Genomic DNA, 72,089 nt, shown 5'->3' with positions numbered 1-72,089 from the left:
AAGCAGAAGCCACACTTTAGTCTATTGAAAGCCAAGATCAGCGGAGCCAACAATTGGAATCAGGTGTGGCTCCTGCTAGATTGGAACCAAAAGCTGAAGATTGGACAACGCTGCTTAAGACCAATCAGCATATAGACATATTTGCTTATTAAATATAAAACATTGACTATATAGATGGCTGATCGCGGAAAATGGACACCTCTCATCACAGTTTGCATGCTAGCTTGTCGCTAACAAGAGACAGACACGGAGAGACCGCATGTTCTCACCTTTTCGCCCCTGTTCACGGGTCAAACGTGCCCTGTTGCATGCTGACGTGTTTACAAACAGCAAAGAGAGCACTAAGAACTCAAGTGGGAAGCAGAAGGAGTCGTAGGAGGCCTGCAGAGAAGCCTATGGCACATTCTGTTGACCAACTCATTCTCAGGTAGGTGATTCCTTCCTTTTGTGCCAACTACCATAAAGTACCTGGAGAAGCTCCAAGCTACAACCCGTGGACGGGCCAAGAATTGAAGCCGGGTCAACTGGGAGCGGTTTCCCTTCCATTGAGCTTTTGTAGCAAGGCAGATAACAGCTGCTTGCAAAATCACGGGCAGTCTCTGCTTTTCCACTGAATGTGGAAGCCTGGCTCTTTCCTTCATCAAGAAGACAAGAGTAATGATGCGCTTGACACGAGGTTGCGACTTGTAATTCCCCACCTCCAAGCGGGAAAACGCAAAGCAAACGCACCCTCAACTTGAAATCGCCATTCGTCAACCGTGGGAAGTCTTCTCATCTCCCGGTTCCTTCCCTGTTCATCGAGTGACGTCGAGCCGGCATGACGGATTCAGAACTCACAAAGTGGCACTTACCTCAGTGGTTATTTGCTTTAGATCAGGGTTGTCCAGTCTTCTCCAGAATGGGCCAGTGTGGTTGCAGGTTGTCATTCTAACCAAGCAGAAGCCACACTTTAGTCTATTGAAAGCCAAGATCAGCGGAGCCAACAATTGGAATCAGGTGTGGCTCCTGCTAGATTGGAACCAAAAGCTGAAGATTGGACAACGCTGCTTAAGACCAATCAGCATATAGACATATTTGCTTATTAAATATAAAACATTGACTATATAGATGGCTGATCGCGGAAAATGGACACCTCTCATCACAGTTTGCATGCTAGCTTGTCGCTAACAAGAGACAGACACGGAGAGACCGCATGTTCTCACCTTTTCGCCCCTGTTCACGGGTCAAACGTGCCCTGTTGCATGCTGACGTGTTTACAAACAGCAAAGAGAGCACTAAGAACTCAAGTGGGAAGCAGAAAGAGTCGTAGGAGGCCTGCAGAGAAGCCTATGGCACATTCTGTTGACCAACTCATTCTCAGGTAGGTGATTCCTTCCTTTTGTGCCAACTACCATAGAGTACCTGGAGAAGCTCCAAGCTACAACCCGTGGACGGGCCAAGAATTGAAGCCGGGTCAACTGGGAGCGGTTTCCCTTCCATTGAGCTTTTGTAGCAAGGCAGATAACAGCTGCTTGCAAAATCACGGCAGTCTCTGCTTTTCCACTGAATGTGGAAGCCTGGCTCTTTCCTTCATCAAGAAGACAAGAGTACTGATGCGCTTGACACGAGGTTGCGACTTGTAATTCCCCACCTCCAAGCGGGAAAACGCAAAGCAAACGCACCCTCAACCTGAAATTGCCATTCCTCAACCGTGGGAAGTCTTCTCATCTCCCGGTTCCTTCCCTGTTCATCGAGTGACGTCGAGCCGGCATGACGGATTCAGAACTCACAAAGTGGCCACTTACCTCAGTGGTTATTTGCTTTAGATCAGGGTTGTCCAGTCTTATCCAGAATGGGCCAGTGTGGTTGCAGGTTGTCATTCTAACCAAGCAGAAGCCAGACTTTAGTCTATTGAAAGCCAAGATCAGCGGAGCCAACAATTGGAATCAGGTGTGGCTCCTGCTAGATTGGAACCAAAAGCTGAAGATTGGACAACGCTGCTTAAGACCAATCAGCATATAGACATATTTGCTTATTAAATATAAAACATTGACTATATAGATGGCTGATCGCGGAAAATGGACACCTCTCATCACAGTGTGCATGCTAGCTTGTCGCTAACAAGAGACAGACACGGAGAGACCCATGTTCTCACCTTTTCGCCCCTGTTCACGGGTCAAACGTGCCCTGTTGCATAATGACGTGTTTACAAACAGCAAAGAGAGCACTAAGAACTCAAGTGGGGTTAGGGTTAGGGTTAGACTGGACAACCCAGATCAGGGTTGTCCAGTCTTATCCAGAATGGGCCAGTGTGGTTGCAGGTTGTCATTCTAACCAAGCAGAAGCCACACTTTAGTCTATTGAAAGCCAAGATCAGCGGAGCCAACAATTGGAATCAGGTGTGGCTCCTGCTAGATTGGAACCAAAAGCTGAAGATTGGACAACGCTGCTTAAGACCAATCAGCATATAGACATATTTGCTTATTAAATATAAAACATTGACTATATAGATGGCTGATCGCGGAAAATGGACACCTCTCATCACAGTTTGCATGCTAGCTTGTCGCTAACAAGAGACAGACACGGAGAGACCGCATGTTCTCACCTTTTCGCCCCTGTTCACGGGTCAAACGTGCCCTGTTGCATAATGACGTGTTTACAAACAGCAAAGAGAGCACTAAGAACTCAAGTGGGAAGCAGAAAGAGTCGTAGGAGGCCTGCAGAGAAGCCTATGGCACATTCTGTTGACCAACTCATTCTCAGGTAGGTGATTCCTTCCTTTTGTGCCAACTACCATAAAGTACCTGGAGAAGCTCCAAGCTACAACCCGTGGACGGGCCAAGAATTGAAGCCGGGTCAACTGGGAGCGGTTTCCCTTCCATTGAGCTTTTGTAGCAAGGCAGATAACAGCTGCTTGCAAAATCACGGGCAGTCTCTGCTTTTCCACTGAATGTGGAAGCCTGGCTCTTTCCTTCATCAAGAAGACAAGAGTACTGATGCGCTTGACACGAGGTTGCGACTTGTAATTCCCCACCTCCAAGCGGGAAAACGCAAAGCAAACGCACCCTCAACTTGAAATCGCCATTCGTCAACCGTGGGAAGTCTTCTCATCTCCCGGTTCCTTCCCTGTTCATCGAGTGACGTCGAGCCGGCATGACGGATTCAGAACTCACAAAGTGGCACTTACCTCAGTGGTTATTTGCTTTAGATCAGGGTTGTCCAGTCTTATCCAGAATGGGCCAGTGTGGTTGCAGGTTGTCATTCTAACCAAGCAGAAGCCACACTTTAGTCTATTGAAAGCCAAGATCAGCGGAGCCAACAATTGGAATCAGGTGTGGCTCCTGCTAGATTGGAACCAAAAGCTGAAGATTGGACAACGCTGCTTAAGACCAATCAGCATATAGACATATTTGCTTATTAAATATAAAACATTGACTATATAGATGGCTGATCGCGGAAAATGGACACCTCTCATCACAGTTTGCATGCTAGCTTGTCGCTAACAAGAGACAGACACGGAGAGACCGCATGTTCTCACCTTTTCGCCCCTGTTCACGGGTCAAACGTGCCCTGTTGCATGCTGACGTGTTTACAAACAGCAAAGAGAGCACTAAGAACTCAAGTGGGAAGCAGAAAGAGTCGTAGGAGGCCTGCAGAGAAGCCTATGGCACATTCTGTTGACCAACTCATTCTCAGGTAGGTGATTCCTTCCTTTTGTGCCAACTACCATAAAGTACCTGGAGAAGCTCCAAGCTACAACCCGTGGACGGGCCAAGAATTGAAGCCGGGTCAACTGCTTGGACTGGAGCTATGCTCACCACTATACCACCAATGCCACGCTGCACCATTCCGCTCTGGTGAACAAAGTGTACGTATGTGCGCTTCTCATCAGAAGACCATAGGCAACAGCCAAAGTGCCACGGCACCGTGGTTTCTGTAGTGTAGTGGTTATCACGTTTGCCTCACACGCAAACGGTCCCTGGTTCGAGACCGGGTAGAAACAAGCTAGAAATACTGAACTTTGCTTTAATGACTGAGCGGTTGTCATCACTGTAGGATCAGGTCCTCTAGGAACAGCCAGAAAGCGAGACCTCCTTTACAGAGGAGATTTCCTTCTTTTGTAGCAAAGCAGTTAATATTTGCTTACCAAATGAAAGGGAGTCTCTGGTTTTCCCCAGAAAGTGGAAGCCTGGCTCTTTCGTTGCTCAACAAGACTCTGTGCGTGACTGGAAAATTTGCCGTAAAGTACTGCTCGCCGAGTTCACCTCGAGAGGTCTTCAAGAGGTCTGCGCCCGAAAAAGGCTGGGAGCGGTTTCCCTTCCATTGAGCTTTTGTAGCAAGGCAGATAACAGCTGCTTGCAAAATCACGGGCAGTCTCTGCTTTTCCACTGAATGTGGAAGCCTGGCTCTTTCCTTCATCAAGAAGACAAGAGTACTGATGCGCTTGACACGAGGTTGCGACTTGTAATTCCCCACCTCCAAGCGGGAAAACGCAAAGCAAACGCACCCTCAACTTGAAATCGCCATTCGTCAACCGTGGGAAGTCTTCTCATCTCCCGGTTCCTTCCCTGTTCATCGAGTGACGTCGAGCCGGCATGACGGATTCAGAACTCACAAAGTGGCACTTACCTCAGTGGTTATTTGCTTTAGATCAGGGTTGTCCAGTCTTCTCCAGAATGGGCCAGTGTGGTTGCAGGTTGTCATTCTAACCAAGCAGAAGCCACACTTTAGTCTATTGAAAGCCAAGATCAGCGGAGCCAACAATTGGAATCAGGTGTGGCTCCTGCTAGATTGGAACCAAAAGCTGAAGATTGGACAACGCTGCTTAAGACCAATCAGCATATAGACATATTTGCTTATTAAATATAAAACATTGACTATATAGATGGCTGATCGCGGAAAATGGACACCTCTCATCACAGTTTGCATGCTAGCTTGTCGCTAACAAGAGACAGACACGGAGAGACCGCATGTTCTCACCTTTTCGCCCCTGTTCACGGGTCAAACGTGCCCTGTTGCATGCTGACGTGTTTACAAACAGCAAAGAGAGCACTAAGAACTCAAGTGGGAAGCAGAAAGAGTCGTAGGAGGCCTGCAGAGAAGCCTATGGCACATTCTGTTGACCAACTCATTCTCAGGTAGGTGATTCCTTCCTTATCCGCCAACTACCATGAAATACCACGAGAAGCTCCAAGCTACAATCGGTGCATTGGCCGGGAATTGAACCCAGGTCAACTGGGAGCGGTTTCCCTTCCATTGAGCTTTTGTAGCAAGGCAGATAACAGCTGCTTGCAAAATCACAGGCAGTCTCTGCTTTTCCACTGAATGTGGAAGCCTGGCTCTTTCCTTCATCAAGAAGACAAGAGTACTGATGCGCTTGACACGAGGTTGCGACTTGTAATTCCCCACCTCCAAGCGGGAAAACGCAAAGCAAACGCACCCTCAACTTGAAATCGCCATTCGTCAACCGTGGGAAGTCTTCTCATCTCCCGGTTCCTTCCCTGTTCATCGAGTGACGTCGAGCCGGCATGACGGATTCAGAACTCACAAAGTGGCACTTACCTCAGTGGTTATTTGCTTTAGATCAGGGTTGTCCAGTCTTCTCCAGAATGGGCCAGTGTGGTTGCAGGTTGTCATTCTAACCAAGCAGAAGCCACACTTTAGTCTATTGAAAGCCAAGATCAGCGGAGCCAACAATTGGAATCAGGTGTGGCTCCTGCTAGATTGGAACCAAAAGCTGAAGATTGGACAACGCTGCTTAAGACCAATCAGCATATAGACATATTTGCTTATTAAATATAAAACATTGACTATATAGATGGCTGATCGCGGAAAATGGACACCTCTCATCACAGTTTGCATGCTAGCTTGTCGCTAACAAGAGACAGACACGGAGAGACCGCATGTTCTCACCTTTTCGCCCCTGTTCACGGGTCAAACGTGCCCTGTTGCATGCTGACGTGTTTACAAACAGCAAAGAGAGCACTAAGAACTCAAGTGGGAAGCAGAAAGAGTCGTAGGAGGCCTGCAGAGAAGCCTATGGCACATTCTGTTGACCAACTCATTCTCAGGTAGGTGATTCCTTCCTTTTGTGCCAACTACCATAAAGTACCTGGAGAAGCTCCAAGCTACAATCGGTGCATTGGCCGGGAATCGAACCCAGGTCAACTGGGAGCGGTTTCCCTTCCATTGAGCTTTTGTAGCAAGGCAGATAACAGCTGCTTGCAAAATCACAGGCAGTCTCTGCTTTTCCACTGAATGTGGAAGCCTGGCTCTTTCCTTCATCAAGAAGACAAGAGTAATGATGCGCTTGACACGAGGTTGCAACTTGTAATTCCCCACCTCCAAGCGGGAAAACGCAAAGCAAACGCACCCTCAACCTGAAATTGCCATTCCTCAACCGTGGGAAGTCTTCTCATCTCCCGGTTCCTTCCCTGTTCATCGAGTGACGTCGAGCCGGCATGACGGATTCAGAACTCACAAAGTGGCACTTACCTCAGTGGTTATTTGCTTTAGATCAGGGTTGTCCAGTCTTATCCAGAATGGGCCAGTGTGGTTGCAGGTTGTCATTCTAACCAAGCAGAAGCCACACTTTAGTCTATTGAAAGCCAAGATCAGCGGAGCCAACAATTGGAATCAGGTGTGGCTCCTGCTAGATTGGAACCAAAAGCTGAAGATTGGACAACGCTGCTTAAGACCAATCAACATATAGACATATTTGCTTATTAAATATAAAACATTGACTATATAGATGGCTGATCGCGGAAAATGGACACCTCTCATCACAGTTTGCATGCTAGCTTGTCGCTAACAAGAGACAGACACGGAGAGACCGCATGTTCTCACCTTTTCGCCCCTGTTCACGGGTCAAACGTGCCCTATTGCATAATGACGTGTTTACAAACAGCAAAGAGAGCACTAAGAACTCAAGTGGGGTTAGGGTTAGGGTTAGACTGGACAACCCAGATCAGGGTTGTCCAGTCTTATCCAGAATGGGCCAGTGTGGTTGCAGGTTGTCATTCTAACCAAGCAGAAGCCACACTTTAGTCTATTGAAAGCCAAGATCAGCGGAGCCAACAATTGGAATCAGGTGTGGCTCCTGCTAGATTGGAACGAAAAGCTGAAGATTGGACAACGCTGCTTAAGACCAATCAACATATAGACATATTTGCTTATTAAATATAAAACATTGACTATATAGATGGCTGATCGCGGAAATGGACACCTCTCATCACAGTTTGCATGCTAGCTTGTCGCTAACAAGAGACAGACACGGAGAGACCGCATGTTCTCACCTTTTCGCCCCTGTTCACAGGTCAAACGTGCTCTGTTGCATGCTGACGTGTTTACAAACAGCAAAGAGAGCACTAAGAACTCAAGTGGGAAGCAGAAAGAGTCGTAGGAGGCCTGCAGAGAAGCCTATGGCACATTCTGTTGACCAACTCATTCTCAGGTAGGTGATTCCTTCCTTTTGTGCCAACTACCATAAAGTACCTGGAGAAGCTCCAAGCTACAACCCGTGGACGGGCCAAGAATTGAAGCCGGGTCAACTGGGAGCGGTTTCCCTTCCATTGAGCTTTTGTAGCAAGGCAGATAACAGCTGCTTGTAAAATCACGGGCAGTCTCTGCTTTTCCACTGAATGTGGAAGCCTGGCTCTTTCCTTCATCAAGAAGACAAGAGTACTGATGCGCTTGACACGAGGTTGCGACTTGTAATTCCCCACCTCCAAGCGGGAAAACGCAAAGCAAACGCACCCTCAACTTGAAATCGCCATTCGTCAACCGTGGGAAGTCTTCTCATCTCCTGGTTCCTTCCCTGTTCATCGAGTGACGTCGAGCCGGCATGACGGATTCAGAACTCACAAAGTGGCACTTACCTCGGTGGTTATTTGCTTTAGATCAGGGTTGTCCAGTCTTCTCCAGAATGGGCCAGTGTGGTTGCAGGTTGTCATTCTAACCAAGCAGAAGCCACACTTTAGTCTATTGAAAGCCAAGATCAGCGGAGCCAACAATTGGAATCAGGTGTGGCTCCTGCTAGATTGGAACCAAAAGCTGAAGATTGGACAACGCTGCTTAAGACCAATCAGCATATAGACATATTTGCTTATTAAATATAAAACATTGACTATATAGATGGCTGATCGCGGAAAATGGACACCTCTCATCACAGTTTGCATGCTAGCTTGTCGCTAACAAGAGACAGACACGGAGAGACCGCATGTTCTCACCTTTTCGCCCCTGTTCACGGGTCAAACGTGCCCTGTTGCATGCTGACGTGTTTACAAACAGCAAAGAGAGCACTAAGAACTCAAGTGGGAAGCAGAAAGAGTCGTAGGAGGCCTGCAGAGAAGCCTATGGCACATTCTGTTGACCAACTCATTCTCAGGTAGGTGATTCCTTCCTTATCCGCCAACTACCATGAAATACCACGAGACGCTCCAAGTTACAATCGGTGCATTGGCCGGGAATCGAACCCAGGTCAACTGGGAGCGGTTTCCCTTCCACTGAGCTTTTGTAGCAAGGCAGATAACAGCTGCTTGTAAAATCACAGGCAGTCTCTGCTTTTCCACTGAATGTGGAAGCCTGGCTCTTTACTTCATCAAGAAGACAAGAGTACTGATGCGCTTGACACGAGGTTGCAACTTGTAATTCCCCACCTCCAAGCGGGAAAACGCAAAGCAAACGCACCCTCAACCTGAAATTGCCATTCCTCAACCGTGGGAAGTCTTCTCATCTCCCGGTTCCTTCCCTGTTCATCGAGTGACGTCGAGCCGGCATGACGGATTCAGAACTCACAAAGTGGCACTTACCTCAGTGGTTATTTGCTTTAGATCAGGGTTGTCCAGTCTTCTCCAGAATGGGCCAGTGTGGTTGCAGGTTGTCATTCTAACCAAGCAGAAACCACACTTTAGTCTATTGAAAGCCAAGATCAGCGGAGCCAATTGGAATCAGGTGTGGCTCCTGCTAGATTGGAACCAAAAGCTGAAGATTGGACAACGCTGCTTATGACCAATCAGCATATAGACATATTTGCTTATTAAATATAAAACATTGACTATATAGATGGCTGATCACGGAAAATGGACACCTCTCATCACAGTTTGCATGCTAGCTTGTCGCTAACAAGAGACAGACACGGAGAGACCGCATGTTCTCACCTTTTCGCCCCTGTTCACGGGTCAAACGTGCCCTGTTGCATAATGACGTGTTTACAAACAGCAAAGAGAGCACTAAGAACTCAAGTGGGAAGCAGAAGGAGTCGTAGGAGGCCTGCAGAGAAGCCTATGGCACATTCTGTTGACCAACTCATTCTCAGGTAGGTGATTCCTTCCTTATCCACCAACTACCATGAAATACCACGAGACGCTCCAAGTTACAATCGGTGCATTGGCCGGGAATCGAACCCAGGTCAACTGGGAGCGGTTTCCCTTCCACTGAGCTTTTGCAGCAAGGCAGATAACAGCTGCTTGCAAAATCACGGGCAGTCTCTGCTTTTCCACTGAATGTGGAAGCCTGGCTCTTTCCTTCATCAAGAAGACAAGAGTACTGATGCGCTTGACACGAGGTTGCGACTTGTAATTCCCCACCTCCAAGCGGGAAAACGCAAAGCGAACGCACCCTCAACTTGAAATTGCCATTCGTCAACCGTGGGAAGTCTTCTCATCTCCCGGTTCCTTCCCTGTTCATCGAGTGACGTTGAGCCGGCATGACGGATTCAGAACTCACAAAGTGGCACTTACCTCAGTGGTTATTTGCTTTAGATCAGGGTTGTCCAGTCTTCTCCAGAATGGGCCAGTGTGGTTGCAGGTTGTCATTCTAACCAAGCAGAAGCCACACTTTAGTCTATTGAAAGCCAAGATCAGCGGAGCCAACAATTGGAATCAGGTGTGGCTCCTGCTAGATTGGAACCAAAAGCTGAAGATTGGACAACGCTGCTTAAGACCAATCAGCATATAGACATATTTGCTTATTAAATATAAAACATTGACTATATAGATGGCTGATCGCGGAAAATGGACACCTCTCATCACAGTTTGCATGCTAGCTTGTCGCTAACAAGAGACAGACACGGAGAGACCGCATGTTCTCACCTTTTCGCCCCTGTTCACGGGTCAAACGTGCCCTGTTGCATGCTGACGTGTTTACAAACAGCAAAGAGAGCACTAAGAACTCAAGTGGGAAGCAGAAAGAGTCGTAGGAGGCCTGCAGAGAAGCCTATGGCACATTCTGTTGACCAACTCATTCTCAGGTAGGTGATTCCTTCCTTTTGTGCCAACTACCATAAAGTACCTGGAGAAGCTCCAAGCTACAACCCGTGGACGGGCCAAGAATTGAAGCCGGGTCAACTGGGAGCGGTTTCCCTTCCATTGAGCTTTTGTAGCAAGGCAGATAACAGCTGCTTGCAAAATCACAGGCAGTCTCTGCTTTTCCACTGAATGTGGAAGCCTGGCTCTTTACTTCATCAAGAAGACAAGAGTAATGATGCGCTTGACTCAAGGTTGCAACTTGTAATTCCCCACCTCCAAGCGGGAAAACGCAAAGCAAACGCACCCTCAACCTGAAATTGCCATTCCTCAACCGTGGGAAGTCTTCTCATCTCCCGGTTCCTTCCCTGTTCATCGAGTGACGTCAAGCCGGCATGACGGATTCAGAACTCACAAAGTGGCACTTACCTCAGTGGTTATTTGCTTTAGATCAGGGTTGTCCAGTCTTATCCAGAATGGGCCAGTGTGGTTGCAGGTTGTCATTGTAACCAAGCAGAAGCCACACTTTAGTCTATTGAAAGCCAAGATCAGCGGAGCCAACAATTGGAATCAGGTGTGGCTCCTGCTAGATTGGAACCAAAAGCTGAAGATTGGACAACGCTGCTTAAGACCAATCAGCATATAGACATATTTGCTTATTAAATATAAAACATTGACTATATAGATGGCTGATCGCGGAAAATGGACACCTCTCATCACAGTTTGCATGCTAGCTTGTCGCTAACAAGAGACAGACACGGAGAGACCGCATGTTCTCACCTTTTCGCCCCTGTTCACGGGTCAAACGTGCCCTGTTGCATGCTGACGTGTTTACAAACAGCAAAGAGAGCACTAAGAACTCAAGTGGGAAGCAGAAAGAGTCGTAGGAGGCCTGCAGAGAAGCCTATGGCACATTCTGTTGACCAACTCATTCTCAGGTAGGTGATTCCTTCCTTTTGTGCCAACTACCATAAAGTACCTGGAGAAGCCCCAAGCTACAACCCGTGGATGGGCCAAGAATTGAAGCCGGGTCAACTGCTTGGACTGGAGCTATGCTCACCACTATACCACCAATGCCACGCTGCACCATTCAGCTCTGGTGAACAAAGTGTACGTATGTGCGCTTCTCATCAGAAGACCATAGGCAACAGCCAAAGTACCATGGCACCGTGGTTTCTGTAGTGTAGTGGTTATCACGTTTGCCTCACACGCAAAAGGTCCCTGGTTCGAGACCGGGCAGAAACAAGCTAGATATTCTGAACTTTGCTTTAATGACTGAGTGGTTGTCATCACTGTAGGATCAGGTCCTCTAGGAACAGCCAGAAAGCGAGACCTCCTTTACAGAGGAGATTTCCTTCTTTTGTAGCAAAGCAGTTAATATTTGCTTACCAAATGAAAGGGAGTCTCTGGTTTTCCCCAGAAAGTGGAAGCCTGGCTCTTTCGTTGCTCAACAAGACTCTGTGCGTGACTGGAAAATTTGCCGTAAAGTACTGCTCGCCGAGTTCACCTCGAGAGGTCTGCAAGAGGTCTGCGCCCGAAAAAGGCTGGGAGCGGTTTCCCTTCCATTGAGCTTTTGTAGCAAGGCAGATAACAGCTGCTTGCAAAATCACGGGCAGTCTCTGCTTTTCCACTGAATGTGGAAGCCTGGCTCTTTCCTTCATCAAGAAGACAAGAGTACTGATGCGCTTGACACGAGGTTGCGACTTGTAATTCCCCACCTCCAAGCGGGAAAACGCAAAGCAAACGCACCCTCAACTTGAAATTGCCATTCGTCAACCGTGGGAAGTCTTCTCATCTCCCGGTTCCTTCCCTGTTCATCGAGTGACGTTGAGCCGGCATGACGGATTCAGAACTCACAAAGTGGCACTTACCTCAGTGGTTATTTGCTTTAGATCAGGGTTGTCCAGTCTTCTCCAGAATGGGCCAGTGTGGTTGCAGGTTGTCATTCTAACCAAGCAGAAGCCACACTTTAGTCTATTGAAAGCCAAGATCAGCGGAGCCAACAATTGGAATCAGGTGTGGCTCCTGCTAGATTGGAACCAAAAGCTGAAGATTGGACAACGCTGCTTAAGACCAATCAGCATATAGACATATTTGCTTATTAAATATAAAACATTGACTATATAGATGGCTGATCGCGGAAAATGGACACCTCTCATCACAGTTTGCATGCTAGCTTGTCGCTAACAAGAGACAGACACGGAGAGACCGCATGTTCTCACCTTTTCGCCCCTGTTCACGGGTCAAACGTGCCCTGTTGCATGCTGACGTGTTTACAAACAGCAAAGAGAGCACTAAGAACTCAAGTGGGAAGCAGAAAGAGTCGTAGGAGGCCTGCAGAGAAGCCTATGGCACATTCTGTTGACCAACTCATTCTCAGGTAGGTGATTCCTTCCTTATCCGCCAACTACCATAGAGTACCTGGAGAAGCTCCAAGCTACAACCCGTGGACGGGCCAAGAATTGAAGCCGGGTCAACTGGGAGCGGTTTCCCTTCCATTGAGCTTTTGTAGCAAGGCAGATAACAGCTGCTTGCAAAATCACCGGCAGTCTCTGCTTTTCCACTGAATGTGGAAGCCTGGCTCTTTCCTTCATCAAGAAGACAAGAGTACTGATGCGCTTGACACGAGGTTGCGACTTGTAATTCCCCACCTCCAAGCGGGAAAACGCAAAGCAAACGCACCCTCAACTTGAAATCGCCATTCGTCAACCGTGGGAAGTCTTCTCATCTCCCGGTTCCTTCCCTGTTCATCGAGTGACGTCGAGCCGGCATGACGGATTCAGAACTCACAAAGTGGCACTTACCTCAGTGGTTATTTGCTTTAGATCAGGGTTGTCCAGTCTTATCCAGAATGGGCCAGTGTGGTTGCAGGTTGTCATTGTAACCAAGCAGAAGCCACACTTTAGTCTATTGAAAGCCAAGATCAGCGGAGCCAACAATTGGAATCAGGTGTGGCTCCTGCTAGATTGAAACCAAAAGCTGAAGATTGGACAACGCTGCTTAAGACCAATCAGCATATAGACATATTTGCTTATTAAATATAAAACATTGACTATATAGATGGCTGATCGCGGAAAATGGACACCTCTCATCACAGTTTGCATGCTAGCTTGTCGCTAACAAGAGACAGACACGGAGAGACCGCATGTTCTCACCTTTTCGCCCCTGTTCACGGGTCAAACGTGCCCTGTTGCATGCTGACGTGTTTACAAACAGCAAAGAGAGCACTAAGAACTCAAGTGGGAAGCAGAAAGAGTCGTAGGAGGCCTGCAGAGAAGCCTATGGCACATTCTGTTGACCAACTCATTCTCAGGTAGGTGATTCCTTCCTTTTGTGCCAACTACCATAAAGTACCTGGAGAAGCTCCAAGCTACAACCCGTGGACGGGCCAAGAATTGAAGCCGGGTCAACTGGGAGCGGTTTCCCTTCCATTGAGCTTTTGTAGCAAGGCAGATAACAGCTGCTTGCAAAATCACCGGCAGTCTCTGCTTTTCCACTGAATGTGGAAGCCTGGCTCTTTCCTTCATCAAGAAGACAAGAGTACTGATGCGCTTGACACGAGGTTGCGACTTGTAATTCCCCACCTCCAAGCGGGAAAACGCAAAGCAAACGCACCCTCAACCTGAAATTGCCATTCCTCAACCGTGGGAAGTCTTCTCATCTCCCGGTTCCTTCCCTGTTCATCGAGTGACGTCGAGCCGGCATGACGGATTCAGAACTCACAAAGTGGCACTTACCTCAGTGGTTATTTGCTTTAGATCAGGGTTGTCCAGTCTTATCCAGAATGGGCCAGTGTGGTTGCAGGTTGTCATTCTAACCAAGCAGAAGCCAGACTTTAGTCTATTGAAAGCCAAGATCAGCGGAGCCAACAATTGGAATCAGGTGTGGCTCCTGCTAGATTGGAACCAAACGCTGAAGATTGGACAACGCTGCTTAAGACCAATCAGCATATAGACATATTTGCTTATTAAATATAAAACATTGACTATATAGATGGCTGATCGCGGAAAATGGACACCTCTCATCACAGTTTGCATGCTAGCTTGTCGCTAACAAGAGACAGACACGGAGAGACCGCATGTTCTCACCTTTTCGCCCCTGTTCACGGGTCAAACGTGCCCTGTTGCATAATGACGTGTTTACAAACAGCAAAGAGAGCACTAAGAACTCAAGTGGGAAGCAGAAGGAGTCGTAGGAGGCCTGCAGAGAAGCCTATGGCACATTCTGTTGACCAACTCATTCTCAGGTAGGTGATTCCTTCCTTTTGTGCCAACTACCATAAAGTACCTGGAGAAGCTCCAAGCTACAACCCGTGGACGGGCCAAGAATTGAAGCCGGGTCAACTGGGAGCGGTTTCCCTTCCATTGAGCTTTTGTAGCAAGGCAGATAACAGCTGCTTGCAAAATCACGGGCAGTCTCTGCTTTTCCACTGAATGTGGAAGCCTGGCTCTTTCCTTCATCAAGAAGACAAGAGTAATGATGCGCTTGACACGAGGTTGCGACTTGTAATTCCCCACCTCCAAGCGGGAAAACGCAATGCAAACGCACCCTCAACTTGAAATCGCCATTCGTCAACCGTGGGAAGTCTTCTCATCTCCCGGTTCCTTCCCTGTTCATCGAGTGACGTCGAGCTTGCATGACGGATTCAGAACTCACAAAGTGGCACTTACCTCAGTGGTTATTTGCTTTAGATCAGGGTTGTCCAGTCTTCTCCAGAATGGGCCAGTGTGGTTGCAGGTTGTCATTCTAACCAAGCAGAAGCCAGACTTTAGTCTATTGAAAGCCAAGATCAGCGGAGCCAACAATTGGAATCAGGTGTGGCTCCTGCTAGATTGGAACCAAAAGCTGAAGATTGGACAACGCTGCTTAAGACCAATCAGCATATAGACATATTTGCTTATTAAATATAAAACATTGACTATATAGATGGCTGATCGCGGAAAATGGACACCTCTCATCACAGTTTGCATGCTAGCTTGTCGCTAACAAGAGACAGACACGGAGAGACCGCATGTTCTCACCTTTTCGCCCCTGTTCACGGGTCAAACGTGCCCTGTTGCATGCTGACGTGTTTACAAACAGCAAAGAGAGCACTAAGAACTCAAGTGGGAAGCAGAAAGAGTCGTAGGAGGCCTGCAGAGAAGCCTATGGCACATTCTGTTGACCAACTCATTCTCAGGTAGGTGATTCCTTCCTTTTGTGCCAACTACCATAGAGTACCTGGAGAAGCTCCAAGCTACAACCCGTGGACGGGCCAAGAATTGAAGCCGGGTCAACTGGGAGCGGTTTCCCTTCCATTGAGCTTTTGTAGCAAGGCAGATAACAGCTGCTTGCAAAATCACCGGCAGTCTCTGCTTTTCCACTGAATGTGGAAGCCTGGCTCTTTCCTTCATCAAGAAGACAAGAGTACTGATGCGCTTGACACGAGGTTGCGACTTGTAATTCCCCACCTCCAAGCGGGAAAACGCAAAGCAAACGCACCCTCAACTTGAAATCGCCATTCGTCAACCGTGGGAAGTCTTCTCATCTCCCGGTTCCTTCCCTGTTCATCGAGTGACGTCGAGCCGGCATGACGGATTCAGAACTCACAAAGTGGCACTTACCTCAGTGGTTATTTGCTTTAGATCAGGGTTGTCCAGTCTTATCCAGAATGGGCCAGTGTGGTTGCAGGTTGTCATTGTAACCAAGCAGAAGCCACACTTTAGTCTATTGAAAGCCAAGATCAGCGGAGCCAACAATTGGAATCAGGTGTGGCTCCTGCTAGATTGAAACCAAAAGCTGAAGATTGGACAACGCTGCTTAAGACCAATCAGCATATAGACATATTTGCTTATTAAATATAAAACATTGACTATATAGATGGCTGATCGCGGAAAATGGACACCTCTCATCACAGTTTGCATGCTAGCTTGTCGCTAACAAGAGACAGACACGGAGAGACCGCATGTTCTCACCTTTTCGCCCCTGTTCACGGGTCAAACGTGCCCTGTTGCATGCTGACGTGTTTACAAACAGCAAAGAGAGCACTAAGAACTCAAGTGGGAAGCAGAAAGAGTCGTAGGAGGCCTGCAGAGAAGCCTATGGCACATTCTGTTGACCAACTCATTCTCAGGTAGGTGATTCCTTCCTTTTGTGCCAACTACCATAAAGTACCTGGAGAAGCTCCAAGCTACAACCCGTGGACGGGCCAAGAATTGAAGCCGGGTCAACTGGGAGCGGTTTCCCTTCCATTGAGCTTTTGTAGCAAGGCAGATAACAGCTGCTTGCAAAATCACCGGCAGTCTCTGCTTTTCCACTGAATGTGGAAGCCTGGCTCTTTCCTTCATCAAGAAGACAAGAGTACTGATGCGCTTGACACGAGGTTGCGACTTGTAATTCCCCACCTCCAAGCGGGAAAACGCAAAGCAAACGCACCCTCAACCTGAAATTGCCATTCCTCAACCGTGGGAAGTCTTCTCATCTCCCGGTTCCTTCCCTGTTCATCGAGTGACGTCGAGCCGGCATGACGGATTCAGAACTCACAAAGTGGCACTTACCTCAGTGGTTATTTGCTTTAGATCAGGGTTGTCCAGTCTTATCCAGAATGGGCCAGTGTGGTTGCAGGTTGTCATTCTAACCAAGCAGAAGCCAGACTTTAGTCTATTGAAAGCCAAGATCAGCGGAGCCAACAATTGGAATCAGGTGTGGCTCCTGCTAGATTGGAACCAAACGCTGAAGATTGGACAACGCTGCTTAAGACCAATCAGCATATAGACATATTTGCTTATTAAATATAAAACATTGACTATATAGATGGCTGATCGCGGAAAATGGACACCTCTCATCACAGTTTGCATGCTAGCTTGTCGCTAACAAGAGACAGACACGGAGAGACCGCATGTTCTCACCTTTTCGCCCCTGTTCACGGGTCAAACGTGCCCTGTTGCATAATGACGTGTTTACAAACAGCAAAGAGAGCACTAAGAACTCAAGTGGGAAGCAGAAGGAGTCGTAGGAGGCCTGCAGAGAAGCCTATGGCACATTCTGTTGACCAACTCATTCTCAGGTAGGTGATTCCTTCCTTTTGTGCCAACTACCATAAAGTACCTGGAGAAGCTCCAAGCTACAACCCGTGGACGGGCCAAGAATTGAAGCCGGGTCAACTGGGAGCGGTTTCCCTTCCATTGAGCTTTTGTAGCAAGGCAGATAACAGCTGCTTGCAAAATCACGGGCAGTCTCTGCTTTTCCACTGAATGTGGAAGCCTGGCTCTTTCCTTCATCAAGAAGACAAGAGTAATGATGCGCTTGACACGAGGTTGCGACTTGTAATTCCCCACCTCCAAGCGGGAAAACGCAATGCAAACGCACCCTCAACTTGAAATCGCCATTCGTCAACCGTGGGAAGTCTTCTCATCTCCCGGTTCCTTCCCTGTTCATCGAGTGACGTCGAGCTTGCATGACGGATTCAGAACTCACAAAGTGGCACTTACCTCAGTGGTTATTTGCTTTAGATCAGGGTTGTCCAGTCTTCTCCAGAATGGGCCAGTGTGGTTGCAGGTTGTCATTCTAACCAAGCAGAAGCCACACTTTAGTCTATTGAAAGCCAAGATCAGCGGAGCCAACAATTGGAATCAGGTGTGGCTCCTGCTAGATTGGAACCAAAAGCTGAAGATTGGACAACGCTGCTTAAGACCAATCAGCATATAGACATATTTGCTTATTAAATATAAAACATTGACTATATAGATGGCTGATCGCGGAAAATGGACACCTCTCATCACAGTTTGCATGCTAGCTTGTCGCTAACAAGAGACAGACACGGAGAGACCGCATGTTCTCACCTTTTCGCCCCTGTTCACGGGTCAAACGTGCCCTGTTGCATGCTGACGTGTTTACAAACAGCAAAGAGAGCACTAAGAACTCAAGTGGGAAGCAGAAAGAGTCGTAGGAGGCCTGCAGAGAAGCCTATGGCACATTCTGTTGACCAACTCATTCTCAGGTAGGTGATTCCTTCCTTTTGTGCCAACTACCATAAAGTACCTGGAGAAGCTCCAAGCTACAACCCGTGGACGGGCCAAGAATTGAAGCCGGGTCAACTGGGAGCGGTTTCCCTTCCATTGAGCTTTTGTAGCAAGGCAGATAACAGCTGCTTGCAAAATCACCGGCAGTCTCTGCTTTTCCACTGAATGTGGAAGCCTGGCTCTTTCCTTCATCAAGAAGACAAGAGTACTGATGCGCTTGACACGAGGTTGCGACTTGTAATTCCCCACCTCCAAGCGGGAAAACGCAAAGCAAACGCACCCTCAACCTGAAATTGCCATTCCTCAACCGTGGGAAGTCTTCTCATCTCCCGGTTCCTTCCCTGTTCATCGAGTGACGTCGAGCCGGCATGACGGATTCAGAACTCACAAAGTGGCACTTACCTCAGTGGTTATTTGCTTTAGATCAGGGTTGTCCAGTCTTATCCAGAATGGGCCAGTGTGGTTGCAGGTTGTCATTCTAACCAAGCAGAAGCCAGACTTTAGTCTATTGAAAGCCAAGATCAGCGGAGCCAACAATTGGAATCAGGTGTGGCTCCTGCTAGATTGGAACCAAAAGCTGAAGATTGGACAACGCTGCTTAAGACCAATCAGCATATAGACATATTTGCTTATTAAATATAAAACATTGACTATATAGATGGCTGATCGCGGAAAATGGACACCTCTCATCACAGTTTGCATGCTAGCTTGTCGCTAACAAGAGACAGACACGGAGAGACCGCATGTTCTCACCTTTTCGCCCCTGTTCACGGGTCAAACGTGCCCTGTTGCATAATGACGTGTTTACAAACAGCAAAGAGAGCACTAAGAACTCAAGTGGGAAGCAGAAGGAGTCGTAGGAGGCCTGCAGAGAAGCCTATGGCACATTCTGTTGACCAACTCATTCTCAGGTAGGTGATTCCTTCCTTTTGTGCCAACTACCATAAAGTACCTGGAGAAGCTCCAAGCTACAACCCGTGGACGGGCCAAGAATTGAAGCCGGGTCAACTGGGAGCGGTTTCCCTTCCATTGAGCTTTTGTAGCAAGGCAGATAACAGCTGCTTGCAAAATCACGGGCAGTCTCTGCTTTTCCACTGAATGTGGAAGCCTGGCTCTTTCCTTCATCAAGAAGACAAGAGTAATGAAGCGCTTGACACGAGGTTGCGACTTGTAATTCCCCACCTCCAAGCGGGAAAACGCAATGCAAACGCACCCTCAACTTGAAATCGCCATTCGTCATCCGTGGGAAGTCTTCTCATCTCCCGGTTCCTTCCCTGTTCATCGAGTGACGTCGAGCTTGCATGACGGATTCAGAACTCACAAAGTGGCACTTACCTCAGTGGTTATTTGCTTTAGATCAGGGTTGTCCAGTCTTCTCCAGAATGGGCCAGTGTGGTTGCAGGTTGTCATTCTAACCAAGCAGAAGCCAGACTTTAGTCTATTGAAAGCCAAGATCAGCGGAGCCAACAATTGGAATCAGGTGTGGCTCCTGCTAGATTGGAACCAAAAGCTGAAGATTGGACAACGCTGCTTAAGACCAATCAGCATATAGACATATTTGCTTATTAAATATAAAACATTGACTATATAGATGGCTGATCGCGGAAAATGGACACCTCTCATCACAGTTTGCATGCTAGCTTGTCGCTAACAAGAGACAGACACGGAGAGACCGCATGTTCTCACCTTTTCGCCCCTGTTCACGGGTCAAACGTGCCCTGTTGCATGCTGACGTGTTTACAAACAGCAAAGAGAGCACTAAGAACTCAAGTGGGAAGCAGAAAGAGTCGTAGGAGGCCTGCAGAGAAGCCTATGGCACATTCTGTTGACCAACTCATTCTCAGGTAGGTGATTCCTTCCTTTTGTGCCAACTACCATAGAGTACCTGGAGAAGCTCCAAGCTACAACCCGTGGACGGGCCAAGAATTGAAGCCGGGTCAACTGGGAGCGGTTTCCCTTCCATTGAGCTTTTGTAGCAAGGCAGATAACAGCTGCTTGCAAAATCACGGGCAGTCTCTGCTTTTCCACTGAATGTGGAAGCCTGGCTCTTTCCTTCATCAAGAAGACAAGAGTACTGATGCGCTTGACACGAGGTTGCGACTTGTAATTCCCCACCTCCAAGCGGGAAAACGCAAAGCAAACGCACCCTCAACTTGAAATCGCCATTCGTCAACCGTGGGAAGTCTTCTCATCTCCCGGTTCCTTCCCTGTTCATCGAGTGACGTCGAGCCGGCATGACGGATTCAGAACTCACAATGTGGCACTTACCTCAGTGGTTATTTGCTTTAGATCAGGGTTGTCCAGTCTTCTCCAGAATGGGCCAGTGTGGTTGCAGGTTGTCATTCTAACCAAGCAGAAGCCACACTTTAGTCTATTGAAAGCCAAGATCAGCGGAGCCAACAATTGGAATCAGGTGTGGCTCCTGCTAGATTGGAACCAAAAGCTGAAGATTGGACAACGCTGCTTAAGACCAATCAGCATATAGACATATTTGCTTATTAAATATAAAACATTGACTATATAGATGGCTGATCATGGAAAATGGACACCTCTCATCACAGTTTGCATGCTAGCTTGTCGCTAACAAGAGACAGACACGGAGAGACCGCATGTTCTCACCTTTTCGCCCCTGTTCACGGGTCAAACGTGCCCTGTTGCATAATGACGTGTTTACAAACAGCAAAGAGAGCACTAAGAACTCAAGTGGGAAGCAGAAGGAGTCGTAGGAGGCCTGCAGAGAAGCCTATGGCACATTCTGTTGACCAACTCATTCTCAGGTAGGTGATTCCTTCCTTTTGTGCCAACTACCATAAAGTACCTGGAGAAGCTCCAAGCTACAACCCGTGGACGGGCCAAGAATTGAAGCCGGGTCAACTGGGAGCGGTTTCCCTTCCATTGAGCTTTTGTAGCAAGGCAGATAACAGCTGCTTGCAAAATCACGGGCAGTCTCTGCTTTTCCACTGAATGTGGAAGCCTGGCTCTTTCCTTCATCAAGAAGACAAGAGTAATGATGCGCTTGACACGAGGTTGCGACTTGTAATTCCCCACCTCCAAGCGGGAAAACGCAATGCAAACGCACCCTCAACTTGAAATCGCCATTCGTCAACCGTGGGAAGTCTTCTCATCTCCCGGTTCCTTCCCTGTTCATCGAGTGACGTCGAGCTTGCATGACGGATTCAGAACTCACAAAGTGGCACTTACCTCAGTGGTTATTTGCTTTAGATCAGGGTTGTCCAGTCTTCTCCAGAATGGGCCAGTGTGGTTGCAGGTTGTCATTCTAACCAAGCAGAAGCCACACTTTAGTCTATTGAAAGCCAAGATCAGCGGAGCCAACAATTGGAATCAGGTGTGGCTCCTGCTAGATTGGAACCAAAAGCTGAAGATTGGACAACGCTGCTTAAGACCAATCAGCATATAGACATATTTGCTTATTAAATATAAAACATTGACTATATAGATGGCTGATCGCGGAAAATGGACACCTCTCATCACAGTTTGCATGCTAGCTTGTCGCTAACAAGAGACAGACACGGAGAGACCGCATGTTCTCACCTTTTCGCCCCTGTTCACGGGTCAAACGTGCCCTGTTGCATGCTGACGTGTTTACAAACAGCAAAGAGAGCACTAAGAACTCAAGTGGGAAGCAGAAAGAGTCGTAGGAGGCCTGCAGAGAAGCCTATGGCACATTCTGTTGACCAACTCATTCTCAGGTAGGTGATTCCTTCCTTTTGTGCCAACTACCATAGAGTACCTGGAGAAGCTCCAAGCTACAACCCGTGGACGGGCCAAGAATTGAAGCCGGGTCAACTGGGAGCGGTTTCCCTTCCATTGAGCTTTTGTAGCAAGGCAGATAACAGCTGCTTGCAAAATCACCGGCAGTCTCTGCTTTTCCACTGAATGTGGAAGCCTGGCTCTTTCCTTCATCAAGAAGACAAGAGTACTGATGCGCTTGACACGAGGTTGCGACTTGTAATTCCCCACCTCCAAGCGGGAAAACGCAAAGCAAACGCACCCTCAACCTGAAATTGCCATTCCTCAACCGTGGGAAGTCTTCTCATCTCCCGGTTCCTTCCCTGTTCATCGAGTGACGTCGAGCCGGCATGACGGATTCAGAACTCACAAAGTGGCACTTACCTCAGTGGTTATTTGCTTTAGATCAGGGTTGTCCAGTCTTATCCAGAATGGGCCAGTGTGGTTGCAGGTTGTCATTCTAACCAAGCAGAAGCCAGACTTTAGTCTATTGAAAGCCAAGATCAGCGGAGCCAACAATTGGAATCAGGTGTGGCTCCTGCTAGATTGGAACCAAAAGCTGAAGATTGGACAACGCTGCTTAAGACCAATCAGCATATAGACATATTTGCTTATTAAATATAAAACATTGACTATATAGATGGCTGATCGCGGAAAATGGACACCTCTCATCACAGTTTGCATGCTAGCTTGTCGCTAACAAGAGACAGACACGGAGAGACCGCATGTTCTCACCTTTTCGCCCCTGTTCACGGGTCAAACGTGCCCTGTTGCATAATGACGTGTTTACAAACAGCAAAGAGAGCACTAAGAACTCAAGTGGGAAGCAGAAGGAGTCGTAGGAGGCCTGCAGAGAAGCCTATGGCACATTCTGTTGACCAACTCATTCTCAGGTAGGTGATTCCTTCCTTTTGTGCCAACTACCATAAAGTACCTGGAGAAGCTCCAAGCTACAACCCGTGGACGGGCCAAGAATTGAAGCCGGGTCAACTGGGAGCGGTTTCCCTTCCATTGAGCTTTTGTAGCAAGGCAGATAACAGCTGCTTGCAAAATCACGGGCAGTCTCTGCTTTTCCACTGAATGTGGAAGCCTGGCTCTTTCCTTCATCAAGAAGACAAGAGTAATGATGCGCTTGACACGAGGTTGCGACTTGTAATTCCCCACCTCCAAGCGGGAAAACGCAATGCAAACGCACCCTCAACTTGAAATCGCCATTCGTCAACCGTGGGAAGTCTTCTCATCTCCCGGTTCCTTCCCTGTTCATCGAGTGACGTCGAGCTTGCATGACGGATTCAGAACTCACAAAGTGGCACTTACCTCAGTGGTTATTTGCTTTAGATCAGGGTTGTCCAGTCTTCTCCAGAATGGGCCAGTGTGGTTGCAGGTTGTCATTCTAACCAAGCAGAAGCCAGACTTTAGTCTATTGAAAGCCAAGATCAGCGGAGCCAACAATTGGAATCAGGTGTGGCTCCTGCTAGATTGGAACCAAAAGCTGAAGATTGGACAACGCTGCTTAAGACCAATCAGCATATAGACATATTTGCTTATTAAATATAAAACATTGACTATATAGATGGCTGATCGCGGAAAATGGACACCTCTCATCACAGTTTGCATGCTAGCTTGTCGCTAACAAGAGACAGACACGGAGAGACCGCATGTTCTCACCTTTTCGCCCCTGTTCACGGGTCAAACGTGCCCTGTTGCATGCTGACGTGTTTACAAACAGCAAAGAGAGCACTAAGAACTCAAGTGGGAAGCAGAAAGAGTCGTAGGAGGCCTGCAGAGAAGCCTATGGCACATTCTGTTGACCAACTCATTCTCAGGTAGGTGATTCCTTCCTTTTGTGCCAACTACCATAGAGTACCTGGAGAAGCTCCAAGCTACAACCCGTGGACGGGCCAAGAATTGAAGCCGGGTCAACTGGGAGCGGTTTCCCTTCCATTGAGCTTTTGTAGCAAGGCAGATAACAGCTGCTTGCAAAATCACGGGCAGTCTCTGCTTTTCCACTGAATGTGGAAGCCTGGCTCTTTCCTTCATCAAGAAGACAAGAGTACTGATGCGCTTGACACGAGGTTGCGACTTGTAATTCCCCACCTCCAAGCGGGAAAACGCAAAGCAAACGCACCCTCAACTTGAAATCGCCATTCGTCAACCGTGGGAAGTCTTCTCATCTCCCGGTTCCTTCCCTGTTCATCGAGTGACGTCGAGCCGGCATGACGGATTCAGAACTCACAATGTGGCACTTACCTCAGTGGTTATTTGCTTTAGATCAGGGTTGTCCAGTCTTCTCCAGAATGGGCCAGTGTGGTTGCAGGTTGTCATTCTAACCAAGCAGAAGCCACACTTTAGTCTATTGAAAGCCAAGATCAGCGGAGCCAACAATTGGAATCAGGTGTGGCTCCTGCTAGATTGGAACCAAAAGCTGAAGATTGGACAACGCTGCTTAAGACCAATCAGCATATAGACATATTTGCTTATTAAATATAAAACATTGACTATATAGATGGCTGATCATGGAAAATGGACACCTCTCATCACAGTTTGCATGCTAGCTTGTCGCTAACAAGAGACAGACACGGAGAGACCGCATGTTCTCACCTTTTCGCCCCTGTTCACGGGTCAAACGTGCCCTGTTGCATAATGACGTGTTTACAAACAGCAAAGAGAGCACTAAGAACTCAAGTGGGAAGCAGAAGGAGTCGTAGGAGGCCTGCAGAGAAGCCTATGGCACATTCTGTTGACCAACTCATTCTCAGGTAGGTGATTCCTTCCTTTTGTGCCAACTACCATAAAGTACCTGGAGAAGCTCCAAGCTACAACCCGTGGACGGGCCAAGAATTGAAGCCGGGTCAACTGGGAGCGGTTTCCCTTCCATTGAGCTTTTGTAGCAAGGCAGATAACAGCTGCTTGCAAAATCACGGGCAGTCTCTGCTTTTCCACTGAATGTGGAAGCCTGGCTCTTTCCTTCATCAAGAAGACAAGAGTAATGATGCGCTTGACACGAGGTTGCGACTTGTAATTCCCCACCTCCAAGCGGGAAAACGCAATGCAAACGCACCCTCAACTTGAAATCGCCATTCGTCAACCGTGGGAAGTCTTCTCATCTCCCGGTTCCTTCCCTGTTCATCGAGTGACGTCGAGCTTGCATGACGGATTCAGAACTCACAAAGTGGCACTTACCTCAGTGGTTATTTGCTTTAGATCAGGGTTGTCCAGTCTTCTCCAGAATGGGCCAGTGTGGTTGCAGGTTGTCATTCTAACCAAGCAGAAGCCACACTTTAGTCTATTGAAAGCCAAGATCAGCGGAGCCAACAATTGGAATCAGGTGTGGCTCCTGCTAGATTGGAACCAAAAGCTGAAGATTGGACAACGCTGCTTAAGACCAATCAGCATATAGACATATTTGCTTATTAAATATAAAACATTGACTATATAGATGGCTGATCGCGGAAAATGGACACCTCTCATCACAGTTTGCATGCTAGCTTGTCGCTAACAAGAGACAGACACGGAGAGACCGCATGTTCTCACCTTTTCGCCCCTGTTCACGGGTCAAACGTGCCCTGTTGCATGCTGACGTGTTTACAAACAGCAAAGAGAGCACTAAGAACTCAAGTGGGAAGCAGAAAGAGTCGTAGGAGGCCTGCAGAGAAGCCTATGGCACATTCTGTTGACCAACTCATTCTCAGGTAGGTGATTCCTTCCTTTTGTGCCAACTACCATAGAGTACCTGGAGAAGCTCCAAGCTACAACCCGTGGACGGGCCAAGAATTGAAGCCGGGTCAACTGGGAGCGGTTTCCCTTCCATTGAGCTTTTGTAGCAAGGCAGATAACAGCTGCTTGCAAAATCACGGGCAGTCTCTGCTTTTCCACTGAATGTGGAAGCCTGGCTCTTTCCTTCATCAAGAAGACAAGAGTACTGATGCGCTTGACACGAGGTTGCGACTTGTAATTCCCCACCTCCAAGCGGGAAAACGCAAAGCAAACGCACCCTCAACTTGAAATCGCCATTCGTCAACCGTGGGAAGTCTTCTCATCTCCCGGTTCCTTCCCTGTTCATCGAGTGACGTCGAGCCGGCATGACGGATTCAGAACTCACAATGTGGCACTTACCTCAGTGGTTATTTGCTTTAGATCAGGGTTGTCCAGTCTTCTCCAGAATGGGCCAGTGTGGTTGCAGGTTGTCATTCTAACCAAGCAGAAGCCACACTTTAGTCTATTGAAAGCCAAGATCAGCGGAGCCAACAATTGGAATCAGGTGTGGCTCCTGCTAGATTGGAACCAAAAGCTGAAGATTGGACAACGCTGCTTAAGACCAATCAGCATATAGACATATTTGCTTATTAAATATAAAACATTGACTATATAGATGGCTGATCGCGGAAAATGGACACCACTCATCACAGTTTGCATGCTAGCTTGTCGCTAACAAGAGACAGACACGGAGAGACCGCATGTTCTCACCTTTTCGCCCCTGTTCACGGGTCAAACGTGCCCTGTTGCATGCTGACGTGTTTACAAACAGCAAAGAGAGCACTAAGAACTCAAGTGGGAAGCAGAAAGAGTCGTAGGAGGCCTGCAGAGAAGCCTATGGCACATTCTGTTGACCAACTCATTCTCAGGTAGGTGATTCCTTCCTTTTGTGCCAACTACCATAGAGTACCTGGAGAAGCTCCAAGCTACAACCCGTGGACGGGCCAAGAATTGAAGCCGGGTCAACTGGGAGCGGTTTCCCTTCCATTGAGCTTTTGTAGCAAGGCAGATAACAGCTGCTTGCAAAATCACGGGCAGTCTCTGCTTTTCCACTGAATGTGGAAGCCTGGCTCTTTCCTTCATCAAGAAGACAAGAGTAATGATGCGCTTGACACGAGGTTGCGACTTGTAATTCCCCACCTCCAAGCGGGAAAACGCAATGCAAACGCACCCTCAACTTGAAATCGCCATTCGTCAACCGTGGGAAGTCTTCTCATCTCCCGGTTCCTTCCCTGTTCATCGAGTGACGTCGAGCTTGCATGACGGATTCAGAACTCACAAAGTGGCACTTACCTCAGTGGTTATTTGCTTTAGATCAGGGTTGTCCAGTCTTATCCAGAATGGGCCAGTGTGGTTGCAGGTTGTCATTCTAACCAAGCAGAAGCCACACTTTAGTCTATTGAAAGCCAAGATCAGCGGAGCCAACAATTGGAATCAGGTGTGGCTCCTGCTAGATTGGAACCAAAAGCTGAAGATTGGACAACGCTGCTTAAGACCAATCAGCATATAGACATATTTGCTTATTAAATATAAAACATTGACTATATAGATGGCTGATCGCGGAAAATGGACACCTCTCATCACAGTTTGCATGCTAGCTTGTCGCTAACAAGAGACAGACACGGAGAGACCGCATGTTCTCACCTTTTCGCCCCTGTTCACGGGTCAAACGTGCCCTGTTGCATGCTGACGTGTTTACAAACAGCAAAGAGAGCACTAAGAACTCAAGTGGGAAGCAGAAAGAGTCGTAGGAGGCCTGCAGAGAAGCCTATGGCACATTCTGTTGACCAACTCATTCTCAGGTAGGTGATTCCTTCCTTTTGTGCCAACTACCATAAAGTACCTGGAGAAGCTCCAAGCTACAACCCGTGGACGGGTCAAGAATTGAAGCCGGGTCAACTGGGAGCGGTTTCCCTTCTTGAGCTTTTGTAGCAAGGCAGATAACAGCTGCTTGCAAAATCACCGGCAGTCTCTGCTTTTCCACTGAATGTGGAAGCCTGGCTCTTTCCTTCATCAAGAAGACAAGAGTACTGATGCGCTTGACACGAGGTTGCGACTTGTAATTCCCCACCTCCAAGCGGGAAAACGCAAAGCAAACGCACCCTCAACCTGAAATTGCCATTCCTCAACCGTGGGAAGTCTTCTCATCTCCCGGTTCCTTCCCTGTTCATCGAGTGACGTCGAGCCGGCATGACGGATTCAGAACTCACAAAGTGGCACTTACCTCAGTGGTTATTTGCTTTAGATCAGGGTTGTCCAGTCTTATCCAGAATGGGCCAGTGTGGTTGCAGGTTGTCATTCTAACCAAGCAGAAGCCACACTTTAGTCTATTGAAAGCCAAGATCAGCGGAGCCAACAATTGGAATCAGGTGTGGCTCCTGCTAGATTGGAACCAAAAGCTGAAGATTGGACAACGCTGCTTAAGACCAATCAGCATATAGACATATTTGCTTATTAAATATAAAACATTGACTATATAGATGGCTGATCGCGGAAAATGGACACCTCTCATCACAGTTTGCATGCTAGCTTGTCGCTAACAAGAGACAGACACGGAGAGACCGCATGTTCTCACCTTTTCGCCCCTGTTCACGGGTCAAACGTGCCCTGTTGCATGCTGACGTGTTTACAAACAGCAAAGAGAGCACTAAGAACTCAAGTGGGAAGCAGAAAGAGTCGTAGGAGGCCTGCAGAGAAGCCTATGGCACATTCTGTTGACCAACTCATTCTCAGGTAGGTGATTCCTTCCTTTTGTGCCAACTACCATAGAGTACCTGGAGAAGCTCCAAGCTACAACCCGTGGACGGGCCAAGAATTGAAGCCGGGTCAACTGGGAGCGGTTTCCCTTCCATTGAGCTTTTGTAGCAAGGCAGATAACAGCTGCTTGCAAAATCACGGGCAGTCTCTGCTTTTCCACTGAATGTGGAAGCCTGGCTCTTTCCTTCATCAAGAAGACAAGAGTAATGATGCGCTTGACACGAGGTTGCGACTTGTAATTCCCCACCTCCAAGCGGGAAAACGCAATGCAAACGCACCCTCAACTTGAAATCGCCATTCGTCAACAGTGGGAAGTCTTCTCATCTCCCGGTTCCTTCCCTGTTCATCGAGTGACGTCGAGCCGGCATGACGGATTCAGAACTCACAAAGTGGCACTTACCTCAGTGGTTATTTGCTTTAGATCAGGGTTGTCCAGTCTTCTCCAGAATGGGCCAGTGTGGTTGCAGGTTGTCATTCTAACCAAGCAGAAGCCAGACTTTAGTCTATTGAAAGCCAAGATCAGCGGAGCCAACAATTGGAATCAGGTGTGGCTCCTGCTAGATTGGAACCAAAAGCTGAAGATTGGACAACGCTGCTTAAGACCAATCAGCATATAGACATATTTGCTTATTAAATATAAAACATTGACTATATAGATGGCTGATCGCGGAAAATGGACACCTCTCATCACAGTTTGCATGCTAGCTTGTCGCTAACAAGAGACAGACACGGAGAGACCGCATGTTCTCACCTTTTCGCCCCTGTTCACGGGTCAAACGTGCCCTGTTGCATGCTGACGTGTTTACAAACAGCAAAGAGAGCACTAAGAACTCAAGTGGGAAGCAGAAAGAGTCGTAGGAGGCCTGCAGAGAAGCCTATGGCACATTCTGTTGACCAACTCATTCTCAGGTAGGTGATTCCTTCCTTTTGTGCCAACTACCATAAAGTACCTGGAGAAGCTCCAAGCTACAACCCGTGGACGGGCCAAGAATTGAAGCCGGGTCAACTGGGAGCGGTTTCCCTTCCATTGAGCTTTTGTAGCAAGGCAGATAACAGCTGCTTGCAAAATCACCGGCAGTCTCTGCTTTTCCACTGAATGTGGAAGCCTGGCTCTTTCCTTCATCAAGAAGACAAGAGTACTGATGCGCTTGACACGAGGTTGCGACTTGTAATTCCCCACCTCCAAGCGGGAAAACGCAAAGCAAACGCACCCTCAACCTGAAATTGCCATTCCTCAACCGTGGGAAGTCTTCTCATCTCCCGGTTCCTTCCCTGTTCATCGAGTGACGTCGAGCCGGCATGACGGATTCAGAACTCACAAAGTGGCACTTACCTCAGTGGTTATTTGCTTTAGATCAGGGTTGTCCAGTCTTATCCAGAATGGGCCAGTGTGGTTGCAGGTTGTCATTCTAACCAAGCAGAAGCCAGACTTTAGTCTATTGAAAGCCAAGATCAGCGGAGCCAACAATTGGAATCAGGTGTGGCTCCTGCTAGATTGGAACCAAAAGCTGAAGATTGGACAACGCTGCTTAAGACCAATCAGCATATAGACATATTTGCTTATTAAATATAAAACATTGACTATATAGATGGCTGATCGCGGAAAATGGACACCTCTCATCACAGTTTGCATGATAGCTTGTCGCTAACAAGAGACAGACACGGAGAGACCGCATGTTCTCACCTTTTCGCCCCTGTTCACGGGTCAAACGTGCCCTGTTGCATGCTGACGTGTTTACAAACAGCAAAGAGAGCACTAAGAACTCAAGTGGGAAGCAGAAAGAGTCGTAGGAGGCCTGCAGAGAAGCCTATGGCACATTCTGTTGACCAACTCATTCTCAGGTAGGTGATTCCTTCCTTTTGTGCCAACTACCATAGAGTACCTGGAGAAGCTCCAAGCTACAACCCGTGGACGGGCCAAGAATTGAAGCCGGGTCAACTGGGAGCGGTTTCCCTTCCATTGAGCTTTTGTAGCAAGGCAGATAACAGCTGCTTGCAAAATCACGGGCAGTCTCTGCTTTTCCACTGAATGTGGAAGCCTGGCTCTTTCCTTCATCAAGAAGACAAGAGTAATGATGCGCTTGACACGAGGTTGCGACTTGTAATTCCCCACCTCCAAGCGGGAAAACGCAATGCAAACGCACCCTCAACTTGAAATCGCCATTCGTCAACAGTGGGAAGTCTTCTCATCTCCCGGTTCCTTCCCTGTTCATCGAGTGACGTCGAGCCGGCATGACGGATTCAGAACTCACAAAGTGGCACTTACCTCAGTGGTTATTTGCTTTAGATCAGGGTTGTCCAGTCTTCTCCAGAATGGGCCAGTGTGGTTGCAGGTTGTCATTCTAACCAAGCAGAAGCCACACTTTAGTCTATTGAAAGCCAAGATCAGCGGAGCCAACAATTGGAATCAGGTGTGGCTCCTGCTAGATTGGAACCAAAAGCTGAAGATTGGACAACGCTGCTTAAGACCAATCAGCATATAGACATATTTGCTTATTAAATATAAAACATTGACTATATAGATGGCTGATCGCGGAAAATGGACACCTCTCATCACAGTTTGCATGCTAGCTTGTCGCTAACAAGAGACAGACACGGAGAGACCGCATGTTCTCACCTTTTCGCCCCTGTTCACGGGTCAAACGTGCCCTGTTGCATGCTGACGTGTTTACAAACAGCAAAGAGAGCACTAAGAACTCAAGTGGGAAGCAGAAAGAGTCGTAGGAGGCCTGCAGAGAAGCCTATGGCACATTCTGTTGACCAACTCATTCTCAGGTAGGTGATTCCTTCCTTATCCGCCAACTACCATGAAATACCACGAGACGCTCCAAGTTACAATCGGTGCATTGGCCGGGAATCGAACCCAGGTCAACTGGGAGCGGTTTCCCTTCCACTGAGCTTTTGTAGCAAGGCAGATAACAGCTGCTTGCAAAATCACAGGCAGTCTCTGCTTTTCCACTGAATGTGGAAGCCTGGCTCTTTCCTTCATCAAGAAGACAAGTGTACCGATGCGCTTGACACGAGGTTGCAACTTGTAATTCCCCACTTCCAAGCGGGAAAACGCAAAGCAAACGCACCCTCAACCTGAAATTGCCATTCCTCAACGGTGGGAAGTCTTCTCATCTCCCGGTTCCTTCCCTGTTCATCGAGTGACGTCGAGCCGGCATGACGGATTCAGAACTCACAAAGTGGCACTTACCTCAGTGGTTATTTGCTTTAGATCAGGGTTGTCCAGTCTTATCCAGAATGGGCCAGTGTGGTTGCAGGTTGTCATTCTAACCAAGCAGAAGCCACACTTTAGTCTATTGAAAGCCAAGATCAGCGGAGCCAACAATTGGAATCAGGTGTGGCTCCTGCTAGATTGGAACCAAAAGCTGAAGATTGGACAACGCTGCTTAAGACCAATCAGCATATAGACATATTTGCTTATTAAATATAAAACATTGACTATATAGATGGCTGATCGCGGAAAATGGACACCTCTCATCACAGTTTGCATGCTAGCTTGTCGCTAACAAGAGACAGACACGGAGAGACCGCATGTTCTCACCTTTTCGCCCCTGTTCACGGGTCAAACGTGCCCTGTTGCATGCTGACGTGTTTACAAACAGCAAAGAGAGCACTAAGAACTCAAGTGGGAAGCAGAAAGAGTCGTAGGAGGCCTGCAGAGAAGCCTATGGCACATTCTGTTGACCAACTCATTCTCAGGTAGGTGATTCCTTCCTTTTGTGCCAACTACCATAAAGTACCTGGAGAAGCTCCAAGCTACAACCCGTGGACGGGCCAAGAATTGAAGCCGGGTCAACTGCTTAGACTGGAGCTATGCTCACCACTATACCACCAATGCCACGCTGCACCATTCCGCTCTGGTGAACAAAGTGTACGTATGTGCGCTTCTCATCAGAAGACCATAGGCAACAGCCAAAGTGGCACCGTGGTTTCTGTAGTGTAGTGGTTATCACGTTTGCCTCACATGCAAAAGATCCCTGGTTCGAGACCGGGCAGAAACAAGCTAGAATTTCTGAACATTGCTTTAATGACTGAGCGGTTGTCATCACTGTAGGATCAGGTCCTCTAGGAACAGCCAGAAAGCAAGACCTCCTTTACAGAGGAGATTTCCTTCTTTTGTAGCAAAGCAGTTAATATTTGCTTACCAAATGAAAGGGAGCCTCTGGTTTTCCCCAGAAAGTGGAAGCCTGGCTCTTTCGTTGCTCAACAAGACTCTGTGCTTGACTGGAAAGTTTGCCGTAAAGTACTGCTGGCCGAGTTCACCTCGAGAGGTCTGCAAGAGGTCTGAGCCCGAAAAAGGCTGGGAGCGGTTTCCCTTCCATTGAGCTTTTGTAGCAAGGCAGATAACAGCTGCTTGCAAAATCACGGGCAGTCTCTGCTTTTCCACTGAATGTGGAAGCCTGGCTCTTTCCTTCATCAAGAAGACAAGAGTACTGATGCGCTTGACACGAGGTTGCGACTTGTAATTCCCCACCTCCAAGCGGGAAAACGCAAAGCAAACGCACCCTCAACTTGAAATCGCCATTCCTCAACCGTGGGAAGTCTTCTCATCTCCCGGTTCCTTCCCTGTTCATCGAGTGACGTCGAGCCGGCATGACGGATTCAGAACTCACAAAGTGGCACTTACCTCAGTGGTTATTTGCTTTAGATCAGGGTTGTCCAGTCTTCTCCAGAATGGGCCAGTGTGGTTGCAGGTTGTCATTCTAACCAAGCAGAAGCCACACTTTAGTCTATTGAAAGCCAAGATCAGCGGAGCCAACAATTGGAATCAGGTGTGGCTCCTGCTAGATTGGAACCAAAAGCTGAAGATTGGACAACGCTGCTTAAGACCAATCAGCATATAGACATATTTGCTTATTAAATATAAAACATTGACTATATAGATGGCTGATCGCGGAAAATGGACACCTCTCATCACAGTTTGCATGCTAGCTTGTCGCTAACAAGAGACAGACACGGAGAGACCGCATGTTCTCACCTTTTCGCCCCTGTTCACGGGTCAAACGTGCCCTGTTGCATGCTGACGTGTTTACAAACAGCAAAGAGAGCACTAAGAACTCAAGTGGGAAGCAGAAAGAGTCGTAGGAGGCCTGCAGAGAAGCCTATGGCACATTCTGTTGACCAACTCATTCTCAGGTAGGTGATTCCTTCCTTTTGTGCCAACTACCATAAAGTACCTGGAGAAGCTCCAAGCTACAACCCGTGGACGGGCCAAGAATTGAAGCCGGGTCAACTGGGAGCGGTTTCCCTTCCATTGAGCTTTTGTAGCAAGGCAGATAACAGCTGCTTGCAAAATCACAGGCAGTCTCTGCTTTTCCACTGAATGTGGAAGCCTGGCTCTTTCCTTCATCAAGAAGACAAGAGTACTGATGCGCTTGACACGAGGTTGCGACTTGTAATTCCCCACCTCCAAGCGGGAAAACGCAAAGCAAACGCACCCTCAACTTGAAATCGCCATTCGTCAACCGTGGGAAGTCTTCTCATCTCCCGGTTCCTTCCCTGTTCATCGAGTGACGTCGAGCCGGCATGACGGATTCAGAACTCACAATGTGGCACTTACCTCAGTGGTTATTTGCTTTAGATCAGGGTTGTCCAGTCTTCTCCAGAATGGGCCAGTGTGGTTGCAGGTTGTCATTCTAACCAAGCAGAAGCCACACTTTAGTCTATTGAAAGCCAAGATCAGCGGAGCCAACAATTGGAATCAGGTGTGGCTCCTGCTAGATTGGAACCAAAAGCTGAAGATTGGACAACGCTGCTTAAGACCAATCAGCATATAGACATATTTGCTTATTAAATATAAAACATTGACTATATAGATGGCTGATCGCGGAAAATGGACACCTCTCATCACAGTTTGCATGCTAGCTTGTCGCTAACAAGAGACAGACACGGAGAGACCGCATGTTCTCACCTTTTCGCCCCTGTTCACGGGTCAAACGTGCCCTGTTGCATGCTGACGTGTTTACAAACAGCAAAGAGAGCACTAAGAACTCAAGTGGGAAGCAGAAAGAGTCGTAGGAGGCCTGCAGAGAAGCCTATGGCACATTCTGTTGACCAACTCATTCTCAGGTAGGTGATTCCTTCCTTTTGTGCCAACTACCATAGAGTACCTGGAGAAGCTCCAAGCTACAACCCGTGGACGGGCCAAGAATTGAAGCCGGGTCAACTGGGAGCGGTTTCCCTTCCATTGAGCTTTTGTAGCAAGGCAGATAACAGCTGCTTGCAAAATCACGGGCAGTCTCTGCTTTTCCACTGAATGTGGAAGCCTGGCTCTTTCCTTCATCAAGAAGACAAGAGTACTGATGCGCTTGACACGAGGTTGCGACTTGTAATTCCCCACCTCCAAGCGGGAAAACGCAAAGCAAACGCACCCTCAACTTGAAATCGCCATTCCTCAACCGTGGGAAGTCTTCTCATCTCCCGGTTCCTTCCCTGTTCATCGAGTGACGTCGAGCCGGCATGACGGATTCAGAACTCACAAAGTGGCACTTACCTCAGTGGTTATTTGCTTTAGATCAGGGTTGTCCAGTCTTCTCCAGAATGGGCCAGTGTGGTTGCAGGTTGTCATTCTAACCAAGCAGAAGCCACACTTTAGTCTATTGAAAGCCAAGATCAGCGGAGCCAACAATTGGAATCAGGTGTGGCTCCTGCTAGATTGGAACCAAAAGCTGAAGATTGGACAACGCTGCTTAAGACCAATCAGCATATAGACATATTTGCTTATTAAATATAAAACATTGACTATATAGATGGCTGATCGCGGAAAATGGACACCTCTCATCACAGTTTGCATGCTAGCTTGTCGCTAACAAGAGACAGACACGGAGAGACCGCATGTTCTCACCTTTTCGCCCCTGTTCACGGGTCAAACGTGCCCTGTTGCATGCTGACGTGTTTACAAACAGCAAAGAGAGCACTAAGAACTCAAGTGGGAAGCAGAAAGAGTCGTAGGAGGCCTGCAGAGAAGCCTATGGCACATTCTGTTGACCAACTCATTCTCAGGTAGGTGATTCCTTCCTTTTGTGCCAACTACCATAAAGTACCTGGAGAAGCTCCAAGCTACAACCCGTGGACGGGCCAAGAATTGAAGCCGGGTCAACTGGGAGCGGTTTCCCTTCCATTGAGCTTTTGTAGCAAGGCAGATAACAGCTGCTTGCAAAATCACGGGCAGTCTCTGCTTTTCCACTGAATGTGGAAGCCTGGCTCTTTCCTTCATCAAGAAGACAAGAGTACTGATGCGCTTGACACGAGGTTGCGACTTGTAATTCCCCACCTCCAAGCGGGAAAACGCAAAGCAAACGCACCCTCAACTTGAAATCGCCATTCGTCAACCGTGGGAAGTCTTCTCATCTCCCGGTTCCTTCCCTGTTCATCGAGTGACGTCGAGCCGGCATGACGGATTCAGAACTCACAATGTGGCACTTACCTCAGTGGTTATTTGCTTTAGATCAGGGTTGTCCAGTCTTCTCCAGAATGGGCCAGTGTGGTTGCAGGTTGTCATTGTAACCAAGCAGAAGCCACACTTTAGTCTATTGAAAGCCAAGATCAGCGGAGCCAACAATTGGAATCAGGTGTGGCTCCTGCTAAATTGGAACCAAAAGCTGAAGATTGGACAACGCTGCTTAAGACCAATCAGCATATAGACATATTTGCTTATTAAATATAAAACATTGACTATATAGATGGCTGATCGCGGAAAATGGACACCTCTCATCACAGTTTGCATGCTAGCTTGTCGCTAACAAGAGACAGACACGGAGAGACCGCATGTTCTCACCTTTTCGCCCCTGTTCACGGGTCAAACGTGCCCTGTTGCATGCTGACGTGTTTACAAACAGCAAAGAGAGCACTAAGAACTCAAGTGGGAAGCAGAAAGAGTCGTAGGAGGCCTGCAGAGAAGCCTATGGCACATTCTGTTGACCAACTCATTCTCAGGTAGGTGATTCCTTCCTTTTGTGCCAACTACCATAGAGTACCTGGAGAAGCTCCAAGCTACAACCCGTGGACGGGCCAAGAATTGAAGCCGGGTCAACTGGGAGCAGTTTCCCTTCCATTGAGCTTTTGTAGCAAGGCAGATAACAGCTGCTTGCAAAATCACGGGCAGTCTCTGCTTTTCCACTGAATGTGGAAGCCTGGCTCTTTCCTTCATCAAGAAGACAAGAGTAATGATGCGCTTGACACGAGGTTGCGACTTGTAATTCCCCACCTCCAAGCGGGAAAACGCAATGCAAACGCACCCTCAACTTGAAATCGCCATTCGTCAACAGTGGGAAGTCTTCTCATCTCCCGGTTCCTTCCCTGTTCATCGAGTGACGTCGAGCCGGCATGACGGATTCAGAACTCACAAAGTGGCACTTACCTCAGTGGTTATTTGCTTTAGATCAGGGTTGTCCAGTCTTCTCCAGAATGGGCCAGTGTGGTTGCAGGTTGTCATTCTAACCAAGCAGAAGCCACACTTTAGTCTATTGAAAGCCAAGATCAGCGGAGCCAACAATTGGAATCAGGTGTGGCTCCTGCTAGATTGGAACCAAAAGCTGAAGATTGGACAACGCTGCTTAAGACCAATCAGCATATAGACATATTTGCTTATTAAATATAAAACATTGACTATATAGATGGCTGATCGCGGAAAATGGACACCTCTCATCACAGTTTGCATGCTAGCTTGTCGCTAACAAGAGACAGACACGGAGAGACCGCATGTTCTCACCTTTTCGCCCCTGTTCACGGGTCAAACGTGCCCTGTTGCATGCTGACGTGTTTACAAACAGCAAAGAGAGCACTAAGAACTCAAGTGGGAAGCAGAAAGAGTCGTAGGAGGCCTGCAGAGAAGCCTATGGCACATTCTGTTGACCAACTCATTCTCAGGTAGGTGATTCCTTCCTTTTGTGCCAACTACCATAAAGTACCTGGAGAAGCTCCAAGCTACAACCCGTGGACGGGCCAAGAATTGAAGCCGGGTCAACTGGGAGCGGTTTCCCTTCCATTGAGCTTTTGTAGCAAGGCAGATAACAGCTGCTTGCAAAATCACCGGCAGTCTCTGCTTTTCCACTGAATGTGGAAGCCTGGCTCTTTCCTTCATCAAGAAGACAAGAGTACTGATGCGCTTGACACGAGGTCGCGACTTGTAATTCCCCACCTCCAAGCGGGAAAACGCAAAGCAAACGCACCCTCAACCTGAAATTGCCATTCCTCAACCGTGGGAAGTCTTCTCATCTCCCGGTTCCTTCCCTGTTCATCGAGTGACGTCGAGCCGGCATGACGGATTCAGAACTCACAAAGTGGCACTTACCTCAGTGGTTATTTGCTTTAGATCAGGGTTGTCCAGTCTTATCCAGAATGGGCCAGTGTGGTTGCAGGTTGTCATTCTAACCAAGCAGAAGCCAGACTTAGTCTATTGAAAGCCAAGATCAGCGGAGCCAACAATTGGAATCAGGTGTGGCTCCTGCTAGATTGGAACCAAAAGCTGAAGATTGGACAACGCTGCTTATGACCAATCAGCATATAGACATATTTGCTTATTAAATATAAAACATTGACTATATAGATGGCTGATCGCGGAAAATGGACACCTCTCATCACAGTTTGCATGCTAGCTTGTCGCTAACAAGAGACAGACACGGAGAGACCGCATGTTCTCACCTTTTCGCCCCTGTTCACGGGTCAAACGTGCCCTGTTGCATAATGACGTGTTTACAAACAGCAAAGAGAGCACTAAGAACTCAAGTGGGAAGCAGAAGGAGTCGTAGGAGGCCTGCAGAGAAGCCTATGGCACATTCTGTTGACCAACTCATTCTCAGGTAGGTGATTCCTTCCTTATCCGCCAACTACCATGAAATACCACGAGACGCTCCAAGTTACAATCGGTGCATTGGCCGGGAATCGAACCCAGGTCAACTGGGAGCGGTTTCCCTTCCACTGAGCTTTTGTAGCAAGGCAGATAACAGCTGCTTGCAAAATCACAGGCAGTCTCTGCTTTTCCACTGAATGTGGAAGCCTGGCTCTTTCCTTCATCAAGAAGACAAGAGTACTGATGCGCTTGACACGAGGTTGCAACTTGTAATTCCCCACCTCCAAGCGGGAAAACGCAAAGCAAACGCACCCTCAACCTGAAATTGCCATTCCTCAACCGTGGGAAGTCTTCTCATCTCCCGGTTCCTTCCCTGTTCATCGAGTGACGTCGAGCCGGCATGACGGATTCAGAACTCACAAAGTGGCACTTACCTCAGTGGTTATTTGCTTTAGATCAGGGTTGTCCAGTCTTCTCCAGAATGGGCCAGTGTGGTTGCAGGTTGTCATTGTAACCAAGCAGAAGCCACACTTTAGTCTATTGAAAGCCAAGATCAGCGGAGCCAACAATTGGAATCAGGTGTGGCTCCTGCTAGATTGGAACCAAAAGCTGAAGATTGGACAACGCTGCTTAAGACCAATCAGCATATAGACATATTTGCTTATTAAATATAAAACATTGACTATATAGATGGCTGATCGCGGAAAATGGACACCTCTCATCACAGTTTGCATGCTAGCTTGTCGCTAACAAGAGACAGACACGGAGAGACCGCATGTTCTCACCTTTTCGCCCCTGTTCACGGGTCAAACGTGCCCTGTTGCATGCTGACGTGTTTACAAACAGCAAAGAGAGCACTAAGAACTCAAGTGGGAAGCAGAAGGAGTCGTAGGAGGCCTGCAGAGAAGCCTATGGCACATTCTGTTGACCAACTCATTCTCAGGTAGGTGATTCCTTCCTTATCCGCCAACTAAGATTAAATACCACGAGACGCTCCAAGTTACAATCGGTGCATTGCCCGGGAATCGAACCCAGGTCAACTGGGAGCGGTTTCCCTTCCACTGAGCTTTTGTAGCAAGGCAGATAACAGCTGCTTGCAAAATCACAGGCAGTCTCTGCTTTTCCACTGAATGTGGAAGCCTGGCTCTTTCCTTCATCAAGAAGACAAGAGTACTGATGCGCTTGACACGAGGTTGCAACTTGTAATTCCCCACCTCCAAGCGGGAAAACGCAAAGCAAACGCACCCTCAACCTGAAATTGCCATTCCTCAACCGTGGGAAGTCTTCTCATCTCCCGGTTCCTTCCCTGTTCATCGAGTGACGTCGAGCCGGCATGACGGATTCAGAACTCACAATGTGGCACTTACCTCAGTGGTTATTTGCTTTAGATCAGGGTTGTCCAGTCTTCTCCAGAATGGGCCAGTGTGGTTGCAGGTTGTCATTCTAACCAAGCAGAAGCCACACTTTAGTCTATTGAAAGCCAAGATCAGCGGAGCCAACAATTGGAATCAGGTGTGGCTCCTGCTAGATTGGAACCAAAAGCTGAAGATTGGACAACGCTGCTTAAGACCAATCAGCATATAGACATATTTGCTTATTAAATATAAAACATTGACTATATAGATGGCTGATCGCGGAAAATGGACACCTCTCATCACAGTTTGCATGCTAGCTTGTCGCTAACAAGAGACAGACACGGAGAGACCGCATGTTCTCACCTTTTCGCCCCTGTTCACGGGTCAAACGTGCCCTGTTGCATGCTGACGTGTTTACAAACAGCAAAGAGAGCACTAAGAACTCAAGTGGGAAGCAGAAAGAGTCGTAGGAGGCCTGCAGAGAAGCCTATGGCACATTCTGTTGACCAACTCATTCTCAGGTAGGTGATTCCTTCCTTTTGTGCCAACTACCATAGAGTACCTGGAGAAGCTCCAAGCTACAACCCGTGGACGGGCCAAGAATTGAAGCCGGGTCAACTGGGAGCGGTTTCCCTTCCATTGAGCTTTTGTAGCAAGGCAGATAACAGCTGCTTGCAAAATCACGGGCAGTCTCTGCTTTTCCACTGAATGTGGAAGCCTGGCTCTTTCCTTCATCAAGAAGACAAGAGTAATGATGCGCTTGACACGAGGTTGCGACTTGTAATTCCCCACCTCCAAGCGGGAAAACACAATGCAAACGCACCCTCAACTTGAAATCGCCATTCGTCAACAGTGGGAAGTCTTCTCATCTCCCGGTTCCTTCCCTGTTCATCGAGTGATGTCGAGCCGGCATGACGGATTCAGAACTCACAAAGTGGCACTTACCTCAGTGGTTATTTGCTTTAGATCAGGGTTGTCCAGTCTTATCCAGAATGGGCCAGTGTGGTTGCAGGTTGTCATTCTAACCAAGCAGAAGCCACACTTTAGTCTATTGAAAGCCAAGATCAGCGGAGCCAACAATTGGAATCAGGTGTGGCTCCTGCTTGATTGGAACCAAAAGCTGAAGATTGGACAACGCTGCTTAAGACCAATCAGCATATAGACATATTTGCTTATTAAATATAAAACATTGACTATATAGATGGCTGATCGCGGAAAATGGACACCTCTCATCACAGTTTGCATGCTAGCTTGTCGCTAACAAGAGACAGACACGGAGAGACCGCATGTTCTCACCTTTTCGCCCCTGTTCACGGGTCAAACGTGCCCTGTTGCATGCTGACGTGTTTACAAACAGCAAAGAGAGCACTAAGAACTCAAGTGGGAAGCAGAAAGAGTCGTAGGAGGCCTGCAGAGAAGCCTATGGCACATTCTGTTGACCAACTCATTCTCAGGTAGGTGATTCCTTCCTTATCCGCCAACTACCATGAAATACCACGAGACGCTCCAAGTTACAATCGGTGCATTGGCCGGGAATCGAACCCAGGTCAACTGGGAGCGGTTTCCCTTCCACTGAGCTTTTGTAGCAAGGCAGATAACAGCTGCTTGCAAAATCACAGGCAGTCTCTGCTTTTCCACTGAATGTGGAAGCCTGGCTCTTTCCTTCATCAAGAAGACAAGAGTACTGATGCGCTTGACACGAGGTTGCGACTTGTAATTCCCCACCTCCAAGCGGGAAAACGCAAAGCAAACGCACCCTCAACTTGAAATCGCCATTCGTCAACCGTGGGAAGTCTTCTCATCTCCCGGTTCCTTCCCTGTTCATCGAGTGACGTCGAGCCGGCATGACGGATTCAGAACTCACAAAGTGGCACTTACCTCAGTGGTTATTTGCTTTAGATCAGGGTTGTCCAGTCGTCTCCAGAATGGGCCAGTGTGGTTGCAGGTTGTCATTCTAACCAAGCAGAAGCCACACTTTAGTCTATTGAAAGCCAAGATCAGCGGAGCCATCAATTGGAATCAGGTGTGGCTCCTGCTAGATTGGAACCAAAAGCTGAAGATTGGACAACGCTGCTTAAGACCAATCAGCATATAGACATATTTGCTTATTAAATATAAAACATTGACTATATAGATGGCTGATCGCGGAAAATGGACACCTCTCATCACAGTTTGCATGCTAGCTTGTCGCTAACAAGAGACAGACACGGAGAGACCGCATGTTCTCACCTTTTCGCCCCTGTTCACGGGTCAAACGTGCCCTGTTGCATGCTGACGTGTTTACAAACAGCAAAGAGAGCACTAAGAACTCAAGTGGGAAGCAGAAAGAGTCGTAGGAGGCCTGCAGAGAAGCCTATGGCACATTCTGTTGACCAACTCATTCTCAGGTAGGTGATTCCTTCCTTTTGTGCCAACTACCATAAAGTACCTGGAGAAGCTCCAAGCTACAACCCGTGGACGGGCCAAGAATTGAAGCCGGGTCAACTGGGAGCGGTTTCCCTTCCATTGAGCTTTTGTAGCAAGGCAGATAACAGCTGCTTGCAAAATCACAGGCAGTCTCTGCTTTTCCACTGAATGTGGAAGCCTGGCTCTTTCCTTCATCAAGAAGACAAGAGTACTGATGCGCTTGACACGAGGTTGCGACTTGTAATTCCCCACCTCCAAGCGGGAAAACGCAAAGCAAACGCACCCTCAACTTGAAATCGCCATTCGTCAACCGTGGGAAGTCTTCTCATCTCCCGGTTCCTTCCCTGTTCATCGAGTGACGTCGAGCCGGCATGACGGATTCAGAACTCACAATGTGGCACTTACCTCAGTGGTTATTTGCTTTAGATCAGGGTTGTCCAGTCTTCTCCAGAATGGGCCAGTGTGGTTGCAGGTTGTCATTCTAACCAAGCAGAAGCCACACTTTAGTCTATTGAAAGCCAAGATCAGCGGAGCCAACAATTGGAATCAGGTGTGGCTCCTGCTAGATTGGAACCAAAAGCTGAAGATTGGACAACGCTGCTTAAGACCAATCAGCATATAGACATATTTGCTTATTAAATATAAAACATTGACTATATAGATGGCTGATCGCGGAAAATGGACACCTCTCATCACAGTTTGCATGCTAGCTTGTCGCTAACAAGAGACAGACACGGAGAGACCGCATGTTCTCACCTTTTCGCCCCTGTTCACGGGTCAAACGTGCCCTGTTGCATGCTGACGTGTTTACAAACAGCAAAGAGAGCACTAAGAACTCAAGTGGGAAGCAGAAAGAGTCGTAGGAGGCCTGCAGAGAAGCCTATGGCACATTCTGTTGACCAACTCATTCTCAGGTAGGTGATTCCTTCCTTTTGTGCCAACTACCATAGAGTACCTGGAGAAGCTCCAAGCTACAACCCGTGGACGGGCCAAGAATTGAAGCCGGGTCAACTGGGAGCGGTTTCCCTTCCATTGAGCTTTTGTAGCAAGGCAGATAACAGCTGCTTGCAAAATCACGGGCAGTCTCTGCTTTTCCACTGAATGTGGAAGCCTGGCTCTTTCCTTCATCAAGAAGACAAGAGTAATGATGCGCTTGACACGAGGTTGCGACTTGTAATTCCCCACCTCCAAGCGGGAAAACGCAATGCAAACGCACCCTCAACTTGAAATCGCCATTCGTCAACAGTGGGAAGTCTTCTCATCTCCCGGTTCCTTCCCTGTTCATCGAGTGACGTCGAGCCGGCATGACGGATTCAGAACTCACAAAGTGGCACTTACCTCAGTGGTTATTTGCTTTAGATCAGGGTTGTCCAGTCTTCTCCAGAATGGGCCAGTGTGGTTGCAGGTTGTCATTCTAACCAAGCAGAAGCCACACTTTAGTCTATTGAAAGCCAAGATCAGCGGAGCCAACAATTGGAATCAGGTGTGGCTCCTGCTAGATTGGAACCAAAAGCTGAAGATTGGACAACGCTGCTTAAGACCAATCAGCATATAGACATATTTGCTTATTAAATATAAAACATTGACTATATAGATGGCTGATCGCGGAAAATGGACACCTCTCATCACAGTTTGCATGCTAGCTTGTCGCTAACAAGAGACAGACACGGAGAGACCGCATGTTCTCACCTTTTCGCCCCTGTTCACGGGTCAAACGTGCCCTGTTGCATGCTGACGTGTTTACAAACAGCAAAGAGAGCACTAAGAACTCAAGTGGGAAGCAGAAAGAGTCGTAGGAGGCCTGCAGAGAAGCCTATGGCACATTCTGTTGACCAACTCATTCTCAGGTAGGTGATTCCTTCCTTTTGTGCCAACTACCATAAAGTACCTGGAGAAGCTCCAAGCTACAACCCGTGGACGGGCCAAGAATTGAAGCCGGGTCAACTGGGAGCGGTTTCCCTTCCATTGAGCTTTTGTAGCAAGGCAGATAACAGCTGCTTGCAAAATCACCGGCAGTCTCTGCTTTTCCACTGAATGTGGAAGCCTGGCTCTTTCCTTCATCAAGAAGACAAGAGTACTGATGCGCTTGACACGAGGTCGCGACTTGTAATTCCCCACCTCCAAGCGGGAAAACGCAAAGCAAACGCACCCTCAACCTGAAATTGCCATTCCTCAACCGTGGGAAGTCTTCTCATCTCCCGGTTCCTTCCCTGTTCATCGAGTGACGTCGAGCCGGCATGACGGATTCAGAACTCACAAAGTGGCACTTACCTCAGTGGTTATTTGCTTTAGATCAGGGTTGTCCAGTCTTATCCAGAATGGGCCAGTGTGGTTGCAGGTTGTCATTCTAACCAAGCAGAAGCCAGACTTTAGTCTATTGAAAGCCAAGATCAGCGGAGCCAACAATTGGAATCAGGTGTGGCTCCTGCTAGATTGGAACCAAAAGCTGAAGATTGGACAACGCTGCTTAAGACCAATCAGCATATAGACATATTTGCTTATTAAATATAAAACATTGACTATATAGATGGCTGATCGCGGAAAATGGACACCTCTCATCACAGTTTGCATGCTAGCTTGTCGCTAACAAGAGACAGACACGGAGAGACCGCATGTTCTCACCTTTTCGCCCCTGTTCACGGGTCAAACGTGCCCTGTTGCATGCTGACGTGTTTACAAACAGCAAAGAGAGCACTAAAAACTCAAGTGGGAAGCAGAAAGAGTCGTAGGAGGCCTGCAGAGAAGCCTATGGCACATTCTGTTGACCAACTCATTCTCAGGTAGGTGATTCCTTCCTTATCCGCCAACTACCATGAAATACCACGAGACGCTCCAAGTTACAATCGGTGCATTGGCCGGGAATCGAACCCAGGTCAACTGGGAGCGGTTTCCCTTCCACTGAGCTTTTGTAGCAAGGCAGATAACAGCTGCTTGCAAAATCACAGGCAGTCTCTGCTTTTCCACTGAATGTGGAAGCCTGGCTCTTTACTTCATCAAGAAGACAAGAGTACTGATGCGCTTGACACGAGGTTGCAACTTGTAATTCCCCACCTCCAAGCGGGAAAACGCAAAGCAAACGCAACCTCAACCTGAAATTGCCATTCCTCAACCGTGGGAAGTCTTCTCATCTCCCGGTTCCTTCCCTGTTCATCGAGTGACGTCGAGCCGGCATGACGGATTCAGAACTCACAATGTGGCACTTACCTCAGTGGTTATTTGCTTTAGATCAGGGTTGTCCAGTCTTCTCCAGAATGGGCCAGTGTGGTTGCAGGTTGTCATTCTAACCAAGCAGAAGCCACACTTTAGTCTATTGAAAGCCAAGATCAGCGGAGCCAACAATTGGAATCAGGTGTGGCTCCTGCTAGATTGGAACCAAAAGCTGAAGATTGGACAACGCTGCTTATGACCAATCAGCATATAGACATATTTGCTTATTAAATATAAAACATTGACTATATAGATGGCTGATCGCGGAAAATGGACACCTCTCATCACAGTTTGCATGCTAGCTTGTCGCTAACAAGAGACAGACACGGAGAGACCGCATGTTCTCACCTTTTCGCCCCTGTTCACGGGTCAAACGTGCCCTGTTGCATAATGACGTGTTTACAAACAGCAAAGAGAGCACTAAGAACTCAAGTGGGAAGCAGAAGGAGTCGTAGGAGGCCTGCAGAGAAGCCTATGGCACATTCTGTTGACCAACTCATTCTCAGGTAGGTGATTCCTTCCTTATCCGCCAACTACCATGAAATACCACGAGACGCTCCAAGTTACAATCGGTGCATTGGCCGGGAATCGAACCCAGGTCAACTGGGAGCGGTTTCCCTTCCACTGAGCTTTTGTAGCAAGGCAGATAACAGCTGCTTGCAAAATCACAGGCAGTCTCTGCTTTTCCACTGAATGTGGAAGCCTGGCTCTTTCCTTCATCAAGAAGACAAGAGTACTGATGCGCTTGACACGAGGTTGCAACTTGTAATTCCCCACCTCCAAGCGGGAAAACGCAAAGCAAACGCACCCTCAACCTGAAATTGCCATTCCTCAACCGTGGGAAGTCTTCTCATCTCCCGGTTCCTTCCCTGTTCATCGAGTGACGTCGAGCCGGCATGACGGATTCAGAACTCACAAAGTGGCACTTACCTCAGTGGTTATTTGCTTTAGATCAGGGTTGTCCAGTCTTCTCCAGAATGGGCCAGTGTGGTTGCAGGTTGTCATTGTAACCAAGCAGAAGCCACACTTTAGTCTATTGAAAGCCAAGATCAGCGGAGCCAACAATTGGAATCAGGTGTGGCTCCTGCTAGATTGGAACCAAAAGCTGAAGATTGGACAACGCTGCTTAAGACCAATCAGCATATAGACATATTTGCTTATTAAATATAAAACATTGACTATATAGATGGCTGATCGCGGAAAATGGACACCTCTCATCACAGTTTGCATGCTAGCTTGTCGCTAACAAGAGACAGACACGGAGAGACCGCATGTTCTCACCTTTTCGCCCCTGTTCACGGGTCAAACGTGCCCTGTTGCATGCTGACGTGTTTACAAACAGCAAAGAGAGCACTAAGAACTCAAGTGGGAAGCAGAAGGAGTCGTAGGAGGCCTGCAGAGAAGCCTATGGCACATTCTGTTGACCAACTCATTCTCAGGTAGGTGATTCCTTCCTTATCCGCCAACTACGATTAAATACCACGAGACGCTCCAAGTTACAATCGGTGCATTGGCCGGGAATCGAACCCAGGTCAACTGGGAGCGGTTTCCCTTCCACTGAGCTTTTGTAGCAAGGCAGATAACAGCTGCTTGCAAAATCACAGGCAGTCTCTGCTTTTCCACTGAATGTGGAAGCCTGGCTCTTTCCTTCATCAAGAAGACAAGAGTACTGATGCGCTTGACACGAGGTTGCAACTTGTAATTCCCCACCTCCAAGCGGGAAAACGCAAAGCAAACGCACCCTCAACCTGAAATTGCCATTCCGTCAACCGTGGGAAGTCTTCTCATCTCCCGGTTCCTTCCCTGTTCATCGAGTGACGTCGAGCCGGCATGACGGATTCAGAACTCACAAAGTGGCACTTACCTCAGTGGTTATTTGCTTTAGATCAGGGTTGTCCAGTCTTCTCCAGAATGGGCCAGTGTGGTTGCAGGTTGTCATTCTAACCAAGCAGAAGCCACACTTTAGTCTATTGAAAGCCAAGATCAGCGGAGCCAACAATTGGAATCAGGTGTGGCTCCTGCTAGATTGGAACCAAAAGCTGAAGATTGGACAACGCTGCTTAAGACCAATCAGCATATAGACATATTTGCTTATTAAATATAAAACATTGACTATATAGATGGCTGATCGCGGAAAATGGACACCTCTCATCACAGTTTGCATGCTAGCTTGTCGCTAACAAGAGACAGACACGGAGAGACCGCATGTTCTCACCTTTTCGCCCCTGTTCACGGGTCAAACGTGCCCTGTTGCATGAATGACGTGTTTACAAACAGCAAAGAGAGCACTAAGAACTCAAGTGGGAAGCAGAAAGAGTCGTAGGAGGCCTGCAGAGAAGCCTATGGCACATTCTGTTGACCAACTCATTCTCAGGTAGGTGATTCCTTCCTTATCGCCAACTACCATGAAAGTACCACTGAGACGCTCCAAGCTTACAATCCGGTGCATTGGCCAGGAATCGAAGCCCAGGGTCAACTGGGAGCGGTTTCCCTTCCATTGAGCTTTTGTAGCAAGGCAGATAACAGCTGCTTGCAAAATCACAGGCAGTCTCTGCTTTTCCACTGAATGTGGAAGCCTGGCTCTTTCCTTCATCAAGAAGACAAGAGTACTGATGCGCTTGACACGAGGTTGCGACTTGTAATTCCCCACCTCCAAGCGGGAAAACGCAAAGCAAACGCACCCTCAACCTTGAAATTCGCCATTCCTCAACCGTGGGAAGTCTTCTCATCTCCCGGTTCCTTCCCTGTTCATCGAGTGACGTCGAGCCGGCATGACGGATTCAGAACTCACAATGTGGCACTTACCTCAGTGGTTATTTGCTTTAGATCAGGGTTGTCCAGTCTTCTCCAGAATGGGCCAGTGTGGTTGCAGGTTGTCATTCTAACCAAGCAGAAGCCACACTTTAGTCTATTGAAAGCCAAGATCAGCGGAGCCAACAATTGGAATCAGGTGTGGCTCCTGCTAGATTGGAACCAAAAGCTGAAGATTGGACAACGCTGCTTAAGACCAATCAGCATATAGACATATTTGCTTATTAAATATAAAACATTGACTATATAGATGGCTGATCGCGGAAAATGGACACCTCTCATCACAGTTTGCATGCTAGCTTGTCGCTAACAAGAGACAGACACGGAGAGACCGCATGTTCTCACCTTTTCGCCCCTGTTCACGGGTCAAACGTGCCCTGTTGCATGCTGACGTGTTTACAAACAGCAAAGAGAGCACTAAGAACTCAAGTGGGAAGCAGAAAGAGTCGTAGGAGGCCTGCAGAGAAGCCTATGGCACATTCTGTTGACCAACTCATTCTCAGGTAGGTGATTCCTTCCTTATGTGCCAACTACCATAGAGTACCTGGAGAAGCTCCAAGCTACAACCCGTGGACTGGCCAGGAATTGAAGCCAGGGTCAACTGGGAGCGGTTTCCCTTCCATTGAGCTTTTGTAGCAAGGCAGATAACAGCTGCTTGCAAAATCACGGGCAGTCTCTGCTTTTCCACTGAATGTGGAAGCCTGGCTCTTTCCTTCATCAAGAAGACAAGAGTAATGATGCGCTTGACACGAGGTTGCGACTTGTAATTCCCCACCTCCAAGCGGGAAAACGCAAATGCAAACGCACCCTCAACCTGAAATTGCCATTCCGTCAACCGTGGGAAGTCTTCTCATCTCCCGGTTCCTTCCCTGTTCATCGAGTGACGTCGAGCCGGCATGACGGATTCAGAACTCACAAAGTGGCACTTACCTCAGTGGTTATTTGCTTTAGATCAGGGTTGTCCAGTCTTATCCAGAATGGGCCAGTGTGGTTGCAGGTTGTCATTCTAACCAAGCAGAAGCCACACTTTAGTCTATTGAAAGCCAAGATCAGCGGAGCCAACAATTGGAATCAGGTGTGGCTCCTGCTAGATTGGAACCAAAAGCTGAAGATTGGACAACGCTGCTTAAGACCAATCAGCATATAGACATATTTGCTTATTAAATATAAAACATTGACTATATAGATGGCTGATCGCGGAAAATGGACACCTCTCATCACAGTTTGCATGCTAGCTTGTCGCTAACAAGAGACAGACACGGAGAGACCGCATGTTCTCACCTTTTCGCCCCTGTTCACGGGTCAAACGTGCCCTGTTGCATGCTGACGTGTTTACAAACAGCAAAGAGAGCACTAAGAACTCAAGTGGGAAGCAGAAAGAGTCGTAGGAGGCCTGCAGAGAAGCCTATGGCACATTCTGTTGACCAACTCATTCTCAGGTAGGTGATTCCTTCCTTTTGTGCCAACTACCATAAAGTACCTGGAGAAGCTCCAAGCTACAACCCGTGGACGGGCCAAGAATTGAAGCCGGGTCAACTGGGAGCGGTTTCCCTTCCATTGAGCTTTTGTAGCAAGGCAGATAACAGCTGCTTGCAAAATCACGGGCAGTCTCTGCTTTTCCACTGAATGTGGAAGCCTGGCTCTTTCCTTCATCAAGAAGACAAGAGTAATGATGCGCTTGACACGAGGTTGCGACTTGTAATTCCCCACCTCCAAGCGGGAAAACGCAAAGCAAACGCACCCTCAACCTGAAATCGCCATTCCGTCAACCGTGGGAAGTCTTCTCATCTCCCGGTTCCTTCCCTGTTCATCGAGTGACGTCGAGCCGGCATGACGGATTCAGAACTCACAAAGTGGCACTTACCTCAGTGGTTATTTGCTTTAGATCAGGGTTGTCCAGTCTTATCCAGAATGGGCCAGTGTGGTTGCAGGTTGTCATTCTAACCAAGCAGAAGCCACACTTTAGTCTATTGAAAGCCAAGATCAGCGGAGCCAACAATTGGAATCAGGTGTGGCTCCTGCTAGATTGGAACCAAAAGCTGAAGATTGGACAACGCTGCTTAAGACCAATCAGCATATAGACATATTTGCTTATTAAATATAAAACATTGACTATATAGATGGCTGATCGCGGAAAATGGACACCTCTCATCACAGTTTGCATGCTAGCTTGTCGCTAACAAGAGACAGACACGGAGAGACCGCATGTTCTCACCTTTTCGCCCCTGTTCACGGGTCAAACGTGCCCTGTTGCATGCTGACGTGTTTACAAACAGCAAAGAGAGCACTAAGAACTCAAGTGGGAAGCAGAAAGAGTCGTAGGAGGCCTGCAGAGAAGCCTATGGCACATTCTGTTGACCAACTCATTCTCAGGTAGGTGATTCCTTCCTTTATCGCCAACTACCATGAAAGTACCACTGAGACGCTCCAAGCTACAATCCGGTGCATTGGCCAGGAATCGAAGCCAGGTCAACTGGGAGCGGTTTCCCTTCCATTGAGCTTTTGTAGCAAGGCAGATAACAGCTGCTTGCAAAATCACAGGCAGTCTCTGCTTTTCCACTGAATGTGGAAGCCTGGCTCTTTCCTTCATCAAGAAGACAAGAGTACTGATGCGCTTGACACGAGGTTGCGACTTGTAATTCCCCACCTCCAAGCGGGAAAACGCAAAGCAAACGCACCCTCAACTTGAAATTGCCATTCGTCAACCGTGGGAAGTCTTCTCATCTCCCGGTTCCTTCCCTGTTCATCGAGTGACGTCGAGCCGGCATGACGGATTCAGAACTCACAAATGTGGCACTTACCTCAGTGGTTATTTGCTTTAGATCAGGGTTGTCCAGTCTTCTCCAGAATGGGCCAGTGTGGTTGCAGGTTGTCATTCTAACCAAGCAGAAGCCACACTTTAGTCTATTGAAAGCCAAGATCAGCGGAGCCAACAATTGGAATCAGGTGTGGCTCCTGCTAGATTGGAACCAAAAGCTGAAGATTGGACAACGCTGCTTAAGACCAATCAGCATATAGACATATTTGCTTATTAAATATAAAACATTGACTATATAGATGGCTGATCGCGGAAAATGGACACCTCTCATCACAGTTTGCATGCTAGCTTGTCGCTAACAAGAGACAGACACGGAGAGACCGCATGTTCTCACCTTTTCGCCCCTGTTCACGGGTCAAACGTGCCCTGTTGCATGAATGACGTGTTTACAAACAGCAAAGAGAGCACTAAGAACTCAAGTGGGAAGCAGAAAGAGTCGTAGGAGGCCTGCAGAGAAGCCTATGGCACATTCTGTTGACCAACTCATTCTCAGGTAGGTGATTCCTTCCTTTAGTCGCCAACTACCATAGAAGTACCACTGGAGACGCTCCAAGCTTACAATCCGGTGACTGGGCCAGGAATCGAAGCCAGGGTCAACTGGGAGCGGTTTCCCTTCCATTGAGCTTTTGTAGCAAGGCAGATAACAGCTGCTTGCAAAATCACGGGCAGTCTCTGCTTTTCCACTGAATGTGGAAGCCTGGCTCTTTCCTTCATCAAGAAGACAAGAGTAATGATGCGCTTGACACGAGGTTGCGACTTGTAATTCCCCACCTCCAAGCGGGAAAACGCAAATGCAAACGCACCCTCAACCTGAAATTCGCCATTCCGTCAACCGTGGGAAGTCTTCTCATCTCCCGGTTCCTTCCCTGTTCATCGAGTGACGTCGAGCCGGCATGACGGATTCAGAACTCACAAAGTGGCACTTACCTCAGTGGTTATTTGCTTTAGATCAGGGTTGTCCAGTCTTCTCCAGAATGGGCCAGTGTGGTTGCAGGTTGTCATTGTAACCAAGCAGAAGCCACACTTTAGTCTATTGAAAGCCAAGATCAGCGGAGCCAACAATTGGAATCAGGTGTGGCTCCTGCTAGATTGGAACCAAAAGCTGAAGATTGGACAACGCTGCTTAAGACCAATCAGCATATAGACATATTTGCTTATTAAATATAAAACATTGACTATATAGATGGCTGATCGCGGAAAATGGACACCACTCATCACAGTTTGCATGCTAGCTTGTCGCTAACAAGAGACAGACACGGAGAGACCGCATGTTCTCACCTTTTCGCCCCTGTTCACGGGTCAAACGTGCCCTGTTGCATGCTGACGTGTTTACAAACAGCAAAGAGAGCACTAAGAACTCAAGTGGGAAGCAGAAGGAGTCGTAGGAGGCCTGCAGAGAAGCCTATGGCACATTCTGTTGACCAACTCATTCTCAGGTAGGTGATTCCTTCCTTATCCGCCAACTAAGATTAAATACCACGAGACGCTCCAAGTTACAATCGGTGCATTGCCCGGGAATCGAACCCAGGTCAACTGGGAGCGGTTTCCCTTCCACTGAGCTTTTGTAGCAAGGCAGATAACAGCTGCTTGCAAAATCACAGGCAGTCTCTGCTTTTCCACTGAATGTGGAAGCCTGGCTCTTTCCTTCATCAAGAAGACAAGAGTACTGATGCGCTTGACACGAGGTTGCAACTTGTAATTCCCCACCTCCAAGCGGGAAAACGCAAAGCAAACGCACCCTCAACCTGAAATTGCCATTCCTCAACCGTGGGAAGTCTTCTCATCTCCCGGTTCCTTCCCTGTTCATCGAGTGACGTCGAGCCGGCATGACGGATTCAGAACTCACAATGTGGCACTTACCTCAGTGGTTATTTGCTTTAGATCAGGGTTGTCCAGTCTTCTCCAGAATGGGCCAGTGTGGTTGCAGGTTGTCATTCTAACCAAGCAGAAGCCACACTTTAGTCTATTGAAAGCCAAGATCAGCGGAGCCAACAATTGGAATCAGGTGTGGCTCCTGCTAGATTGGAACCAAAAGCTGAAGATTGGACAACGCTGCTTAAGACCAATCAGCATATAGACATATTTGCTTATTAAATATAAAACATTGACTATATAGATGGCTGATCGCGGAAAATGGACACCTCTCATCACAGTTTGCATGCTAGCTTGTCGCTAACAAGAGACAGACACGGAGAGACCGCATGTTCTCACCTTTTCGCCCCTGTTCACGGGTCAAACGTGCCCTGTTGCATGCTGACGTGTTTACAAACAGCAAAGAGAGCACTAAGAACTCAAGTGGGAAGCAGAAAGAGTCGTAGGAGGCCTGCAGAGAAGCCTATGGCACATTCTGTTGACCAACTCATTCTCAGGTAGGTGATTCCTTCCTTTTGTGCCAACTACCATAGAGTACCTGGAGAAGCTCCAAGCTACAACCCGTGGACGGGCCAAGAATTGAAGCCGGGTCAACTGGGAGCGGTTTCCCTTCCATTGAGCTTTTGTAGCAAGGCAGATAACAGCTGCTTGCAAAATCACGGGCAGTCTCTGCTTTTCCACTGAATGTGGAAGCCTGGCTCTTTCCTTCATCAAGAAGACAAGAGTAATGATGCGCTTGACACGAGGTTGCGACTTGTAATTCCCCACCTCCAAGCGGGAAAACGCAATGCAAACGCACCCTCAACTTGAAATCGCCATTCGTCAACAGTGGGAAGTCTTCTCATCTCCCGGTTCCTTCCCTGTTCATCGAGTGACGTCGAGCCGGCATGACGGATTCAGAACTCACAAAGTGGCACTTACCTCAGTGGTTATTTGCTTTAGATCAGGGTTGTCCAGTCTTATCCAGAATGGGCCAGTGTGGTTGCAGGTTGTCATTCTAACCAAGCAGAAGCCACACTTTAGTCTATTGAAAGCCAAGATCAGCGGAGCCATCAATTGGAATCAGGTGTGGCTCCTGCTAGATTGGAACCAAAAGCTGAAGATTGGACAACGCTGCTTAAGACCAATCAGCATATAGACATATTTGCTTATTAAATATAAAACATTGACTATATAGATGGCTGATCGCGGAAAATGGACACCTCTCATCACAGTTTGCATGCTAGCTTGTCGCTAACAAGAGACAGACACGGAGAGACCGCATGTTCTCACCTTTTCGCCCCTGTTCACGGGTCAAACGTGCCCTGTTGCATGCTGACGTGTTTACAAACAGCAAAGAGAGCACTAAGAACTCAAGTGGGAAGCAGAAAGAGTCGTAGGAGGCCTGCAGAGAAGCCTATGGCACATTCTGTTGACCAACTCATTCTCAGGTAGGTGATTCCTTCCTTATCCGCCAACTACCATGAAATACCACGAGACGCTCCAAGTTACAATCGGTGCATTGGCCGGGAATCGAACCCAGGTCAACTGGGAGCGGTTTCCCTTCCACTGAGCTTTTGTAGCAAGGCAGATAACAGCTGCTTGCAAAATCACAGGCAGTCTCTGCTTTTCCACTGAATGTGGAAGCCTGGCTCTTTCCTTCATCAAGAAGACAAGAGTACTGATGCGCTTGACACGAGGTTGCAACTTGTAATTCCCCACCTCCAAGCGGGAAAACGCAAAGCAAACGCACCCTCAACCTGAAATTGCCATTCCTCAACCGTGGGAAGTCTTCTCATCTCCCGGTTCCTTCCCTGTTCATCGAGTGACGTCGAGCCGGCATGACGGATTCAGAACTCACAAAGTGGCACTTACCTCAGTGGTTATTTGCTTTAGATCAGGGTTGTCCAGTCTTCTCCAGAATGGGCCAGTGTGGTTGCAGGTTGTCATTGTAACCAAGCAGAAGCCACACTTTAGTCTATTGAAAGCCAAGATCAGCGGAGCCAACAATTGGAATCAGGTGTGGCTCCTGCTAGATTGGAACCAAAAGCTGAAGATTGGACAACGCTGCTTAAGACCAATCAGCATATAGACATATTTGCTTATTAAATATAAAACATTGACTATATAGATGGCTGATCGCGGAAAATGGACACCACTCATCACAGTTTGCATGCTAGCTTGTCGCTAACAAGAGACAGACACGGAGAGACCGCATGTTCTCACCTTTTCGCCCCTGTTCACGGGTCAAACGTGCCCTGTTGCATGCTGACGTGTTTACAAACAGCAAAGAGAGCACTAAGAACTCAAGTGGGAAGCAGAAGGAGTCGTAGGAGGCCTGCAGAGAAGCCTATGGCACATTCTGTTGACCAACTCATTCTCAGGTAGGTGATTCCTTCCTTATCCGCCAACTAAGATTAAATACCACGAGACGCTCCAAGTTACAATCGGTGCATTGCCCGGGAATCGAACCCAGGTCAACTGGGAGCGGTTTCCCTTCCACTGAGCTTTTGTAGCAAGGCAGATAACAGCTGCTTGCAAAATCACAGGCAGTCTCTGCTTTTCCACTGAATGTGGAAGCCTGGCTCTTTCCTTCATCAAGAAGACAAGAGTACTGATGCGCTTGACACGAGGTTGCAACTTGTAATTCCCCACCTCCAAGCGGGAAAACGCAAAGCAAACGCACCCTCAACCTGAAATTGCCATTCCTCAACCGTGGGAAGTCTTCTCATCTCCCGGTTCCTTCCCTGTTCATCGAGTGACGTCGAGCCGGCATGACGGATTCAGAACTCACAATGTGGCACTTACCTCAGTGGTTATTTGCTTTAGATCAGGGTTGTCCAGTCTTCTCCAGAATGGGCCAGTGTGGTTGCAGGTTGTCATTCTAACCAAGCAGAAGCCACACTTTAGTCTATTGAAAGCCAAGATCAGCGGAGCCAACAATTGGAATCAGGTGTGGCTCCTGCTAGATTGGAACCAAAAGCTGAAGATTGGACAACGCTGCTTAAGACCAATCAGCATATAGACATATTTGCTTATTAAATATAAAACATTGACTATATAGATGGCTGATCGCGGAAAATGGACACCTCTCATCACAGTTTGCATGCTAGCTTGTCGCTAACAAGAGACAGACACGGAGAGACCGCATGTTCTCACCTTTTCGCCCCTGTTCACGGGTCAAACGTGCCCTGTTGCATGCTGACGTGTTTACAAACAGCAAAGAGAGCACTAAGAACTCAAGTGGGAAGCAGAAAGAGTCGTAGGAGGCCTGCAGAGAAGCCTATGGCACATTCTGTTGACCAACTCATTCTCAGGTAGGTGATTCCTTCCTTTTGTGCCAACTACCCTAGAGTACCTGGAGAAGCTCCAAGCTACAACCCGTGGACGGGCCAAGAATTGAAGCCGGGTCAACTGGGAGCGGTTTCCCTTCCATTGAGCTTTTGTAGCAAGGCAGATAACAGCTGCTTGCAAAATCACGGGCAGTCTCTGCTTTTCCACTGAATGTGGAAGCCTGGCTCTTTCCTTCATCAAGAAGACAAGAGTAATGATGCGCTTGACACGAGGTTGCGACTTGTAATTCCCCACCTCCAAGCGGGAAAACGCAATGCAAACGCACCCTCAACTTGAAATCGCCATTCGTCAACAGTGGGAAGTCTTCTCATCTCCCGGTTCCTTCCCTGTTCATCGAGTGACGTCGAGCCGGCATGACGGATTCAGAACTCACAAAGTGGCACTTACCTCAGTGGTTATTTGCTTTAGATCAGGGTTGTCCAGTCTTATCCAGAATGGGCCAGTGTGGTTGCAGGTTGTCATTCTAACCAAGCAGAAGCCACACTTTAGTCTATTGAAAGCCAAGATCAGCGGTGCCATCAATTGGAATCAGGTGTGGCTCCTGCTAGATTGGAACCAAAAGCTGAAGATTGGACAACGCTGCTTAAGACCAATCAGCATATAGACATATTTGCTTATTAAATATAAAACATTGACTATATAGATGGCTGATCGCGGAAAATGGACACCTCTCATCACAGTTTGCATGCTAGCTTGTCGCTAACAAGAGACAGACACGGAGAGACCGCATGTTCTCACCTTTTCGCCCCTGTTCACGGGTCAAACGTGCCCTGTTGCATGCTGACGTGTTTACAAACAGCAAAGAGAGCACTAAGAACTCAAGTGGGAAGCAGAAAGAGTCGTAGGAGGCCTGCAGAGAAGCCTATGGCACATTCTGTTGACCAACTCATTCTCAGGTAGGTGATTCCTTCCTTTTGTGCCAACTACCATAAAGTACCTGGAGAAGCTCCAAGCTACAACCCGTGGACGGGCCAAGAATTGAAGCCGGGTCAACTGGGAGCGGTTTCCCTTCCATTGAGCTTTTGTAGCAAGGCAGATAACAGCTGCTTGCAAAATCACAGGCAGTCTCTGCTTTTCCACTGAATGTGGAAGCCTGGCTCTTTCCTTCATCAAGAAGACAAGAGTACTGATGCGCTTGACACGAGGTTGCGACTTGTAATTCCCCACCTCCAAGCGGGAAAACGCAAAGCAAACGCACCCTCAACTTGAAATCGCCATTCGTCAACCGTGGGAAGTCTTCTCATCTCCCGGTTCCTTCCCTGTTCATCGAGTGACGTCGAGCCGGCATGACGGATTCAGAACTCACAATGTGGCACTTACCTCAGTGGTTATTTGCTTTAGATCAGGGTTGTCCAGTCTTCTCCAGAATGGGCCAGTGTGGTTGCAGGTTGTCATTCTAACCAAGCAGAAGCCACACTTTAGTCTATTGAAAGCCAAGATCAGCGGAGCCAACAATTGGAATCAGGTGTGGCTCCTGCTAGATTGGAACCAAAAGCTGAAGATTGGACAACGCTGCTTAAGACCAATCAGCATATAGACATATTTGCTTATTAAATATAAAACATTGACTATATAGATGGCTGATCGCGGAAAATGGACACCTCTCATCACAGTTTGCATGCTAGCTTGTCGCTAACAAGAGACAGACACGGAGAGACCGCATGTTCTCACCTTTTCGCCCCTGTTCACGGGTCAAACGTGCCCTGTTGCATGCTGACGTGTTTACAAACAGCAAAGAGAGCACTAAGAACTCAAGTGGGAAGCAGAAAGAGTCGTAGGAGGCCTGCAGAGAAGCCTATGGCACATTCTGTTGACCAACTCATTCTCAGGTAGGTGATTCCTTCCTTTTGTGCCAACTACCATAGAGTACCTGGAGAAGCTCCAAGCTACAACCCGTGGACGGGCCAAGAATTGAAGCCGGGTCAACTGGGAGCGGTTTCCCTTCCATTGAGCTTTTGTAGCAAGGCAGATAACAGCTGCTTGCAAAATCACGGGCAGTCTCTGCTTTTCCACTGAATGTGGAAGCCTGGCTCTTTCCTTCATCAAGAAGACAAGAGTAATGATGCGCTTGACACGAGGTTGCGACTTGTAATTCCCCACCTCCAAGCGGGAAAACGCAATGCAAACGCACCCTCAACTTGAAATCGCCATTCGTCAACAGTGGGAAGTCTTCTCATCTCCCGGTTCCTTCCCTGTTCATCGAGTGACGTCGAGCCGGCATGACGGATTCAGAACTCACAAAGTGGCACTTACCTCAGTGGTTATTTGCTTTAGATCAGGGTTGTCCAGTCTTCTCCAGAATGGGCCAGTGTGGTTGCAGGTTGTCATTGTAACCAAGCAGAAGCCACACTTTAGTCTATTGAAAGCCAAGATCAGCGGAGCCAACAATTGGAATCAGGTGTGGCTCCTGCTAGATTGGAACCAAAAGCTGAAGATTGGACAACGCTGCTTAAGACCAATCAGCATATAGACATATTTGCTTATTAAATATAAAACATTGACTATATAGATGGCTGATCGCGGAAAATGGACACCACTCATCACAGTTTGCATGCTAGCTTGTCGCTAACAAGAGACAGACACGGAGAGACCGCATGTTCTCACCTTTTCGCCCCTGTTCACGGGTCAAACGTGCCCTGTTGCATGCTGACGTGTTTACAAACAGCAAAGAGAGCACTAAGAACTCAAGTGGGAAGCAGAAGGAGTCGTAGGAGGCCTGCAGAGAAGCCTATGGCACATTCTGTTGACCAACTCATTCTCAGGTAGGTGATTCCTTCCTTATCCGCCAACTAAGATTAAATACCACGAGACGCTCCAAGTTACAATCGGTGCATTGCCCGGGAATCGAACCCAGGTCAACTGGGAGCGGTTTCCCTTCCACTGAGCTTTTGTAGCAAGGCAGATAACAGCTGCTTGCAAAATCACAGGCAGTCTCTGCTTTTCCACTGAATGTGGAAGCCTGGCTCTTTCCTTCATCAAGAAGACAAGAGTACTGATGCGCTTGACACGAGGTTGCAACTTGTAATTCCCCACCTCCAAGCGGGAAAACGCAAAGCAAACGCACCCTCAACCTGAAATTGCCATTCCTCAACCGTGGGAAGTCTTCTCATCTCCCGGTTCCTTCCCTGTTCATCGAGTGACGTCGAGCCGGCATGACGGATTCAGAACTCACAATGTGGCACTTACCTCAGTGGTTATTTGCTTTAGATCAGGGTTGTCCAGTCTTCTCCAGAATGGGCCAGTGTGGTTGCAGGTTGTCATTCTAACCAAGCAGAAGCCACACTTTAGTCTATTGAAAGCCAAGATCAGCGGAGCCAACAATTGGAATCAGGTGTGGCTCCTGCTAGATTGGAACCAAAAGCTGAAGATTGGACAACGCTGCTTAAGACCAATCAGCATATAGACATATTTGCTTATTAAATATAAAACATTGACTATATAGATGGCTGATCGCGGAAAATGGACACCTCTCATCACAGTTTGCATGCTAGCTTGTCGCTAACAAGAGACAGACACGGAGAGACCGCATGTTCTCACCTTTTCGCCCCTGTTCACGGGTCAAACGTGCCCTGTTGCATGCTGACGTGTTTACAAACAGCAAAGAGAGCACTAAGAACTCAAGTGGGAAGCAGAAAGAGTCGTAGGAGGCCTGCAGAGAAGCCTATGGCACATTCTGTTGACCAACTCATTCTCAGGTAGGTGATTCCTTCCTTTTGTGCCAACTACCATAGAGTACCTGGAGAAGCTCCAAGCTACAACCCGTGGACGGGCCAAGAATTGAAGCCGGGTCAACTGGGAGCGGTTTCCCTTCCATTGAGCTTTTGTAGCAAGGCAGATAACAGCTGCTTGCAAAATCACGGGCAGTCTCTGCTTTTCCACTGAATGTGGAAGCCTGGCTCTTTCCTTCATCAAGAAGACAAGAGTAATGATGCGCTTGACACGAGGTTGCGACTTGTAATTCCCCACCTCCAAGCGGGAAAACGCAATGCAAACGCACCCTCAACTTGAAATCGCCATTCGTCAACAGTGGGAAGTCTTCTCATCTCCCGGTTCCTTCCCTGTTCATCGAGTGACGTCGAGCCGGCATGACGGATTCAGAACTCACAAAGTGGCACTTACCTCAGTGGTTATTTGCTTTAGATCAGGGTTGTCCAGTCTTATCCAGAATGGGCCAGTGTGGTTGCAGGTTGTCATTCTAACCAAGCAGAAGCCACACTTTAGTCTATTGAAAGCCAAGATCAGCGGTGCCATCAATTGGAATCAGGTGTGGCTCCTGCTAGATTGGAACCAAAAGCTGAAGATTGGACAACGCTGCTTAAGACCAATCAGCATATAGACATATTTGCTTATTAAATATAAAACATTGACTATATAGATGGCTGATCGCGGAAAATGGACACCTCTCATCACAGTTTGCATGCTAGCTTGTCGCTAACAAGAGACAGACACGGAGAGACCGCATGTTCTCACCTTTTCGCCCCTGTTCACGGGTCAAACGTGCCCTGTTGCATGCTGACGTGTTTACAAACAGCAAAGAGAGCACTAAGAACTCAAGTGGGAAGCAGAAAGAGTCGTAGGAGGCCTGCAGAGAAGCCTATGGCACATTCTGTTGACCAACTCATTCTCAGGTAGGTGATTCCTTCCTTTTGTGCCAACTACCATAAAGTACCTGGAGAAGCTCCAAGCTACAACCCGTGGACGGGCCAAGAATTGAAGCCGGGTCAACTGGGAGCGGTTTCCCTTCCATTGAGCTTTTGTAGCAAGGCAGATAACAGCTGCTTGCAAAATCACAGGCAGTCTCTGCTTTTCCACTGAATGTGGAAGCCTGGCTCTTTCCTTCATCAAGAAGACAAGAGTACTGATGCGCTTGACACGAGGTTGCGACTTGTAATTCCCCACCTCCAAGCGGGAAAACGCAAAGCAAACGCACCCTCAACTTGAAATCGCCATTCGTCAACCGTGGGAAGTCTTCTCATCTCCCGGTTCCTTCCCTGTTCATCGAGTGACGTCGAGCCGGCATGACGGATTCAGAACTCACAATGTGGCACTTACCTCAGTGGTTATTTGCTTTAGATCAGGGTTGTCCAGTCTTCTCCAGAATGGGCCAGTGTGGTTGCAGGTTGTCATTCTAACCAAGCAGAAGCCACACTTTAGTCTATTGAAAGCCAAGATCAGCGGAGCCAACAATTGGAATCAGGTGTGGCTCCTGCTAGATTGGAACCAAAAGCTGAAGATTGGACAACGCTGCTTAAGACCAATCAGCATATAGACATATTTGCTTATTAAATATAAAACATTGACTATATAGATGGCTGATCGCGGAAAATGGACACCTCTCATCACAGTTTGCATGCTAGCTTGTCGCTAACAAGAGACAGACACGGAGAGACCGCATGTTCTCACCTTTTCGCCCCTGTTCACGGGTCAAACGTGCCCTGTTGCATGCTGACGTGTTTACAAACAGCAAAGAGAGCACTAAGAACTCAAGTGGGAAGCAGAAAGAGTCGTAGGAGGCCTGCAGAGAAGCCTATGGCACATTCTGTTGACCAACTCATTCTCAGGTAGGTGATTCCTTCCTTTTGTGCCAACTACCATAGAGTACCTGGAGAAGCTCCAAGCTACAACCCGTGGACGGGCCAAGAATTGAAGCCGGGTCAACTGGGAGCGGTTTCCCTTCCATTGAGCTTTTGTAGCAAGGCAGATAACAGCTGCTTGCAAAATCACGGGCAGTCTCTGCTTTTCCACTGAATGTGGAAGCCTGGCTCTTTCCTTCATCAAGAAGACAAGAGTAATGATGCGCTTGACACGAGGTTGCGACTTGTAATTCCCCACCTCCAAGCGGGAAAACGCAATGCAAACGCACCCTCAACTTGAAATCGCCATTCGTCAACAGTGGGAAGTCTTCTCATCTCCCGGTTCCTTCCCTGTTCATCGAGTGACGTCGAGCCGGCATGACGGATTCAGAACTCACAAAGTGGCACTTACCTCAGTGGTTATTTGCTTTAGATCAGGGTTGTCCAGTCTTCTCCAGAATGGGCCAGTGTGGTTGCAGGTTGTCATTGTAACCAAGCAGAAGCCACACTTTAGTCTATTGAAAGCCAAGATCAGCGGAGCCAACAATTGGAATCAGGTGTGGCTCCTGCTAGATTGGAACCAAAAGCTGAAGATTGGACAACGCTGCTTAAGACCAATCAGCATATAGACATATTTGCTTATTAAATATAAAACATTGACTATATAGATGGCTGATCGCGGAAAATGGACACCACTCATCACAGTTTGCATGCTAGCTTGTCGCTAACAAGAGACAGACACGGAGAGACCGCATGTTCTCACCTTTTCGCCCCTGTTCACGGGTCAAACGTGCCCTGTTGCATGCTGACGTGTTTACAAACAGCAAAGAGAGCACTAAGAACTCAAGTGGGAAGCAGAAGGAGTCGTAGGAGGCCTGCAGAGAAGCCTATGGCACATTCTGTTGACCAACTCATTCTCAGGTAGGTGATTCCTTCCTTATCCGCCAACTAAGATTAAATACCACGAGACGCTCCAAGTTACAATCGGTGCATTGCCCGGGAATCGAACCCAGGTCAACTGGGAGCGGTTTCCCTTCCACTGAGCTTTTGTAGCAAGGCAGATAACAGCTGCTTGCAAAATCACAGGCAGTCTCTGCTTTTCCACTGAATGTGGAAGCCTGGCTCTTTCCTTCATCAAGAAGACAAGAGTACTGATGCGCTTGACACGAGGTTGCAACTTGTAATTCCCCACCTCCAAGCGGGAAAACGCAAAGCAAACGCACCCTCAACCTGAAATTGCCATTCCTCAACCGTGGGAAGTCTTCTCATCTCCCGGTTCCTTCCCTGTTCATCGAGTGACGTCGAGCCGGCATGACGGATTCAGAACTCACAATGTGGCACTTACCTCAGTGGTTATTTGCTTTAGATCAGGGTTGTCCAGTCTTCTCCAGAATGGGCCAGTGTGGTTGCAGGTTGTCATTCTAACCAAGCAGAAGCCACACTTTAGTCTATTGAAAGCCAAGATCAGCGGAGCCAACAATTGGAATCAGGTGTGGCTCCTGCTAGATTGGAACCAAAAGCTGAAGATTGGACAACGCTGCTTAAGACCAATCAGCATATAGACATATTTGCTTATTAAATATAAAACATTGACTATATAGATGGCTGATCGCGGAAAATGGACACCTCTCATCACAGTTTGCATGCTAGCTTGTCGCTAACAAGAGACAGACACGGAGAGACCGCATGTTCTCACCTTTTCGCCCCTGTTCACGGGTCAAACGTGCCCTGTTGCATGCTGACGTGTTTACAAACAGCAAAGAGAGCACTAAGAACTCAAGTGGGAAGCAGAAAGAGTCGTAGGAGGCCTGCAGAGAAGCCTATGGCACATTCTGTTGACCAACTCATTCTCAGGTAGGTGATTCCTTCCTTTTGTGCCAACTACCATAGAGTACCTGGAGAAGCTCCAAGCTACAACCCGTGGACGGGCCAAGAATTGAAGCCGGGTCAACTGGGAGCGGTTTCCCTTCCATTGAGCTTTTGTAGCAAGGCAGATAACAGCTGCTTGCAAAATCACGGGCAGTCTCTGCTTTTCCACTGAATGTGGAAGCCTGGCTCTTTCCTTCATCAAGAAGACAAGAGTAATGATGCGCTTGACACGAGGTTGCGACTTGTAATTCCCCACCTCCAAGCGGGAAAACGCAATGCAAACGCACCCTCAACTTGAAATCGCCATTCGTCAACAGTGGGAAGTCTTCTCATCTCCCGGTTCCTTCCCTGTTCATCGAGTGACGTCGAGCCGGCATGACGGATTCAGAACTCACAAAGTGGCACTTACCTCAGTGGTTATTTGCTTTAGATCAGGGTTGTCCAGTCTTATCCAGAATGGGCCAGTGTGGTTGCAGGTTGTCATTCTAACCAAGCAGAAGCCACACTTTAGTCTATTGAAAGCCAAGATCAGCGGAGCCAACAATTGGAATCAGGTGTGGCTCCTGCTAGATTGGAACCAAAAGCTGAAGATTGGACAACGCTGCTTAAGACCAATCAGCATATAGACATATTTGCTTATTAAATATAAAACATTGACTATATAGATGGCTGATCGCGGAAAATGGACACCTCTCATCACAGTTTGCATGCTAGCTTGTCGCTAACAAGAGACAGACACGGAGAGACCGCATGTTCTCACCTTTTCGCCCCTGTTCACGGGTCAAACGTGCCCTGTTGCATGCTGACGTGTTTACAAACAGCAAAGAGAGCACTAAGAACTCAAGTGGGAAGCAGAAAGAGTCGTAGGAGGCCTGCAGAGAAGCCTATGGCACATTCTGTTGACCAACTCATTCTCAGGTAGGTGATTCCTTCCTTTTGTGCCAACTACCATAAAGTACCTGGAGAAGCTCCAAGCTACAACCCGTGGACGGGCCAAGAATTGAAGCCGGGTCAACTGGGAGCGGTTTCCCTTCCATTGAGCTTTTGTAGCAAGGCAGATAACAGCTGCTTGCAAAATCACCGGCAGTCTCTGCTTTTCCACTGAATGTGGAAGCCTGGCTCTTTCCTTCATCAAGAAGACAAGAGTACTGATGCGCTTGACACGAGGTTGCGACTTGTAATTCCCCACCTCCAAGCGGGAAAACGCAAAGCAAACGCACCCTCAACCTGAAATTGCCATTCGTCAACCGTGGGAAGTCTTCTCATCTCCCGGTTCCTTCCCTGTTCATCGAGTGACGTCGAGCCGGCATGACGGATTCAGAACTCACAAAGTGGCACTTACCTCAGTGGTTATTTGCTTTAGATCAGGGTTGTCCAGTCTTATCCAGAATGGGCCAGTGTGGTTGCAGGTTGTCATTCTAACCAAGCAGAAGCCAGACTTTAGTCTATTGAAAGCCAAGATCAGCGGAGCCAACAATTGGAATCAGGTGTGGCTCCTGCTAGATTGGAACCAAAAGCTGAAGATTGGACAACGCTGCTTAAGACCAATCAGCATATAGACATATTTGCTTATTAAATATAAAACATTGACTATATAGATGGCTGATCGCGGAAAATGGACACCTCTCATCACAGTTTGCATGCTAGCTTGTCGCTAACAAGAGACAGACACGGAGAGACCGCATGTTCTCACCTTTTCGCCCCTGTTCACGGGTCAAACGTGCCCTGTTGCATGCTGACGTGTTTACAAACAGCAAAGAGAGCACTAAGAACTCAAGTGGGAAGCAGAAAGAGTCGTAGGAGGCCTGCAGAGAAGCCTATGGCACATTCTGTTGACCAACTCATTCTCAGGTAGGTGATTCCTTCCTTTTGTGCCAACTACCATAGAGTACCTGGAGAAGCTCCAAGCTACAACCCGTGGACGGGCCAAGAATTGAAGCCGGGTCAACTGGGAGCGGTTTCCCTTCCATTGAGCTTTTGTAGCAAGGCAGATAACAGCTGCTTGCAAAATCACGGGCAGTCTCTGCTTTTCCACTGAATGTGGAAGCCTGGCTCTTTCCTTCATCAAGAAGACAAGAGTAATGATGCGCTTGACACGAGGTTGCGACTTGTAATTCCCCACCTCCAAGCGGGAAAACGCAATGCAAACGCACCCTCAACTTGAAATCGCCATTCGTCAACAGTGGGAAGTCTTCTCATCTCCCGGTTCCTTCCCTGTTCATCGAGTGACGTCGAGCCGGCATGACGGATTCAGAACTCACAAAGTGGCACTTACCTCAGTGGTTATTTGCTTTAGATCAGGGTTGTCCAGTCTTATCCAGAATGGGCCAGTGTGGTTGCAGGTTGTCATTCTAACCAAGCAGAAGCCACACTTTAGTCTATTGAAAGCCAAGATCAGCGGAGCCATCAATTGGAATCAGGTGTGGCTCCTGCTAGATTGGAACCAAAAGCTGAAGATTGGACAACGCTGCTTAAGACCAATCAGCATATAGACATATTTGCTTATTAAATATAAAACATTGACTATATAGATGGCTGATCGCGGAAAATGGACACCTCTCATCACAGTTTGCATGCTAGCTTGTCGCTAACAAGAGACAGACACGGAGAGACCGCATGTTCTCACCTTTTCGCCCCTGTTCACGGGTCAAACGTGCCCTGTTGCATGCTGACGTGTTTACAAACAGCAAAGAGAGCACTAAGAACTCAAGTGGGAAGCAGAAAGAGTCGTAGGAGGCCTGCAGAGAAGCCTATGGCACATTCTGTTGACCAACTCATTCTCAGGTAGGTGATTCCTTCCTTTTGTGCCAACTACCATAAAGTACCTGGAGAAGCTCCAAGCTACAACCCGTGGACGGGCCAAGAATTGAAGCCGGGTCAACTGGGAGCGGTTTCCCTTCCATTGAGCTTTTGTAGCAAGGCAGATAACAGCTGCTTGCAAAATCACGGGCAGTCTCTGCTTTTCCACTGAATGTGGAAGCCTGGCTCTTTCCTTCATCAAGAAGACAAGAGTAATGATGCGCTTGACACGAGGTTGCGACTTGTAATTCCCCACCTCCAAGCGGGAAAACGCAATGCAAACGCACCCTCAACTTGAAATCGCCATTCGTCAACAGTGGGAAGTCTTCTCATCTCCCGGTTCCTTCCCTGTTCATCGAGTGACGTCGAGCCGGCATGACGGATTCAGAACTCACAAAGTGGCACTTACCTCAGTGGTTATTTGCTTTAGATCAGGGTTGTCCAGTCTTCTCCAGAATGGGCCAGTGTGGTTGCAGGTTGTCATTCTAACCAAGCAGAAGCCACACTTTAGTCTATTGAAAGCCAAGATCAGCGGAGCCAACAATTGGAATCAGGTGTGGCTCCTGCTAGATTGGAACCAAAAGCTGAAGATTGGACAACGCTGCTTAAGACCAATCAGCATATAGACATATTTGCTTATTAAATATAAAACATTGACTATATAGATGGCTGATCGCGGAAAATGGACACCTCTCATCACAGTTTGCATGCTAGCTTGTCGCTAACAAGAGACAGACACGGAGAGACCGCATGTTCTCACCTTTTCGCCCCTGTTCACGGGTCAAACGTGCCCTGTTGCATGCTGACGTGTTTACAAACAGCAAAGAGAGCACTAAGAACTCAAGTGGGAAGCAGAAAGAGTCGTAGGAGGCCTGCAGAGAAGCCTATGGCACATTCTGTTGACCAACTCATTCTCAGGTAGGTGATTCCTTCCTTTTGTGCCAACTACCATAAAGTACCTGGAGAAGCTCCAAGCTACAACCCGTGGACGGGCCAAGAATTGAAGCCGGGTCAACTGGGAGCGGTTTCCCTTCCATTGAGCTTTTGTAGCAAGGCAGATAACAGCTGCTTGCAAAATCACCGGCAGTCTCTGCTTTTCCACTGAATGTGGAAGCCTGGCTCTTTCCTTCATCAAGAAGACAAGAGTACTGATGCGCTTGACACGAGGTTGCGACTTGTAATTCCCCACCTCCAAGCGGGAAAACGCAAAGCAAACGCACCCTCAACCTGAAATTGCCATTCGTCAACCGTGGGAAGTCTTCTCATCTCCCGGTTCCTTCCCTGTTCATCGAGTGACGTCGAGCCGGCATGACGGATTCAGAACTCACAAAGTGGCACTTACCTCAGTGGTTATTTGCTTTAGATCAGGGTTGTCCAGTCTTATCCAGAATGGGCCAGTGTGGTTGCAGGTTGTCATTCTAACCAAGCAGAAGCCAGACTTTAGTCTATTGAAAGCCAAGATCAGCGGAGCCAACAATTGGAATCAGGTGTGGCTCCTGCTAGATTGGAACCAAAAGCTGAAGATTGGACAACGCTGCTTAAGACCAATCAGCATATAGACATATTTGCTTATTAAATATAAAACATTGACTATATAGATGGCTGATCGCGGAAAATGGACACCTCTCATCACAGTTTGCATGCTAGCTTGTCGCTAACAAGAGACAGACACGGAGAGACCGCATGTTCTCACCTTTTCGCCCCTGTTCACGGGTCAAACGTGCCCTGTTGCATGCTGACGTGTTTACAAACAGCAAAGAGAGCACTAAGAACTCAAGTGGGAAGCAGAAAGAGTCGTAGGAGGCCTGCAGAGAAGCCTATGGCACATTCTGTTGACCAACTCATTCTCAGGTAGGTGATTCCTTCCTTTTGTGCCAACTACCATAAAGTACCTGGAGAAGCTCCAAGCTACAACCCGTGGACGGGCCAAGAATTGAAGCCGGGTCAACTGGGAGCGGTTTCCCTTCCATTGAGCTTTTGTAGCAAGGCAGATAACAGCTGCTTGCAAAATCACAGGCAGTCTCTGCTTTTCCACTGAATGTGGAAGCCTGGCTCTTTCCTTCATCAAGAAGACAAGAGTACTGATGCGCTTGACACGAGGTTGCGACTTGTAATTCCCCACCTCCAAGCGGGAAAACGCAAAGCAAACGCACCCTCAACTTGAAATCGCCATTCGTCAACCGTGGGAAGTCTTCTCATCTCCCGGTTCCTTCCCTGTTCATCGAGTGACGTCGAGCCGGCATGACGGATTCAGAACTCACAATGTGGCACTTACCTCAGTGGTTATTTGCTTTAGATCAGGGTTGTCCAGTCTTCTCCAGAATGGGCCAGTGTGGTTGCAGGTTGTCATTCTAACCAAGCAGAAGCCACACTTTAGTCTATTGAAAGCCAAGATCAGCGGAGCCAACAATTGGAATCAGGTGTGGCTCCTGCTAGATTGGAACCAAAAGCTGAAGATTGGACAACGCTGCTTAAGACCAATCAGCATATAGACATATTTGCTTATTAAATATAAAACATTGACTATATAGATGGCTGATCGCGGAAAATGGACACCTCTCATCACAGTTTGCATGCTAGCTTGTCGCTAACAAGAGACAGACACGGAGAGACCGCATGTTCTCACCTTTTCGCCCCTGTTCACGGGTCAAACGTGCCCTGTTGCATGCTGACGTGTTTACAAACAGCAAAGAGAGCACTAAGAACTCAAGTGGGAAGCAGAAAGAGTCGTAGGAGGCCTGCAGAGAAGCCTATGGCACATTCTGTTGACCAACTCATTCTCAGGTAGGTGATTCCTTCCTTTTGTGCCAACTACCATAGAGTACCTGGAGAAGCTCCAAGCTACAACCCGTGGACGGGCCAAGAATTGAAGCCGGGTCAACTGGGAGCGGTTTCCCTTCCATTGAGCTTTTGTAGCAAGGCAGATAACAGCTGCTTGCAAAATCACCGGCAGTCTCTGCTTTTCCACTGAATGTGGAAGCCTGGCTCTTTCCTTCATCAAGAAGACAAGAGTAATGATGCGCTTGACACGAGGTTGCGACTTGTAATTCCCCACCTCCAAGCGGGAAAACGCAATGCAAACGCACCCTCAACTTGAAATCGCCATTCGTCAACAGTGGGAAGTCTTCTCATCTCCCGGTTCCTTCCCTGTTCATCGAGTGACGTCGAGCCGGCATGACGGATTCAGAACTCACAAAGTGGCACTTACCTCAGTGGTTATTTGCTTTAGATCAGGGTTGTCCAGTCTTCTCCAGAATGGGCCAGTGTGGTTGCAGGTTGTCATTGTAACCAAGCAGAAGCCACACTTTAGTCTATTGAAAGCCAAGATCAGCGGAGCCAACAATTGGAATCAGGTGTGGCTCCTGCTAGATTGGAACCAAAAGCTGAAGATTGGACAACGCTGCTTAAGACCAATCAGCATATAGACATATTTGCTTATTAAATATAAAACATTGACTATATAGATGGCTGATCGCGGAAAATGGACACCACTCATCACAGTTTGCATGCTAGCTTGTCGCTAACAAGAGACAGACACGGAGAGACCGCATGTTCTCACCTTTTCGCCCCTGTTCACGGGTCAAACGTGCCCTGTTGCATGCTGACGTGTTTACAAACAGCAAAGAGAGCACTAAGAACTCAAGTGGGAAGCAGAAGGAGTCGTAGGAGGCCTGCAGAGAAGCCTATGGCACATTCTGTTGACCAACTCATTCTCAGGTAGGTGATTCCTTCCTTATCCGCCAACTAAGATTAAATACCACGAGACGCTCCAAGTTACAATCGGTGCATTGCCCGGGAATCGAACCCAGGTCAACTGGGAGCGGTTTCCCTTCCACTGAGCTTTTGTAGCAAGGCAGATAACAGCTGCTTGCAAAATCACAGGCAGTCTCTGCTTTTCCACTGAATGTGGAAGCCTGGCTCTTTCCTTCATCAAGAAGACAAGAGTACTGATGCGCTTGACACGAGGTTGCAACTTGTAATTCCCCACCTCCAAGCGGGAAAACGCAAAGCAAACGCACCCTCAACCTGAAATTGCCATTCCTCAACCGTGGGAAGTCTTCTCATCTCCCGGTTCCTTCCCTGTTCATCGAGTGACGTCGAGCCGGCATGACGGATTCAGAACTCACAATGTGGCACTTACCTCAGTGGTTATTTGCTTTAGATCAGGGTTGTCCAGTCTTATCCAGAATGGGCCAGTGTGGTTGCAGGTTGTCATTCTAACCAAGCAGAAGCCACACTTTAGTCTATTGAAAGCCAAGATCAGCGGAGCCAACAATTGGAATCAGGTGTGGCTCCTGCTAGATTGGAACCAAAAGCTGAAGATTGGACAACGCTGCTTAAGACCAATCAGCATATAGACATATTTGCTTATTAAATATAAAACATTGACTATATAGATGGCTGATCGCGGAAAATGGACACCTCTCATCACAGTTTGCATGCTAGCTTGTCGCTAACAAGAGACAGACACGGAGAGACCGCATGTTCTCACCTTTTCGCCCCTGTTCACGGGTCAAACGTGCCCTGTTGCATGCTGACGTGTTTACAAACAGCAAAGAGAGCACTAAGAACTCAAGTGGGAAGCAGAAAGAGTCGTAGGAGGCCTGCAGAGAAGCCTATGGCACATTCTGTTGACCAACTCATTCTCAGGTAGGTGATTCCTTCCTTTTGTGCCAACTACCATAGAGTACCTGGAGAAGCTCCAAGCTACAACCCGTGGACGGGCCAAGAATTGAAGCCGGGTCAACTGGGAGCGGTTTCCCTTCCATTGAGCTTTTGTAGCAAGGCAGATAACAGCTGCTTGCAAAATCACGGGCAGTCTCTGCTTTTCCACTGAATGTGGAAGCCTGGCTCTTTCCTTCATCAAGAAGACAAGAGTAATGATGCGCTTGACACGAGGTTGCGACTTGTAATTCCCCACCTCCAAGCGGGAAAACGCAATGCAAACGCACCCTCAACTTGAAATCGCCATTCGTCAACAGTGGGAAGTCTTCTCATCTCCCGGTTCCTTCCCTGTTCATCGAGTGACGTCGAGCCGGCATGACGGATTCAGAACTCACAAAGTGGCACTTACCTCAGTGGTTATTTGCTTTAGATCAGGGTTGTCCAGTCTTATCCAGAATGGGCCAGTGTGGTTGCAGGTTGTCATTCTAACCAAGCAGAAGCCACACTTTAGTCTATTGAAAGCCAAGATCAGCGGAGCCATCAATTGGAATCAGGTGTGGCTCCTGCTAGATTGGAACCAAAAGCTGAAGATTGGACAACGCTGCTTAAGACCAATCAGCATATAGACATATTTGCTTATTAAATATAAAACATTGACTATATAGATGGCTGATCGCGGAAAATGGACACCTCTCATCACAGTTTGCATGCTAGCTTGTCGCTAACAAGAGACAGACACGGAGAGACCGCATGTTCTCACCTTTTCGCCCCTGTTCACGGGTCAAACGTGCCCTGTTGCATGCTGACGTGTTTACAAACAGCAAAGAGAGCACTAAGAACTCAAGTGGGAAGCAGAAAGAGTCGTAGGAGGCCTGCAGAGAAGCCTATGGCACATTCTGTTGACCAACTCATTCTCAGGTAGGTGATTCCTTCCTTTTGTGCCAACTACCATAAAGTACCTGGAGAAGCTCCAAGCTACAACCCGTGGACGGGCCAAGAATTGAAGCCGGGTCAACTGGGAGCGGTTTCCCTTCCATTGAGCTTTTGTAGCAAGGCAGATAACAGCTGCTTGCAAAATCACGGGCAGTCTCTGCTT

The 72,089-nt window shown here is 48.0% G+C and overlaps 3 non-coding genes across 3 annotated transcripts; all 3 read left to right on the top strand.

The window, feature by feature from the left end:
* The first annotated feature begins 3,909 nt into the window (after positions 1-3,909).
* Positions 3,910-3,982, top strand: trnav-cac (transfer RNA valine (anticodon CAC)). The gene has a single exon. It is a non-coding gene; the product is annotated as a tRNA-Val (tRNA).
* Positions 3,983-11,395: 7,413 nt separating this feature from the next.
* On the top strand, positions 11,396-11,468 carry trnav-cac (transfer RNA valine (anticodon CAC)). Its single transcript has one exon. It is a non-coding gene; the product is annotated as a tRNA-Val (tRNA).
* A 20,955-nt stretch (positions 11,469-32,423) lies between these two features.
* trnav-cac (transfer RNA valine (anticodon CAC)) lies at positions 32,424-32,496 on the top strand. Its single transcript has one exon. It is a non-coding gene; the product is annotated as a tRNA-Val (tRNA).
* The last annotated feature ends 39,593 nt before the right edge of the window (positions 32,497-72,089 follow it).

This window comes from Ictalurus punctatus, unplaced genomic scaffold, assembly GCF_001660625.3.
Source record: "Ictalurus punctatus breed USDA103 unplaced genomic scaffold, Coco_2.0 Super-Scaffold_100, whole genome shotgun sequence".
In the NCBI taxonomy this organism is placed as follows: domain Eukaryota; kingdom Metazoa; phylum Chordata; class Actinopteri; order Siluriformes; family Ictaluridae; genus Ictalurus; species Ictalurus punctatus.
The sequence above is the reverse complement of the archived record's forward strand: the minus strand, read 5'-3'. Positions and strand labels throughout refer to the sequence as shown.